The sequence below is a fragment of the Bidens hawaiensis genome, unplaced genomic scaffold, assembly GCF_021521415.1.
Source record: "Bidens hawaiensis isolate Kalapana, Puna unplaced genomic scaffold, B.hawaiensis_p1.1 tig00000055_1, whole genome shotgun sequence".
Classification (NCBI taxonomy): Eukaryota; Viridiplantae; Streptophyta; class Magnoliopsida; order Asterales; family Asteraceae; genus Bidens; species Bidens hawaiensis.
Genome location: NW_027491016.1, coordinates 3,642,270 through 3,714,358, shown reverse-complemented (window position 1 = coordinate 3,714,358; position 72,089 = coordinate 3,642,270). Strand labels below are relative to the sequence as shown.

Genomic DNA, 72,089 nt, shown 5'->3' with positions numbered 1-72,089 from the left:
TACATATTAAAGTTTTAATAAAATAATTTACATATTAAAAATTATTTTAAAGTTTTAAAAAGTATGTTAAGTTATCATAAAACTAATTTACATATATTAAGTTTAAAAATTATGTTAATTTTTACATATTTTAAAATTTAAAAATGTACAAATGTAATTTATATAGTTTAAAGGTTTAAAAATTATGTAAGTTAGATATTTTAAAATAATTTACATATTTTAAAGTTTCAAAAAGTATGATAATTTACATAATAAAAATAATTACATATATTAAGTTTAAAAAATTTTGTTAATTTACATATTGTAAAGTTTGACAAAGTAAAAATGTAATATATTTAAAGCGTTGTTTATTCGGTCGGTAAAACCTAAGCATAGATAAAACCGAGTGTCTATAAAACTCGAGCGCTATTAGTCTAGGGCAATGCAGCTGTAAGTGTAACACCCAATCATTGTCAAGCTGCGAGTCAATGCGAATTCAGTCGGTTACAGTTACGTTCGTTATATAGCGAAACTAAAACAAAAGGGCCGAAAAAACCCAGATTTTAGTAAAACCCGAGTGTTTTAAGTCCGAGTTGTGGTGATAAGTCGACGTAAATAAACGTTTGATTATTAAATTTTAAAATAAGCATTTAATAGTTGAAATCTCTCTTAATAATGAAAATTTTAAGATTTTTTCTTAAATGTTAATATTTAGTAGTATAGTAATAAAAAAAATAAGCCATCAATAAAAAACACAAATTTTCATTATATTAATTTGATGCCCGAGCCAACTTTTTTTTTCTCATTATTTCATCTTTTTAGTTTTTTTTTTTTTTATTTTACACTTAACTATGATTTTTTGAAAGTTGATTGTATCTCCCAACAGTGTTTGTTTATGAATGCATGAGTTGTTTCTTATTTCGAGAGATGAATATGGAGACAAGATCTGATACACACCAAATTCTTGTCAAGATACAAAGATAGAGATGATATATATTGAAAAAGACAATAATACCATTTCTTATATAAATAAAGAACATGGCAGGATGTAGATGTGGATTAATTGTGTCCATTGATTGGGTTTGCAAAGTTTCTTTAACTCGAGTTTTCATTTTATACATAGCATATATATGTGTGAAAAGACATGATTGGAAACCAAGTTATATAAAAAAACTATGCAAACCCAATGTGTGGCCATACTTCATCCACGTTATATACTTTTTTTTGCTAGAAAGTTAGTTATGGTATTTCAACCGAAGCCTTGTCACTCAAAAATCCATCAAGTTTTCATAACTTTTTAAAATTGTCAGAGATCTGGTTGTATAATCTCTTTAAACCGACCCTCTCATACTCTCTCTCTCTCTCTCTCTCTCTCTCACATAAATATAGATCTGTCTTTTATCTAAACACAGAAATCTCATCATCTCTCAATCTCTTTCTTCTTCCTTCCATTAACCACCACCACCACCAACCCATCACAACCACAATCCAACCTCTGGCCACCATCTCCACAAACACCACCATCTCGGCATCCACTCCCCTTCTCAGCATGGTCTTCTTCATCTTGTCAACATCCACCGCCGTTAAATCGAAAGAACAAAGATTTCACATCCGGTCATGGCGGATCTTCAATAACCCTTGTTCACGGTGGCAGTTCTAGGGCTCCACTTCATGGTGGTTCAGATTGTGCTAGGGTTCCATTCATGTTCACGGTGGTTCCGCTTCGTGGAAACCTGTTCTAGGGTTCCGTTCCCAGTGGTTCCGTTCACGTTCACGGTGGTTCCATTCACGGTGGTTCATGGATCTTTAACAACCCTTGGCAGGTGCTATGGTTCCGTTCAGGTTTTGGATTTGGTTGATATGAAATTTCATTTTCTTATATAACGGCCTAATTGAAAGAGCCTGAGTGTGAGATACAAATTGCTCAAAACACATGTGACACTATTAACTTGCAATATTATCATTAATTAATTTAAACATCAAGTACACAAGTTTGGAAATTAATAAATACAAGACAAATAAGAACAATTAAACAACTTGTCCATTTATTGATATAACCTAAGTTCTAGTGTCTTCTCCATGTCTCATCTTCTAATGACGGTACATGTAGCATGTATATAAAATAAAGGTCAACTAAAAAAGTCGTTGGTGAGTTTACACAAGTTTTGATAAATATAATAGCGAGACCATACAATTCCATGAGACATGAGTAAATCATGAAAATAAGGTCATTTCCAGTTAGTAACAACCAACGTACTTGGATAATCGAGCAAATAAGGTCCTTTCTAGTTGATAACAATCAATGTACTCGGAAAATCGCACAAGTAAGGTCCTTTCCAGATGGTAACAACCAACGGACTCAAATCGGGGGTCCATTTTCCACTCATAACAAAATGGTCCTGGGTGCAAAGGGGGGCGTATGATCATGCTTATTGAGGATAGTGCAAGTAAGTTTTGAGCAAGTAATCAAGTAAACATACAAGCCTATGTAACAAATTGTAGTTTTGTAAACGAATTGGTAAACAATTTGTGTTGATAGATATATGCTACCCCCAAAATGTAAAAACATTAAAAATGGGTGTGAGAAACTCACCTCGAAAATGAGGACGATATTTGAATGAGTCGAACAAACAAAGGGTGGATTTTCCTAAACAAGTATATACGTATGCGAGATTTTAACGAGTCTAAATGGAAAGGAACCTACGATAAATTGGGACTTAGGGATTTTTTATTTAAAATGAGATTAACAAAAATGAAATAAAGTTTATGTAAATCATTTAATATTTATTAGTTGAATAATGATTTGTAAATGCATAATTATAACTTATTAATATAAGCTTAAATAACAAGATTAAAAACAATTTTAAATTTCAGTTTTAAGTAACATAATAAATTAGTTTACTAATTATTTAATTTAAAGGTTTTTACATGAATCATTTTAAAGAAATTATACATATTAGTTTATGTTGGACAAAAATAAACAATAATTAATTTACTCAATTAATTATTTATAGATATCAAGTATATTAGTTCTATTATAAGTAATATTTAAATAAAACAATTTTGTATAAATCATCTTATTTGAAGAAAGTTTATAAATTTATGATAATCAACGGATTATAAAATTTAGCTAAATATTAATTCTTGTTCTTGCAAAATAACTAGGTTTGATTCAATATTTAGAAAATCGAATTGTTTATCTATGATCATAGTTATTCTTAAAACCAAAATATAAGATTTTTATTATAAAAGTACCATGATCATAAAGTGTTGGTGCATGATGTCAGTAGTTCAGTGTCGAGTGTCTGTAATCGTGTTAGTTAGATTTGAGTTTTGTATGTAAGCGAAGTTGCTAACAAGTTCGCTTATATGGGCGAACTTGTTAGACAAGCGAAGTTAGGGACAACTTCGCCTGAACATGCCAGGCGAAGTTGTCGTGTCTATATAAGCTATTTGTTTACGGCTTATTCATGATTAAGAGTTTAGTTTATTCGTGTATTCGAGTCAGAGAGTTTTGTATTCAGTGATCATAGTATCACGTGTTTACGGTTGGAATACAACGTGAGTTTGATTAAAAAAAAAAAACGTCACTATCGCTTAGAATTTTGCCTCAGTTTGAAGGACATGTCTTCGGATATGTTTGGTCCTCATTTCTACTTGTAGAATATGAGGATAGCCATTAACCAGATGACTGAAAGTGACCGGGGCGGTTTATGATGTGTTTTTATTCTTTCGCTGAAAATTAATCGATCATACTTAGTTAGAAGGACACATACTAGTATGTGGTCGGTCCAGCTGATCCATTGGATCTTCGGGATAGCCGTTTCCCTGAAGACTTTGATTTGGTCGGGGCGATTGAAGTTAAATTTTTTTTCTTTTCGGGAGATGAAATTATTTTTCAAGTCTACTACTTCGTAAGAAGTTACTTTACTATGATTAACAGAAAATTGATCCAACCTTGGAAAGTGATAGATATACTGATTCTGTGTGCTTAACTAGTGAAGTTATTAGGCTTAAAAGACTTTAGAACAGTCATTGTATGTCATGGTAGCTTTTTATGGTGCGTAAAAGTAGAAGTGATACTAACTAAATCTACTCGATTTTATGTGGAAACTCCTTAAGAGTTGTGCATGTCTTCATACATATCTTTCCGAATGATAGGCTGAAAAGCGATTACCCAGTCATACACGAGCCCGTGAGTGTTCTGATTCCCGTGAAGATAGCGTGTCAAGACGCTGCAGTGATCCAGATTCGGGACTTGTAGTTGTTTTCTACGTGAAGTTGTGTATATACATGTTAAATAAAAAAAAAATCTCTAGAGTTCATAATGTTAATGAACTCTAGACGCAAGAAGGTGAACGGGAAACAGAGTCTAAGATCGAAGAGTAATTACTACTTAATCAGACACTACGGGTGAAGGTCAATTCGGGGTGACTTGGGGAAAGCCAAATACGCCTTGAGAATAGATAGGAGGCATCATAATCTCTGAGTTGTTGCCCACTTAAGTTTTGAGCTTAATTGAACCTAACCCGTATCACAGAAACAATGAAAACCATTTTAAGTAGATTACCTGCTTACAACCTGTTTCTTTATGTCATAATACAGCTGAACACGGATCTGTGTGACAGTCACGTAATTAGTATGATTCCTGTTCGGATCTTTTCTAAAACATGGTAGTCCCTGTCGAGACTGAAATTTGATCCCGTGTACTTTAATTTTTCAAATTTTTGTTACTTTTGCAATTGCTTGATTTTATACCTGGTTACTTGGTCTTGATCGTATCATTTAACGCTTTAAAGGATGTTTTTAAAACTTTATTGAAAATTGTTCAAAGTATAGGGGTTTGTTTTGTAAATACCGGCGAACTTGTTCATAACTTCGCCTGGAATAGGCGAAGTTATCAATAACTTCGCCTGTACTAACTTTGACCCTATATAAAGAAGTTTTTAGGTCAAAAAGTTTCATTATTTCAAAACCAGCGAACTTATCCTCTCCGAGAAATAGGCGAACTTATCGAGCATCTTATCGATCTTATGTGTTTAACTTTCCTTCGATTATAATCAAATTCAAGGTGTGTAGGGTTCGATTATCATACTATCATTGTCTATTGAGGTTAATCATCGGTCGTTTCGACTCGGTTAACGACCTCGATCTTTCGAACCTTAAACACCCGATTTCAAACTTGTTATTACGTGATAGTAAACTACTTGAACGTCTAAAACTTCATAAAATCATGTGTTACGGAGTCCTCGATCTCCAAAATCATCATCTACACGTCGTTCGATTATCCTAACTGTTGCCGATTCGAATTCGGTGAAGTTACAGTTTAGGCGAAGTTATCCGTAACTTCGCCTGAGGTTTAACTTCGCCTGATTGTTAATTTTTGAAATAGTTTATGAGGCGATGTTGTGGTTAGGCGAAGTTATCATTAACTTCGCCTGGACCTTTGTACTTAACAGTTATCAGACGAAGTTCAAGTTGAAGCGAAGTTGTTTCCCAACTTCGCCCCACCTTTAACTTCGCCTGCATAGAATAGATCACAACTTCGCTCATGGTAACAGGCGAACTTGTGATTCGCTTTGACGTTTATCTAACTTAACCTGTTTGTTGCAGATACGGCTGCTGTTGCTGGAGCAGGTGGTGCAGGCGGTGATGACGGAGGTGATAACCAGAGGCAGTTCTTCCTGGGTCACAACATGTACATAACATTAGACCCGGAGGCGAGCGGAGTTGATGATTTCCGCGAAATCATCACTTTTCTTTTACGCTCGCGGATATTCCACGCGATTACAACAACTCTGCCGATATCCTTGCCCAACATTGAGGATTTTTGGCAGACTGTGGAATATGACTGTAGAGTCGAACCCCCGGTGATGCGCGCAACAGTCAACAATCAGATTGTTCAGTTCTCTTCTGAACAAATCCGGGCGGCTTTACTATTTGGGAATGAGACAAGGGATGACCCGACAGAGTTTGTAGCTCCTTTCCGTGATGGAGCGTTTTTGAGAATGGGATACTCTGGTCCCTTGGGGAATACGCAGAGGAGGAAAGGATTTTTACTTGACCAGTGGCGCTTTCTCATGCATGTCATGATTGTATGCATGTCAGGGAGAAAGGCGGGCACTGATGGCATGGGCGCGACCATGCAGTCAGCGATGACTGCTCTGACGTACAACAAGCGATACAGCTTTAGTCAGATGGTCTTTTATGAGATTGATCGTCAAAGAAGAGCGATGGCGCGTGAGCGATTTATCATGTATCCAAGATTTCTTCAAATGATCTTGAATCATGTTGCTCCAACGCTTCCTCAGCGCCGTCCGATCCGATACGTTGAGAGTGTGAATAAACGGATCTTCGCCCAATGTAGATCCTCCAGTGCGAGGAGCAAACCTGAGCTCCGTCCTCGGCATACTCCACTGTTTGGGTACTTGGTCAACCCGGGGTATGTGCCTGCTCGTGGGGACGAGTTTAGAGACCCGGCACCACAACAGGCAGGAGCACCTCAAGCTATACCTGCTGCTCCTGTTGTGTCACCGGAGGAGAACGTGGACCTTGATGCAGAATTTGGTGGTCAAGGCTTCTTTGATATGGATCGGGTGGATCCAGAGGAGAACGTACAGGTCCCGGTTGAACGTGCTTCGGGTGTGAATGTTACTAGGACAGCTGCTACGGTGGCTGGTTCTGATTCTGATGATGAAGTGGCAGAGGCAAGAAGGATTATGGTAACTCGAGAAAGACTACATGGGAAAAGAAAGAGAACAGATGATGACAGCGAGTCAGATTATGAGGAAGAGGTACAACAGTTGATCCGGAGGTCAAGAAGGGAACAGATAGGTGCAGGATCGGGAGCCGGTGAGAGCTCTAGGGTGGTACGTTTCACTCCACCAGCACTATCCGGTATGACAATGGTTCCCTCATCACTACAGGTTACAAGGCCAAGCGCTACGGTTGTTCCCGTGGTGGCTACCTCATCTACATTTGGCCTCCCACCCACTACTTTCCAACTTTCGACTCCTGAGATCGTTTCATTGCCGCCTCCGACTGTTACTCCATCGGAGGTCGTGGCACAATTTATCGAGTCGACTGTTGTGGCCACTGCAGGGTTATCGGTGACGATACCACCTGCGGTTACATCTATTTCTACTTCTGAGGTCCCGGTGACATCGGAAATCCCTCCTCAGTACACTCAAGATATATCACATATGAGGTTCAATTTCGATGCAACCCTATCAGACTCTGAACGAATAGCAGCACTTGAACGGGTCGTGGCAGAGCAGTCAAGGATTAATCTTATCCAGACCCAGGCTATTCAGCGCCTAGTTGCAGAGAATCAGATGCAGTCGTCCCTGCTGGTAGAACATGGAAAAATCATAGATGCTTTCAAGGAGTTCTTGGCATCTCAGGGGGAGACGAGCTGTAAAGGCGATGAGTTGAGGACCAAGAGACGAAATGATAGAGACGATGATCCCAATGCATCGAAAGATGCAGGTGGTGAGTTGCCAAGAACTGATCAAGCTCTTGGGACTTCCACAACTCAGGGGGAGTCGACAACTGCAGCTGGTGGTGATAATGTGGTGGTGGTGGACGTAGAGGAGATGGATGATTGTTTGGTTGGTGATAATGATGTACTACCGAGTGATGTGATAGAGAAGATTGGAGAAGAGATTGTGGTTGATAATGAGATTGAAGAGGGAGAGATAGTAGAAGAGAATGTGGAGCATGAGATACCAGATGTTGAGAAGATAGATATGAGTCAACAGATTGGAAGTGATGAGACTGAATGGGAAGAGCAGCATAGATGGAAGGAAGGCTATGCTCAGTGGTTAGTCAAAACGAAGAAACCAGCGGTTCCTACAATGTTTAAGAAGAGTTACAACATTAAAGGCTATGCTGAAGCGAAGAAAGGAATTATTTGCTGGATATATGATGAGCAGTTGAGGCTCTTCGTGATTAAAAGGTATGACGGTGTTCCGTACTTTAAAAGGATGTTGAGATCGTTGAATACACTGCCAGAATGTGAAGTGAAAGACTTAGCCAGATTGGGATTGATAAACAGAAGTGACGATAATATGGCTAGAGTCATTGGGAAAATTGTGTGGAAAGAGAGTATAAAAGAAAAGAAATTTGAGCTGTTGAAACCACAAAAGGGAAAACTTGTTGAAGACAAGGATAGAGGTTTAAGAGCTGATGGAAAACCTTGGATGATTATGAAGTATAAACCGATCCGGTGTTTGAAAGAAGTACCGATGAAATTAATGCCCAAGGATGTGCTTAAAGACCTGCAGTGGTGGTTTGTAGATTGTGAGACAGCTGAGGCAGTGATGGAAGACGAAGATGAACAAGAGCTGCTTAGAGTGTATGATCCGATGCACTTGGTAAACTTATCGCAAGCTGATTTGCAGGTGTTGAATGATAAGAAGATATTTTATATTCCTGCTTGGAAAGACGAAGCGAGGAAATATCAAAGAGTTGTCTCGGTTTGTGTTCGAGAAGGAGTGCATGCTTGAAGATAGAAGATTGAAGATTACTAGACACGTGTTTGAAGCTAAAGAGATGAAGCTACTGCCAAGGGGGAGTCTGTTGGTGCATGATGTCAGTAGTTCAGTGTCGAGTGTCTGTAATCGTGTTAGTTAGATTTGAGTTTTGTATGTAAGCGAAGTTGCTAACAAGTTCGCTTATATGGGCGAACTTGTTAGACAAGCAAGTTAGGGACAACTTCGCCTGAACATGCCAGGCGAAGTTGTCGTGTCTATATAAGCTATTTGTTTACGGCTTATTCATGATTAAGAGTTTAGTTTATTCGTGTATTCTAGTCAGAGAGTTTTGTATTCAGTGATCATAGTATCACGTGTTTACGGTTGGAATACAACGTGTGTTTGATTATCGTATCTTGTGTCAGCTCGTATTGTTTTCTATACTCGTAACGTCTTACGTAGGGATTCCGCACCTACGTAGAACGCAATATCTCGTGTAGATCCGGCTGGGAACCTACATAAAGAACATGTATCAACATTCACTGATCAAATCAAACAAAAGCTATAAAATGTATGAAATCATAAAACTTACTTGTTAGTGTTTTCAAACTTAAGAAAAGAATGTATTTGAGGCGTGAAAATGATGGAGGTTTATAGAATTTATGAAAATTAATTATATTTAATATAATTAAAAACAAAAATTAAAATGGTTTAAGGGGTTTTCAAAGTGTTTAACTCTTTCAATAAATTTTATTTAGTTAAAACATTTATTGGTTTATTTTTATTAGTTAAAAAACAACATATGACAAGATGGTAATAATAATAATAATAATAATAATAATAATAATAGTTCTAGTGATTTGCATGGGAAAAGTTCATGAATAATTAATCATGATTATTGATGTTTTAAATGTACATGAAGCATTACAAGGATGATGAAAAATAAAATTGTATAAAAATGATTCACGGGTTTGCAAAGGGAACGCACAAATCAACAAATGAAATGATAAATAAAAGACCAATTTCATTAAAGATCAAAACGGGTCAGGTTTTCAGATTTAAAAATTAACGAATGTTACAATTTTGTAAATTATTTTGATTAAGTTTGGTGTTTAAGAGTTTTTTAGTTGCTAAAATACAAGTGGAGAGTTTTTTTGTATGTATATTTATTTTAGTTTGAAAAAATATTTATTGGAGTTTGGTGTTTCATAAAGCTAGCAAATTGTTTGGAGTTTGGTGTTTGATATAATTTTGGGTATTTCATGGTTGGGTAGTTTTGGGTAATTAATTTAATTTGAGTAATCAGTGTAGTTTGTTTAGATGTACTTGGGTAATTTTGTCTAATTTTGCGTTTATCGTGATTTGGTAATTAATGTAATTTGGGTAATATGTGTAATTTGTTTAGATATACAAGGGTAATTTATGTAATTTTGTGTTTCTCGTGGTTGGGTAATTGAGGTAATTTGGGGTAATTTGTGTAGATGTAATTGTAATTTTGTGTATTTAATTTTAGCTTTCTAAAATTTGTTTTTGTTTTGTGTTCGTAGAAGGATTTTTGTGTTTCAAAGATGATGATAATGATGATGATGTGATGATGATGGTGATGATGATGTGAAGAAAAATGTGTATTTATATCTGCTGTAATTTGTTGTGTTTGTATTTCACACATTTACTTGCATTACATAATTACTTGTATTACACTTACATATGTACTCAAGAGTTTACATGTTTTACACGTGTTACATTTACCCGTTGTATATGTCTTAAAGAGTTTACATATTTTACACGTTTTACATTTACCAGTTTTACATGTAATACTTGTATTACACTTACATATGTCTTAAAGAGTTTACATAGTTTACAGTTTTTGCATTTACCGGTTTAGATGTTTTTCGTCTATGTTACATCTTTTACAAGAGTTTATATGTTTTACGTTTTCGTCTGGAGAGATAAACATGTTTCTCAATGTCAATATTCAACTTTTTGGAGAGAGAATGAGTGGGAAATGTGTCCCCCCTACAAAAAAGCAAGAAATGTCCCCCACATAAAAAGAGCAATCAAATAGTCAATTACTAAGAGCATTCTCAATCCGTTCCCCATCTCTATCCCTATAATTACACTAAAAAACACTACATTTTTCTCTCATGCTTAATTAAATAGTATTTTTTATACATTTATCATTACAGTCTTCTCTCTCCTCTACTCACAACCAATCCAACAAATATTAAAAAATAAATAGGGAAAACAATGTTTCCCCAAAAAATCACTACATTTCTCTCTCCACCCTATAATTTACACTCACAACCACTCATCACCCCACCCTATAATTTACAAACTTCCCTCACATATTTATAGAGAATAGGATAAGAATGCTCTAAACTACCTTTATGCATTATTTGTACTTTATGATGTGGGCCTTTTTAGAATATTATATCTCAACCAATCAATGGTTGATATTGGGTTTTCAAAGTTTTCTCATATAAGTAGGTTTTCATTTTAACCCTTCCCTATATATATATGTGTGTGTGTGTGTGTGTGTGTGTGTTTGTGTTTGTGTTAAGTTTTCGGCCCTCGAAAATTATGGGCCTTGGCCGGTTGTCCAACTCGCCCTATGCTTAAAATCACTCATTTTCTTTCTATCCCTACAAACATCCTTACAAGTACTTATACTTCCACCTCGTTACCGTTTTTACACTTATTTTTAATACTCAAATTCTTTTTATAATACATTTATTTTATTTTTTGTTATCAAAATAGAATGCAAAATAAATAACTATAAGTGCATTAAATATATATAATTAAAATAACCAAATATAAATTAAGATAACTAAATAGATATTCAAACATTACAATTATAAAACTCAAAAATTAAACAAACATTAATAAAAGCATTTAACTAGTATAGTCCATTCCAGGCATATATCATCTGTAAGATAGCACCCCTCAAATATTGTGTCCCATTCTCAGTATTATTGGACATTAGTGTTAGACGTAATTTCAGACTGCGAGTCACAAGTCGGTGACCTTGAGAGACTGTAAGGCCCCGTCACCGGTAACCCTACTTTCGTGTTGGATTTACTCATAAACACAGTTCTAAATATCAGAGTTAATTAAAACTTTACGCGGAATATAAAACTTTCATAAAACATTACATATCAATTCATAATCATGTCTTAAAACGTTCCACTTGTCTTTCAAAATCAAAACATAACTTATAAAACATATCAGATCTTCAGATGCCAGGCTTTAGTCTTCTGCCATGTGTCCTCCACTCAAGCCAGCTGTCTCAACCTACTCACCTGCGTGCATACTAAAAGTCAGCTACGCTGAGTGAGTTCTAGTTAATCATACAATACCATACAATACCTTATTACATACATACGTACTTAACCTCATAACTTTCTTTCATACACACATAAGTACTCATACCTTCATTCTTACTTACATACTTTCTTTCTTACTTACATACTTTCTTTACATTCATAATCATACGTTTTAAAGAGCCTTTCGCCCTATAACCTCACAGATATTATAAGGGTCTGGTCCCTAACATCACAGATATTATAAGGGTCTGGTCCCTAACATCACAGATATTGTAAGGGTCTGGTCCCTAACATCACAGATATTATAAGGGTCTGGTCCCTAACATCACAGATATTGTAAGGGTCTGGTCCCTAACATCACAGATATTATAAGGGTCTGGTCCCTAACATCACAGATATTATAAGGGTCTGGTCCCTTGCTTTCGAATATTAGTAGGGTTCAGTTTCCTCTTCGTTACCATACAACCATGCAACCGTCATTTCCTTCTTTTATTAACTTTATTACATTCATACACGTAAACATACATATCATACTTGCCATATTTATAACGTTACAACCTGACAGTACGTGCAATATCCGAAGATCGTTCACGTACCATCAAGCAATCATTCATACATATCATACTTACCATATTTATAACGTTACAACCTGACAGTACGTGCAATATCCGAAGATCGTTCACGTACCATCAAGCAATCATTCATACATATCATACTTACCATATTTATAACGTTACAACCTGACAGTACGTGCAATATCCGAAGATCGTTCACGTACCATCAAGCAATCATTCATACATATCACATATATCACATATGGCATACACTTATCACTTAGGATAAATGTATTAACAACACATCAAGTATGCACACAGCCCCGAAAACATAACAAGGAATGGGGCTAGAAACTCACCTGGATCCTGTTACGTTCGCCGTTGATCGTAATTCCTTTCTTTAACTGGGCTCGGCTAACTGTATAATATTTACACATATCAATTAGCTACTACTACTCGTTTTGTATTTCTATCTATATATGACCCACAACGAACGGGGGTCCGGGGGCAGCGCCCCTGGCAGCGGGGTTCTAGGGGCGGCAGCCCCTAGCGGGGTCCAAGGGGCAGAGCCCCTGGCTGGGGTTAAGCTGCCAGGTCAGCTTGGAAAAATTTTATTTTCGATAACTGCCTTAACACATTTTCCATTAGGTTTTTTTTTAATTTATTTCTAAGCGAACTTCACTTTAGGCGAAGTTAAACCTTAGGCGAACTTGGCTTCAGGCGAAGTTAAACCTTAGGCGAACTTGGCTTTTAGGCGAAGTTAAACCTCAGGCGAACTTGGCTTTTAGGCGAAGTTAAACCTCAGGCGAACTTGGCTTTTAGGCGAAGTTAAACCTCAGGCGAACTTGGCTTTTAGGCGAAGTTAAACCTCAGGCGAACTTGGCTTTTAGGCGAAGTTAAACCTTAGGCGAACTTGGCTTTTAGGCGAAGTTAAACCTCAGGCGAACTTGGCTTTTAGGCGAAGTTAAACCTCAGGCGAACTTGGCTTTTAGGCGAAGTTAAACCTTAGGCGAAGTTACCATTTCAGCGAAGTTGCCATCAGGCGAACTTGGCTTCAGGCGAACTTATCATCAGGCGAACTTGGCTTGCAGGCGAAGTTCATCAGGCGAACTTAGCTTGCAGGCGAAGTTCATCGCTTGAAGGCGAAGTTGCCCAGATGAAGGCGAAGTTGTCGCGCTGCAGATCTGTTTGCCCATAACTCCTTCGTTTCTTAGCCAAATAACTCGATTTTGGTACCCACGGAATCGTATAATCGGCGCCTACAAATCCCAACCATCAAATAGGCCTAAAATCGACGTTTTAGGGGTCCGATTTGGGCAGTTGTGTTTCGGGTCCGATTAACCCGTCAAATCCTAACCATTTTCAGTAATATTAGCTTTGCGGGATTAGTTCTTACCTTTCCAACTCAGATCTACCAGCAAAATCTCGGGTCTCGACTTCGGATCTCGGTCGGTTATGTGTGTGTTTTTGAGTGTGTAAAAGAGAAAGATGGAAATAAAATGATATCTTGGGCTTGGGATGGGTATTTATATCTCTCAAGCCCACGGGCCCAAGGCCCATTCTCATTTAACCCATCTTACGTAATCTAAGCCCATGACCCGTTCCTTACTCGACATTAAATAACTAAAACGTGAAATCACTAAACATAACTTTCTTTTATTTAACATTATAAAAATTTTAGGATGTTACAAGTCTTCCCCCCTTAAAGAGGTTTCGTCCCCGAAACCTAACTATTACATAAACAAACTAGGGTAAAACTTGCGCATCTCATCCTCGACTTCCCAAGTAGCATCTGATCCCTTGCGGTGTTTCCATATCACTTTTACCAAGGGTATAATCTTGTGACGAAGCTGCTTCTCCTTGCGATCAATGATCTTTATCGGTTGCTCGATGTAGTTCAATTGTTCATCAACCTCGATGTCCATTAATGGCACGTGAGACGTGTCATCAGCTAGACACTTCCTCAGATGAGAAACATGGAAGGTTGAATGAATTCCTTCTAACTCATCGGGTAAATCCAGCTTATAAGCTACTTCCCCCACACGATACAAAATTTTAAATGGTCCAATGTACCTCGGACTTAGCTTCCCTCTCTTTCTAAAACGGATAATTCCTTTCCAAGGCGAGACCTTAAGCATCACATAGTCGCCATCGTTAAACTCAATTGGTCGTCGCCGCTTATCCGCATAAGACTTTTGTCTGTCTTGAGCGGCTTTCATTCTTGCTTTGATCTGATCGAACTTTGAAGACGTTTCTTGAACCACTTCTATACTTCCCATTTCCTTCTGACCAATCTCACCCCAACACACCGGGGTTCTACATCGCCTACCGTACAGCATCTCAAACGGTGGCATACCAATACTCGAATGGTAACTGTTGTTATAGGAGAACTCTGCCAGATGCAGATGATCATCCCAACTTCCACCAAAATCTAAAACGCAAGCACGTAGCATATCCTCAAGGGTTTGGATCGTCCTTTCAGACTGTCCATCGGTTTGAGGATGATACGCCGTACTGATGTTCAACCTCGTCCCCATAGCTTCATGAAATTTCTTCCAGAACCTCGAAGTAAACCGTGTATCCCTATCAGACACGATCGATAACGGTACTCCATGCTTGGTTACCACTTCCTTGATGAACAAGCTTGCTAACGTTTCTGACGAGATGGCCTCTCGTATGGGCAGAAAGTGAGCACTCTTGGTCAAACGGTCCACAATCACCCAGATGGTATCATGATGCTTAGCTGTACGAGGTAGCTTAGTTATGAAATCCATGGTGATGTGTTCCCATTTCCACTCAGGTATCTCTAGCGGTTGCATCTTCCCATAAGGCTTTTGGTGCTCGGCCTTGACTTGTAAGCAAGTTAAGCACTTACTAACATAATCCACTACATCATTCTTCATTCCTGGCCACCAGTAATCTCTTTTCAAGTCTTGGTACATCTTTGTAGCTCCAGGATGGATTGAGTACCTTGACTTATGAGCTTCATCTAAGATTCGACTTCTAAGATCACCATGGCGTGGAATCCACATACGGTCAAATCTAGTTTTAACTCCATGAGTGTTTTCCATCAACTCATCTTGCTGGCCATAAATCCTTTCTTTCTTTATTAACCCTTCGTCTACTAACACTTCTGACTGCACTTTGATGATTTCTTCAAAAAGACTTGAGTTCATGATCAACTTATATGACTTCACGGTTACAAGGACTTCCTCATTCTTACGACTTAACGCATCAGCGACCACGTTAACCTTACCGGGGTAATACTTAATCTCACAGTCGTAATCCTTTATCAATTCTAACCATCTTCTCTGTCTCATGTTCAGTTCTTTCTGCTCGAAGAAGTACTTTAAACTCTTATGATCGGTATAGATAGTACACTTAGTGCCGTACAGATAATGCCTCCATATCTTAAGAGCATGCACTACAGCTGCTAACTCCAAATCATGCGTCGGATAAGTACTCTCATGGACCTTCAACTGTCTAGACGCGTAGGCTATCACCTTCCCTCGTTGCATCAACACGCAACCTAACCCTTGATGCGAGGCATCAGCACAAACAACAAAATCCTCATCACCATCGGGTAAAGTAAGGATTGGAGCTTGCGTGAGTCTCTTCTTCAATTCTTCAAAGGCTTCCTCCTGAAACTTTCCCCAATTGAATACTATCGTCTTTCGGGTCATACCGGTCAGCGGTGCGGCTATCTTGGAGAAACCTTCGATGAATCTCCTATAGTAGCCAGCTAACCCTAGGAAGCTTCGTATATCAGTCGGATTCTGCGGAGTCTTCCAATTCGTTATCGCTTCAATCTTAGCTGGGTCCACGGTAATCCCCTCCGGATTAACCACATGACCTAAAAATTGCACTTCTCTTAACCAGAATGCGCACTTCGAAAACTTGGCGTACAACCTTTCTTTCTTCAGAACTTCCAATACCTCTCTCAGATGCTCGGCATGGTCAGACTCACTCTTTGAATAAATCAATATATCATCGATGAAGACGATAACCGACTTATCCAACATCGGTCGACACACCCTATTCATCATGTCCATAAATGCTGCAGGAGCATTTGTTAGACCGAATGACATTACAAGGAACTCGTAGTGTCCATACCGCGTTCGGAACGCTGTTTTAGGGATGTCTACCTCTTTCACCTTCAGCTGATGGTAGCCTGATCTGAGATCTATTCGTGAGAACCAACTCGAACCTTGCAGTTGGTCAAACAGATCGTCAATCCTAGGCAAGGGGTATCTATTCTTTACCGTAAGCTTATTCAACTCACGATAGTCTATGCACATTCTCATACTTCCATCCTTTTTCTTCACAAACAAAACCGGTGCGCCCCACGGAGAAACACTCGGTCTGATAAAACCCTTGTCGAGGAGTTCTTGCAGTTGGGACATTAATTCCTTCATCTCGGACGGTGCTAGACGGTAAGGCGCTTTCGCGACGGGCTGGGCTCCTGGTATTAAATCTATCTGAAATTCTATTTCTCGCTCCGGTGGCAACCCCGGAAGATCCTCAGGGAACACTTCTGGGTAGTCGCGCACAATAGGAACATCTTTCATTTCTTTCGTCTCGGCCGTAGCGTTGACAACATACGCCAGGTAGGCACCGCACCCTCGCCTTAACAAACCCTTGGCTTTTATCATCGAAATGACATTAAGCCCATAACTCTCCTTATCACCATAAACCGTCACCGCACTACCATCCAATGACTTTAACCTTATCATCTTACTTTTACATACTATCTGAGCCTCAAACTCGGACAACCAATCCATACCCAAGACTACATCGAACTCTCCTAAGGCCATAACATACAAAGTAACAGGGAACTCATGTCCCTCTAACACTATCTTACAATTCTTAACCATTTTTGTTATTTTCACCGAAGTGTCACTTGCGGTTTCTACTACAAAAGTTTCAGACACTCGGCAGCCTTTCATTTTAGCTAGTTTACTAAACGTCGTAGCTACAAAACTTCTATTCGCACCAGAATCAAATAATACAGAAGCGGAAACATCGTTCACTAGAAACGTACCTGTGACGACATCCGGAATCTGCCTGGCTTGTTCCTGGGTCAGCATGTAGGCTCTAGTTCTGGGCCTAGCTTGATCGGCATCCTTCTTTCCACTACCTCCAGCTACACCTTCAGTGCACTCCCTTGACATATGGCCTGTCTTGCCACATTTGTAACATGCTGGCTTCGCACTGCACTCATTGGCATAATGCCCTACCTTCCCGCACTTATAACAGGCATTCGACCCCATTCTGCATTCCCCACCTTGAGCCTTTCCACATTTGAGACAAACATTAGAACTTTTACCCCACTTGCACTCACCACCATGCCTCTTCCCGCAGGTCTTACACGATCTCTTCTCCCACACTTTCTGTTTCTTATCCTTGGAGTTCCATAACTGAGTACCGGGTCGTTTAGCAGGAGTGACCCCTTTCTTCTCTTTCTCTTCGTCCCTTTCCACCCTATCATCCGCGGCCACGTCAGCATAGACCATTTCCGCGAGTCCAACAGCCGAATCAAAAGTAGCAGGTTGAATCGCCCTGACTAACATGCGGACCTTTTGTGGCAACCCCCTCACATAACATTTGATTCTCTTGACCTCAGTGTCAACCATGTCAGGCACCAACCTAGATAGTCGGTTGAACTCCGTGGTATACTCACGATGCGTCATCATACCGGCTTTTAAATTCTGGAACTTCATCTCCGTTCTTTCAACCTCGGCATCTGCACAGAACTTCTTCATTACCAACTCTTTCAAATCTTCCCACTTCATCTCTTTGATCTCTTCACGGGTCTTCCTCTGCTCCACACTTTCCCACCAATACATAGCCTCATCTACGAATGACTGAGTAGCATAACCCACAGCTTGGTCGGGACGGCATTCGCTAATGCGGATAACCTTGTCCATAGTGGTTATCCACTGGAGAGTGGCGATTGCGTCTCCTAAACCAGTCAGCTTAGGCGGGTCACAACCTTTGAAGGACTTATAGCTGCACCCACCTTGTCCTCCTCTCCTATCATCGACTTTCACAGACTTATCCCCACTCGAGGCCCCTCTTTCACCTTCCCCATCCTTTCTACCATCACCACCCGCCCCTTCAGCAGTTCGCTCACGGCTTCCAGCAGATCCTTCGGGATTCAGGTTCTTCACAGCAGCAACTACAGCCTGAACGATGGCTGCTTGAACTGCAGGGCTAAGTTGAACTTCCTCGTTGTTGTTCTGGTCTCCTCCAGCTGCGCTTCCTTCATCTTCGGTGTGGGAAGCTTCTTCCACCGAGGGTTGCCGGACAAGACGAGGCCTGCCACGACGCCCAGCGCGACCCCCAGTTTCAACAAATTCTCCAGCTCCAGCCATTAGTATTCTAAAGGGGAAAACACAAACATCGTCACTCAAGGAACCGTTTAGTACAAGGATGGTAAGGCTAACAGGTAATAACAGTGGCCAGTTGTGATTAGCTGATCACGTTACTTTCCGTGTCCTATAGACTTCCTTTTATGAGTCTATTTGTGCTGGTTCTACTTAAGTAGTTAGTCAAATCAACAATCAATTATTCCTATCCCTGTCGTTCACATATCTTTTCTTTCTCATTAACATATATCATTTAATCATACAATTTACCTTTACTGATCTTGCTTGAGCGACACATGGCATTCTTGGACTGGCATCTTCTTTCCTTTCTTACTTAAATCCCATTCTCTGTTCGAGTCTAAGCATGTAGGATGCTTAAATCTCTCGAACTTTGCTCTAATACCAACTTGTAAGGCCCCGTCACCGGTAACCCTACTTTCGTGTTGGATTTACTCATAAACACAGTTCTAAATATCAGAGTTAATTAAAACTTTACGCGGAATATAAAACTTTCATAAAACATTACATATCAATTCATAATCATGTCTTAAAACGTTCCACTTGTCTTTCAAAATCAAAACATAACTTATAAAACATATCAGATCTTCAGATGCCAGGCTTTAGTCTTCTGCCATGTGTCCTCCACTCAAGCCAGCTGTCTCAACCTACTCACCTGCGTGCATACTAAAAGTCAGCTACGCTGAGTGAGTTCTAGTTAATCATACAATACCATACAATACCTTATTACATACATACGTACTTAACCTCATAACTTTCTTTCATACACACATAAGTACTCATACCTTCATTCTTACTTACATACTTTCTTTCTTACTTACATACTTTCTTTACATTCATAATCATACGTTTTAAAGAGCCTTTCGCCCTATAACCTCACAGATATTATAAGGGTCTGGTCCCTAACATCACAGATATTATAAGGGTCTGGTCCCTAACATCACAGATATTGTAAGGGTCTGGTCCCTAACATCACAGATATTATAAGGGTCTGGTCCCTAACATCACAGATATTGTAAGGGTCTGGTCCCTAACATCACAGATATTATAAGGGTCTGGTCCCTAACATCACAGATATTATAAGGGTCTGGTCCCTTGCTTTCGAATATTAGTAGGGTTCAGTTTCCTCTTCGTTACCATACAACCATGCAACCGTCATTTCCTTCTTTTATTAACTTTATTACATTCATACACGTAAACATACATATCATACTTGCCATATTTATAACGTTACAACCTGACAGTACGTGCAATATCCGAAGATCGTTCACGTACCATCAAGCAATCATTCATACATATCATACTTACCATATTTATAACGTTACAACCTGACAGTACGTGCAATATCCGAAGATCGTTCACGTACCATCAAGCAATCATTCATACATATCATACTTACCATATTTATAACGTTACAACCTGACAGTACGTGCAATATCCGAAGATCGTTCACGTACCATCAAGCAATCATTCATACATATCACATATATCACATATGGCATACACTTATCACTTAGGATAAATGTATTAACAACACATCAAGTATGCACACAGCCCCGAAAACATAACAAGGAATGGGGCTAGAAACTCACCTGGATCCTGTTACGTTCGCCGTTGATCGTAATTCCTTTCTTTAACTGGGCTCGGCTAACTGTATAATATTTACACATATCAATTAGCTACTACTACTCGTTTTGTATTTCTATCTATATATGACCCACAACGAACGGGGGTCCGGGGGCAGCGCCCCTGGCAGCGGGGTTCTAGGGGCGGCAGCCCCTAGCGGGGTCCAAGGGGCAGAGCCCCTGGCTGGGGTTAAGCTGCCAGGTCAGCTTGGAAAAATTTTATTTTCGATAACTGCCTTAACACATTTTCCATTAGGTTTTTTTTTAATTTATTTCTAAGCGAACTTCACTTTAGGCGAAGTTAAACCTTAGGCGAACTTGGCTTCAGGCGAAGTTAAACCTTAGGCGAACTTGGCTTTTAGGCGAAGTTAAACCTCAGGCGAACTTGGCTTTTAGGCGAAGTTAAACCTCAGGCGAACTTGGCTTTTAGGCGAAGTTAAACCTCAGGCGAACTTGGCTTTTAGGCGAAGTTAAACCTCAGGCGAACTTGGCTTTTAGGCGAAGTTAAACCTTAGGCGAACTTGGCTTTTAGGCGAAGTTAAACCTCAGGCGAACTTGGCTTTTAGGCGAAGTTAAACCTCAGGCGAACTTGGCTTTTAGGCGAAGTTAAACCTTAGGCGAAGTTACCATTTCAGCGAAGTTGCCATCAGGCGAACTTGGCTTCAGGCGAACTTATCATCAGGCGAACTTGGCTTGCAGGCGAAGTTCATCAGGCGAACTTAGCTTGCAGGCGAAGTTCATCGCTTGAAGGCGAAGTTGCCCAGATGAAGGCGAAGTTGTCGCGCTGCAGATCTGTTTGCCCATAACTCCTTCGTTTCTTAGCCAAATAACTCGATTTTGGTACCCACGGAATCGTATAATCGGCGCCTACAAATCCCAACCATCAAATAGGCCTAAAATCGACGTTTTAGGGGTCCGATTTGGGCAGTTGTGTTTCGGGTCCGATTAACCCGTCAAATCCTAACCATTTTCAGTAATATTAGCTTTGCGGGATTAGTTCTTACCTTTCCAACTCAGATCTACCAGCAAAATCTCGGGTCTCGACTTCGGATCTCGGTCGGTTATGTGTGTGTTTTTGAGTGTGTAAAAGAGAAAGATGGAAATAAAATGATATCTTGGGCTTGGGATGGGTATTTATATCTCTCAAGCCCACGGGCCCAAGGCCCATTCTCATTTAACCCATCTTACGTAATCTAAGCCCATGACCCGTTCCTTACTCGACATTAAATAACTAAAACGTGAAATCACTAAACATAACTTTCTTTTATTTAACATTATAAAAATTTTAGGATGTTACAGAGACCAATAGTACAAATTAGTCGTAGTTGGTTATGTTTCCTAATTACATTATGTTTCCTAACCGTATTGTAATTATAATTGGTAATTTCTTGGCTAGCAAGTTAGGTTAGCTTGTATAAACAAAGTTATGGTTAGACATTATAGCACATATGAGATGAAACCAAATTAGGGTTCATCTAGAGACACACACGAGATGTAACCGAGTTAGGGTTCATCTAGATGCAACTGAGTTAGGGTTCATCAAGAGTCAAACCGAGTTAGGGTTTGGCAGTTGTAATTAGTTTTTTGAGTAATATTTTCTGATTAATATAAACGAGGGTTAGTCATTTACATGGTGTTTAAGTATCGATCCGGGACTTGAATTGGTATCAGAGCCAAGTTCAAGAAATCGATAATGGAGGAGATCGGCAATCAAGAGTTCTTTCCAACGAAAGAGCCGTAGCAGCGTGGGTACTGTTACAACAACGGTGAGTAGGCTGTTCGGAGTGTTGAAAAGAATTATTTAAATCGACCAAAGGCTGTTAAGTTTAGGTTTTGCAGCAGGCTGAGCGTTTGGCGCAAAAGGGTTGAAGTTCTATTTTATTCAAATTGTATAATTTGTTGAAGCGGGGTTTTCTTTTGTTGCAAAATAAAATCAAACGAAAGGTTGGAGTTATTTTTCTTGAGAAATATTATTTGAGTATTACGAGGAATCCCAAAACAAAGAAAGAAGTTCGGATTACTTTTGGTTACAAAGAGTTCAAGGAAAACTAAAAGAAGTCGGTTTGATTTTTTTTTCATCTTAATTTCTTTCAACAATTTGGGTTGACCACAATCGGGATGGACAAGTCAGTTCAATTCAAAGTTTGTTTTTTATACGGGTTAAACAAGTTATGTTTTGGCCAATGTTTTGATTTGAATGATGTGTTCTTGTTTTGATTTGGGAACAAGAGATGATCAAGGAAGATTGATGTTCGCTCGATCAGATGACAATAATCGCAACCAAATGAGTGGATATGCGAGTTTATGCGATCAAGAAAATGGTCGGGGACAGTGTCACAAAGGTAGTCGAATTCGGGAGAGCCGATAAAACACATCTATGGATCAACAGGAGTTCCTGAACGTCAAAGGAGACAAGTTTAAATCAAAGACCACCTATTTCGAGTCAGAAATTAGGGGGAGTGATTGTTGGACATAATTTCAGACTCCAAGTCACAAGTCGGTGACCTTGAGGGACCAATAGTGACAAAGATGTCATAGTTGGTTATGTTTCCTAATTGCATTATGTTTCCTTACTGTATCGTAATTATAATTGGTAATATCATGATTAGCAAGTTAGGTTAGTCTATATAAACAGAGTTATGGTTAGACATTATAGAACATATGAGATGGAACCGAGTTTGGGTTCATCTAGAGACACACACGAGATGTAACCGAGTTAGGGTTCATCAAGAGTCAAACCGAGTTAGGGTTTGAGAGTTGCAATCAGTTTTTTGAGTAATATTTTCTGATTAATATAAACGATGGTTAGTCGTTTACATGGTGTTTGATTATCAATTCGGGGCTTGAATTAGTTGTTGAAATTGCATTTGGGATATATCAATAAATGAACTTGGAGTATTTTCATTATCATCGGACCTTATTTTGTATCAAGATTTAACGTTTGAAAGAAATTAAAATCGTATAGTGTATGAATGAAATTAAACTACAGAGTGTAATATAAAAGTTTTTGAACGGCTAAAAGGTAACTTAGAAAATAAAAAGAGAAAATATATAAGTTCCAATCAGCCGTGAAGTAAATCTATACTCTATATAATTACCTACCAAAAAATATATAAGTTTCATCATCAAACAATAATTTCAAGGGTCATGAGTCTCACCAAACCAGGATAGACCTTAAAGGGGTTATAACATCTCATTTATTTGTGAAACTCTTTCATCATCAAACAATAATTTTCGCGCGTCATGGGTCTCACCAAATCTGGATAGTCCTTAAACTAGTTACATCTCATTTATTTGTGAAACTCTTTCATCATCGAACAATAATTTCCACGGGTTATGGGTTTCACTAAACCCGGATGGCCCTTAAATGAGTTATAACATCTCATTTGTATGTGGAGCCCTTGCATCATCAAACATTAATTTAATTTCTCTCCGCTACATATTCTCTATCGTCAGTGTATCCTCCCCATCACCAGTTAACTTCCGGTTACCACTCACCATCATCAACCTCCCCTCTCATGCATCAACCACCATCGTCACCTACGTTAACCGCCCTCTTCTTTGTTGGACTTCTCCTAAACCGCCGAATGAATGCTGATCAAATGACCAGCGGTTCAGATTTGGCCGCCTCTTACCTCCTCTTTTATTTATGAAACCCTAACCAGGTCAACCCGCTTTCATATTCATCACTCATACTACCACCACGTCAAGCTTGATTCTAGGCCTAGAACGATTGTTACTGGCGGCAGATTACTAACATTATATGTTATCATAAATTTATAAAAGCATGTCTGACTTAGTTATTGATGTTAATGCTCTCTGATACAAACCCGTGTTAAATATCCGTTCGTTTAAAATTTAAATGAACAGTTTATGAACATAATCGAACGTAAACAAACATACATGAACACATATGAACAGAGGTAAACCAACACATAAATATAAACGAATATAAATAAACACACTTAAATGAACATAAACGAACAAGTATAAAACATTAAGTGGATTATTTATTTAATGTTTCATCTAAACATAAACATAAACGACCATAACCAATATAAACTGATCAAAATAGGTGCAATTTATTACAACTTTAATTATAATAAATTAAATTAAAATCTAAAACAATATATTCATAATATTATAAGCGTTAAAAGAAACTGTAATATATAAGCTAAAAGCTAGTAATATATAAGAAGGTATTTTATCCAATTAATGTGAACATAGGAGAACCAAAAGAATTTAATATCTTTTATTAAATGTAAACGACTTTCACTTTTGCATTTGACGCACGTAGCTACGTGTGGCAAGCCCAAATGTATCCACCATCAATGCAGCATACCATATCTACTCTAGTTCTCTACATCGTCATCAACAAAGTCTCAAATACATCCCGGCCCTTAGATTTAGTTTAAGGTTTTAAGCAAATAATAATGTGAGAGAGAAAAAGAGGCTTATGGTGCATTGGATTTGGTTAAGGTTTTAAGAAAATAATAATGTGAGGGAAAAAGAGGCTTATGGTACAGAGAAATGACTAGGCGCATTTATCAAAATACTTTATTAATGAGATGTGGCTAAATCTAATTCACTCATTGAGTTCTCATTTCTCAAAATTGGAGAGGGTGTTTGCGGGTAATAGTGTTCGGGTAATGTGGGTAAAGAGGGAACATCGCCACCGGTCCTACGTGTAAGGTTGTAGAAGTCGTTAGGCGTTTTCAGGGTAGTCGACTAGGGTGTTGCGTGTACTCGGTCTAGACACGACATACTGAGGCAATTTTGGTTAATTATTTTTATGAAGAATTCATATTAAGAGTATCTAATTCTTTATTATTATGATATGCCAATTTTCTTGTGATCATAACCGGGTGTGTGATTAGTAAGCTTTTAGAGTTTAATCATGTTGGACTATCTGAAACACTATTTCTTGTAATTATTTGATTGTCTGCATGAACCTGATGTTTCGTAATGTTATTTAATCATTTGGTTGAAGGTTAATTAACACCTTGACGTTTGTTTAATGCTTGCAATAATACTTGTTCGTGTTAGGGTTTAATATTTTATTCTATGGCACTGTTACATAGAATTTTTAGTTAACTAGTATTTAGACCCGTCGCGTTGTGGCGGGAGAAGTTAAGACATGTAACTTACAACAGCTTTTACATTAGTATATTAATATAAAGCCCGCAAAAAAACATTCGCTTTGAATTGATTCAGAAATATTTCATTGGGATCATGTGTGCATTGCAACCAATATAATCTAGACACAAACAACTAATATTGCCATAGTCCGATTAACTATCTTGACCTAATTAATCACCGCCTCTCGACAACAATTTGAAAAGACTGCGTGGATGCACACGGAAGAGCTCAATTAAGAAGAAACTGATTATGTGAGAAACAATATTTGAAACTCGTTACCCAAGTGACCTATGCAAGAGAGGATGCACCAAGAGAAAGTCACATCTGCCATTCTTGATTTTGACACGCCAAAAGACGATATGGACCTAACTCATCACAGCCTGTCGTTCTTCTAAACGTTCCAGCCACTGCAATCAAATAGCTAACCAAAAGTAAGAGAGTTTATCTATGGAATTTGTAGATAGATAGTAAACATTCTAAGGTCTAATTTGCAGTCGTACCTTAATTAATAAACCTCAATAGCATGCCTTTTGCTAATATTGGTTGACAGTTTGTCATAGACTCATAGTGATCTGATGGTGAGAGTTGGTTTACTTGGGGTGAATAATATTAAAATTTTCAATTTAGGCTTTTTTTGGAGAGGGATGCATCAAAATGGGTTTTGGTATATTTGGGGTCAAAGCATGTTCGTACTAAGTCAGCAAATGTGAAATTGGCTCATTCCCATTTCATTCGACATCCAAAACATAAAATCAAGCCATAGTTGGACTGCATTACCTAAAAGAACGCACATATAATGAGATCGGAAACCACGGTGGTGGGAGACCACGGCGGTAAGGCTAGGGTTGTAGAGAGAAACGGTGAGAGAGCAATTCAGCGTAAATCCCATGAAGACCACGTGTACCTGTTGAGACACCCAAAACCCAAACATCTATTTACAATTGCTGAAGCACGATGTACTACTATTGAAAGCCAATTTTCAAAGAAACAGTAACAATGAGTGTGAAGAGAAAGTTGAAATTTAATATATATAATAATATGTGAAGAAATTTCTATGCTTGTTGCGATTAACATACGGTCATATAAAACTTAATATATCAAACTTTATAGGAATTCAAATGTTATATGTGATTACATCTAATTGGTTGATAATTTTCATGCGCAATGGATACAATCAATGCTACCAAGCATTTTAGGAAATCCATGTTTCATTTCATGGAATTTTATATATTTTTTTAATAACAATCCAAGAATATGCTACGTGTCGTATCTTTTATTATATAGCTTAGTAATATTTTTATAGAATTTATACACACTTTCGTGCACTATATTTCTAACATTTGAAGATACACATATAAAGAATTATATGTCGTGTCAGATGCCATATGTCGAATCGTTGCAGTGCAATTTTGTGTGTGTGTGTGGGGGGGGAGGGTTGTAGGGTCGACTATTCTCATAAATAGTCGTTTACTCATTTGGAATCATCGTCTAAATTCTTCATCCGTGGAAGTCAGGATTTTCGCAAAGTCGTCGGGCTTTTCTAGTTCATCGACTAGATGTATGCTCATTGTCGAATAATACATCGACCATACACTTGATTGCCTCAATAAAGAAAATCGGTATCATCAAATCAAGATGATCGATTCATGATTAAACCTTTTGTGAAGGCTGATATTTTTTGGAGATGGTTTAATTAAAATGTACTAAATGAATTTGTATATTGTAAATAGTTTAATTGTTATTGTTTTTTTTTTACATTTAATGTACTTGGTTTAAATGAATTTGTATATTGTAAATAGTTTAATTTAATTGTTATTGTTTTTTTTTTAAATTTGATGTGGCGTTTGAGGCCCAAAGGTTAGAAGAGAGAGAGAGAGAGAGAGAGAGAGAGAGAGAGAGAGAGAGAGAGAGAGGGAGGGAGAGGGTGTGTGGGCTAGACCCGGCTAGCCCTTAAAAAAGAGAAAGGGTAAGTGTGGGCTAGACCCGGTTGGCCCTTCACATGTGACAAGGGTGTGCGTTGCATAAAATAGGCACCACATCTGTCCCCCCGCACCACCCTTTGCATCCACCACTAGGCATAACACCCAGCCTTATCACCTACTTAGTTATAGCCTTGTTATCACATACTCGGTTAAAGATGTAGAACTGATCGCCATTACGCAACAAGTTTCTACAGTTGACCCACTTACCACGATCAGAACCTAACACTCCAGAAAATCTTGTTTTCTTTTATCCTTTTACTTTAAAGCAAAAAATATAAAGCGTGTTATTTTTTTTCAAAATCAAGATATCAATATGGATTGTTAAGAATAAGGCACAGTTAGCAAAGGCTTCAGGAATATCTCTCATCAAATTCCATCCCCCACTTGATGCATTACATACGTTTAGCCGGTCTTGCGGGTGTCTCCGAGTCGTAAATCACCAGCTTGTTTAGCCAGTCTTGCGGGTGTCTTCGACTCGTAAATCACCAGCTTGACCCGTCTATCAAAATGAAATGTCTTGCAAACAGGTTTGTTTGTTGACTTGCTCTACAAGTTAGACCTATTTAATTAAACAGGTTAAACAGGTCAGCCCGAACAACCCGTTTAATTGAACACCGCACCACTTTTGACAGATACAAGCTCAATCACTTTGCCTGATAAATTACATACTGTAAGTTATTTGCTCCAAAATCAGAGACTGCATCAATACTCAGTCCCAGAATTTGTTCTTCTCAGCTTTATTATCTCCAACCCATTCACAATTCAAATTTTAATTTTTATATTCACGATAACTTGCTTTTTAGAATTAAGAAAAAAAAAATGAAATAGTCCTTCTGAACCCAATTACCCACCCACAAAATCAATAAGGCTGGTCAATGGCTGAACAACACCGAAGTTTTGGCTTATGTGACAGCCCCTTAACACCGGCTACATCGCGCCACTGCGTTAAGGGGCGGCGCTATGGAGGAGACAGCAATCCATTAACGAGCACAATAATTGGGTCCAATCAAGTGTTTCGGTATATCTTCACCATCATAACCAACTAGTTAACCACAACGCATAGCTTAACAATAAAACAGATAACGGAAACAGCATAAGTCTAACAGAGATCACATTCAACACACTTCAGGTTCCCCGACACAAACCATAACAAATCCCACATTATACACTACCACCACTACTTTTATCATAACATAACATAATAAGTTTACCATTTCACCATCTTTTATTCACTCAAAGGCCCAGGCATTCTCGCGGCGCACCTCCTCTTCCTCCTCGGGCGTAAAATCATTCTTAATGTTAAACGTCTTCCGTATCTCCTCCGGCGTCTTCCCCTTTATCATATCCGCCACCGTCTGACACGTCAGATCCAGCAAACTCTTAATATTCAAATAATTCGCTGCCTAAAAGCCACAAATCAAACCACAAAATTAGCAAATTCATGAAATCAAAACCTAGATCTATAAATAATTGGCATAATCGAACCAGAATTAGGTCAAACAAGGTGCTCTGATCGACTTTGACGAAGTCAGAGTCGAACGCTTTGAGATCTTCTTCACCGGTTTTATCGTCGGAGAGCGGTGAGTCGACGTGTTTCTTGCAGTACTCGATGACTTTGGAGAGGATCTTGCTGGAGACGTTAGGGAGTGGGATAACGGTGTCGGCGCAGTCGTCTTCGATCATGTGTTTGATGGTTTGTGACTCCAACGCCACGGCTTCTTCCACCTCGAAGGTTTCGCCGTCGGAGCTTCTGAGGACGATGAGCTTTGATGATGACGACATGGTGAAGATTGATTGGGGGTGGAATTTGAAACCCTAAGACGGATGGGATGGAATGGGATTTGTGGGGAGAGAGACGGCGGATAATTAAATGTGATTGTTACCTTCTTTAATTTAAAGAAGCTACAACCGTCTATCCCCATCCACATTTATTTTGGTTTTCACTTTTTTTTTTTTTTTTTAATCCGACCGTTCTCATGTTTTTAATGTTAAGATAGTGGTAAACATGCTTCTTATGTAATTATTTTAAAAAAAAAAGAGTAAATGTCAACTCGTCCATAAGGTTTGATAATTATTAACCTACACCATGGGGCTAACCGAACATCATATCTTCCTCACTCAAACACCACCACCACTAACGACTTACCGAGCCCTTTTATGGCGAAGGAAGAACGAGCAAAGGGTTGGAGACAAAAGAGACATCGAAAGGAGCAGAGTGGCGTCAACAGCAGGAGTACTTTGAGGATTCTTTATCCTTTGGATCTTCATAATTCAATTTCACGACAATTTCATCCTTAAATTAAGGACTCTCAATTGGGTAAAAGTGGTAGCCCTGGTATTTACTGGTTCGTGTGGATGATCTTATATATATTATGGGTGATCTGGATCACACTATTTTGGCTTTGATGACTTGTTTATGTAAGGAGTTTGCTGTTAAAGATCTTGGTTTTCTAATTATTTCCTTGGCCTTGAAGTGGCTTACATCGAGAATGACTTATTTCTCAGTCAATCCAAGCATGCTCATAATATTCTTAATCTTGCTAGTCTTCTTTATACTAACCGGTTCCTACTTCGCTTGTTGCAACTTGACTTTTATTTATACTGGCATTGCCTTCTTGGATCCTACTAGGCACCATTTATTAGTGGGCGCACTTCAGTGTTTAACCAACATTAGACCTAATCTTGCATGTGCAGTTAATCTTTCAAGTTTGTTTCTTCACATGCCAACTGATAATCATTTTCAACATGCGAAACATATTTTGAGACATGCTAAGGGAATTATGACATACGCACTCACCTTTCAGCGCCTCGCAATATGGCCATCTTGGGTAACTCTGATGCAGATTGGGCCCGTTTTTTTAGATTAGACAGTCCACGTATGGCTATTTCATTTCGTTAGGTGGTGACCTTGTCTGAGTACCAAGTGATCGATGTCGAAAGCTCAAACCAAAACATTTATAAAATTACCTTTACTAGTAAGGGCAAGTAAGGTGCTGAACCCACAGGAAATCTATGGAAAATGCAAGTCAAATTCATCATTCACTAATTAATTGCTTATACCAAGACGGACAGATGATGTCAAGCAGTTTAATTTGTTTGATGAAAACACGATTACTTTTAGTTGTACAATAATATAAGAAAGAGTGACTACACTTCAGGTTCGGGTTATGCAGCAAATTAAACAACTATGAATCCTATCAATTAGATAATCACTAATCACATAGACATGATTTGTCAATTAAGATTGATAAATGATTACCAAACAAAACAGTTTGGTCGTGTTGATTCAGATAACCTAATCCGATAAATTGACACAACTGAACTTAGTCTACTTAATTACCAATTTGTTAATATAAAGCTCAACATCAAGCAATGACTAATGGCAAAGGTTCAATAACTATAAAAACTTGTTGATGAACACAATCAAATAGTTGATGATTAACGTGAATCCCATAATAACAACTGTTTAAGCAATCAAAACAAACATAAAGTTAGATTTAAGCAAATAACCAATCAAACTCCAATCCAATTCTAGACAAGAAACGTGGATACACTCAGTTTAAGCACAAACCAAACACCTAAAATGGTCACGGGTGCTTTTAGCCTTGCCTCTACGTGATGAACAACTCAATTGTATGTTGAACGGATGAGTATTTTCACTCTATGCTTGGTCTTGGTCCACCACTATTTCCCACAGAGGGGCTTGGAGATAACACATGATCATTGTATATCTTGTTTCTATTATTTTCCTTGTATTAGTATAAATATATTTTTTCTTTGCCATAATCGAATAGAGAGAATTTCCTTTATCACAAACTGACGTGTCAATTTGCTAGGCTTAAATGCTTAATCTCTACCATTCTTATATAGAAGTCACAAAACCACAACTTTTAATTTCGAAATCGTAATAAAAAGACTCTTCAAACTCCTTAGAACACAACACCTCATTATTGGGTGCAAGAGTTTTCAATCGTATGCATTCTCAACTATACATAACTATTTACATTTTCTAGGAGAACCCAAGACTTTAACCACATTATGAAAACAACGCTATTCTAAACTTGAAGATCAACTCTACCTCCCCTCAAGTATTCTCGTAATGTGCAATGGCCATGTTGGTTTACACTCACAGTACTAAATGAAGTCGACTTGTCTTCAACATCAAGAATTGCAAGACTCATGTGAGATTCTGCATTTGACTTTGGATAAACCTCATCATCGTCATCATCCTCGTTATTGCATGACACTTTCGTATCATCTTGATTCTCCCGCTCATCCAAAGCGCGCTCCCCTTTTAGTATTCTTATAACCTAAACAGACAATGTGAAAAAATAAAAATAAATACGAGTCGACTAATCTCCTAAAACAAAAGGTTTAAATGTTAGGGGTGGTTTAATCTATTTTGAGGGGTAAATAGAAATTATGGGATGTTTGGGATTGCTTTTAGAAAATTATTTGAAAAAAGCTAATAAGTCAATAAGATGTTTGGGTTTGACAAAAGTTTTTTTCGTTTTAGACTTTTGGTATGGGTTAAAAAATTGTTTTTGAGAAGCCAAAATCCTGACGTTTTCTCCTGCTTTTGGCTTTGAAGATACCAAATTACAAATCTATTCACCCTTCCCTTTGCATTCATTACTCACCAACCTGCTTTTTATAATTTTCTTTGTCATTTTACCTTAATAAAGCTAAGCAAACAAATTTAAAAAACAACTTATTGACTTATTGTTATTTTTCACTACAAAAGCTAATTTAAACACTTTTTAAAAAGTCTTAAGTCAATAAACACTTTTGAAAGAAAAAAAAACACTTTTGTAGTTAAATAAGTAATTCCAAACACGCTCGCAATATTAGTTTATTTTAATAAAAAGAATTTAACCAACAACTCTCCTACTTTGTCCCAACTGAAAGTAAAAAATTTGTAATTTGCATTGGTTAAAATGTAATATATATAATTAAAAAAATAATTAAAACAATGTTTACAACATAAATTAAATAACAAAAGGTTAACAAAATATGTGGTTGACCTACTAGAGAGAGTTGAGATTTAGGGAAAAACTAAAAGTAACATGAGGAGGAGTTGTAAAATTTTGAGCTTAAAGTCATAGTTTTACTCATGCAGACCACAAGGGGCCAAAGGTAACAAAATGGACCGGTAAGATTGGGTCGGGCGTATTTGGATGACCGGCTATAGATTGGTTAGAATTTTACAGTTGAAGAGGTATGTACCCGCCTCAACACCGAGCAAGGCGGGTCAACCCACAAGATAAAGACATTATGAAGGCACAAAGCCAAAACCTATGCGCATGGCGCATACAAAACATGCTCAGGCATCATATGCCCAGGCACACATATGCTCGCGCATCACATCAGCGCGCGGCGCATATCACATGCTCGTGCATATCACATCTGCCTAGGCACACATATGCTCGCGCATCACATATGCGCGCAGCGCATCAGCGCGCGGCGCATATCACATGCTCGTGCATATCACATCTGCGCATGAAATATCTGCGCGTGAGAATAAAGAGAAGACCTCGCGCATCCTCAGGGTGGGCGCATATCATACGTGCACATAATCAACCTCGTCCTTATCCAAATCAGGATTATGGCAACCTTGATTGTGCACATCAGACAACCTTCCAGAAGGCATCTTTTTAAGAAGAAAGAATATGCTGATGTTGACAGCTGCCAAATGAAAGGTCGACAACTCAGCATGACACATGTGTTACCACATGATTACAACCAACGAGAAAGCGCCAGGTGTCCCAGAGGACACGTGGCGCAGTGCGATTGGAGGAGGCCAACGAGGTTGAGCCCAATCAGTGGAAATCCTAGCATTATAAATACAGCATCAACTCCACTTTGATGACACATTGATACTCAATCATTGACAGTTACAGGCAGTGATATTCATATTCAATCATATTGAATTACATGGACTCACAGTCAGTTACATACAAACACAGTCTCATAATCAGAGGGTATTCAGCTATTCAGCAATACCCTTGAGATTCCCTTACACACATTATCATCTTCTCCACAATATACTGATTCTCACGCCGGAGGGTTACCCCAAAGAGGACCCCTCTGTCCCTTTCTGAGGGGTAAGTAACGGCGCTGTTCATTTTGTAGGTGGAAGAACACAGATCCAGAAGAACCATCGGTGAAATAGTATAATCACACCCGAGGAAAGTAGATCTGCTACCAGCGAGTAGATCCACGTTTCTTCATTGGCGCCATCCACTGTTACAAACGGCAATCAGATCTCATCAGATCTATAAAAAAAAAAAAATCAATCACCATGGTTTCTGGAGTTCGTAACGTTGATCAAGCTCTGGAGGATATTGAACGTGAGGGTGTTAACGACGGACAGCAGGTTCTGAGGGTTCCGCGTGATTCTACGCGTACCACCAGCAACCGTCCCTTCGTCACAACCCCTCACGGCCAGACTGAAACTCCTCCAGACGATCTCACGTTACAAAATATGGCCGGCGCGAAACTGAAAGGACCAATGGGTCCAGAAGAAGAAACAAATGATCCAAATGAATGGCTCATAAACGAGCAGCGGCGTCTGATGGAAAAGTACAATGAAATGGTCAAGCAGAAGAAGCTAGCCGACCAAACACAAAGGCAAGCTTTTGATAAGCAGACTACAAAAAGGCCGCGCGCGCCGGAAGAAGGACATTCTGTTCACACTGCACACACTGAGTTCAGTGATGAAGAAGTGCATAGCATGAGGAAGACACGGGATACTCATGCAGGAGGCTCACAGCTCCGCGCGCCTGTGAACATGGCGCCTGGAGCCAGAGCAGATCTGGATCTGCACATGCCGTACAGCCCACCGGTCAGAGGGCAAGTGGACGTAACCACGCCCTACAGACCAGCCATCCTGGTAAAACACTCAAAGTTTACTGCGCGCATCGCGCAGGCTCCCATCCAGCACAAGACCAAGATGCCAAGTGGTCTGGGCAAATATGATGGCACAACAGATCCAGATGACTTTTTGCAAGGTTTCTATAACACGGGAAACCTAGAGAGCTGACGATGCCAACATGGTGTCATATGTTTGCTCGCTGCCTCACGGGCGCAGCGCGGGTATGGTTCGAGAGCTTGCCGACAGGGCAAATTGATGGGTTCGAGGAACTATTAGAAAAGTTCCAAGCCCACTTCGTACAGCAGCGCAGGCACACGCGCGATCCTGATGACATCATGCACTGCATACGCAGGAATGATGAAACGATTGAAGATTACATCACTCGTTTCAATCAGGAATCCCTGGCAATCGGGGGTATAACTGAGCAGCTCCTGCGCGTCGCCTTTATACAAGGCGCGCGCAGTGATCAACTCCGCCGGGCTCTCGTAAGCAAAGATGGTATGCCCACCACGTGGGCCAAGTTAATGGAGGCATCGCGAGTTTTCGCGAGAAATGAGAAACAGATTGCCCAAGATAGGGCAAGAGAAAGAGCGCATCAGGCTGAATCACCGCGCAGCAAAGAGAAGAGGGCCAAACAGAACTCTGTATGGTCCAGGTTGCAGCCAACAAGTTTTTCTTCCGCGGAAAAACAAGCGCTACCAAGCTCACCCCAGCCCCAAAAAGAAGTTCGTAATCGCGGGGAGGGTGACAAGAGGGAGGGCGGCAGAGATCCTAGCAGACCTCTGCCAAGAATATGGACACCCCTCACTAAAACACCTTCACAGGTGTTAAGTACTGAGAATGTCCAATTCAAGCCCCCCAAGCAGCTACACTACAAGGGACCGCAAAACAGTGGCAAATATTGTGAATTTCACAGGTCCCCGGGCCACAACACCGACGCATGCCATCATTTAAAGGATGCGATCGAGAAGGATGTAAAATCAGGCAGGCTGGCTCACTTGGTGAAAAACCAAAGAATAGAAGACGAGCAACCGGAAGGAGCCTCTGCCAGTAAGAAATACAAAAGAATCTGTGTGGCTGAGGGGGGACGACAAGGGCAGACGTCAAAAAAGAGAAGCGCGCAAATCCACGGGGATTGGCGCGAGCAGCAAGTCATCTTCCCAAGAATCAGGGGAGGCCCTTCGATAAGCAGTCCTCTCGTCATTACCACACACATTGCTCATTACGAAGTGTCAAAAGTCCTGGTGGACACTGGAAGCGAATCTGACATTATGTATGAGCAATGTTTCAGAAAGTTAGACCCGGCAGACCAAGCGCGGCTCGAAATTGTGAACGCACCAATCTGTGGTGTTTCAAATGAAATCATCCATCCCCTAGGCCAGATTCAGTTTGAACTAACTATGGGGGATGATGAGCTCAAGCGAGCAGAAGTTGTCAACTTCTTGGTCTTGCCCACCACGTCATGCCACAATATGATCCTGGGTAGGGGAACGATTGCCCAATTTAATGCTGTACCGTCGCCAGCGCACGGCGCATTGGGGTTCCCTACACCAACAGGCGTAACATTTGTTTACCGCGATCATTTGTGCGCAGTGACAAGTACGCCGCGGGAAGGGAGAATGAAACTTCCAATGGCGGACAATGCGCCAGAGAAGTGGATTTTAAACCCAAAATTCCCCGAGCAAACGGTCACAATTGGCGCTACCATTTCAGACGAAACGAGATTGAGAATGAAAAGGTTGCTCACAAAATACACGTCGGTTTTCGCGTGGCAACACTCCGATAAGACGGGGGTCCCGCGAGACTTGGCGCAACATTCTCTTAACACGTTCAAGTCGGTAGAGCCAATTGCTCAGAAAAAGAGAATCATGGGGGATGAAAAGGCGAAGGCCATGAATGAGCAAGTGGAGGACCTGTTGCGCGCAAACATCATCCGCCCGATCCGATACCAGACGTGGGTAGCCAATCCTGTGATGGTAAAGAAAAGCAACGGGTCATGGAGGATGTGCATTGACTTCAAGGACCTCAACAAAGCATGTCCGAAAGACTGTTACCCCCTCCCAAACATCGACGCAAAGGTGGACTCCGTGGCGCCATTCAAGCTCAAATGTTTCCTGGATGCCTACAAAGGCTATCACCAGATTCAAATGGCACCACAGGACGAAGACAAGACTGCCTTCAGAACCGACAAGGGTGTTTTTTGTTACACAAAAATGCCCTTTGGTTTAAAGAATGCAGGCGCAACCTATCAGAGACTTATGGATTCGGTTTTCAGTGAACAAATCGGAAGAAATCTAGAAGTCTACGTTGATGATTTGGTGATCAAGAGCAGGGAGGAGAGACAAATGCTCAAAGACATCGAGGAAACTCTTCAGCGCCTAACGGAAGTTAACATGAAGCTCAACCCGAGCAAATGTACTTTTGGCGCGGAAGAGGGGAAATTTCTTGGTGTAATGGTCACTAAGGATGGTTTCAAGGTGAACCCTGAAAAGGTGGAAGCCATCCTTGACATGCCTTCACCATCCACCATGAAAGAGGTTCAGAAGCTGAATGGTAGACTGGTGTCAATCAACAGGTTCCTAGCGAACCACGCCAGCAAATCTACTCCATTCGTTAACACTTTGAGGAACTGCTTGAAGAAGAGCCAATTCAAGTGGACGCCTGAGGCTGAGCAAGCTTTCACTGAGATAAAAGAATGTCTCATAAAGCTGCCCGCGCTCACAGCTCCACTTCCTGGCGAAACCCTTACATTGTACTTGTCAGCTGGAGATCGCGCCATCGGCGCGGTATTATTGGTGGATCGCAAGGGGATCCAAACGCCAATATACTATGTGAGTCAGGTGCTCACAGACCCTGAGACGTGCTATTCCATCATGGAAAAGTTAGTTTTGTCATTAACATACGCGTCGCGCAAGCTCCATAGATACTTCAATGGTCATCCTATTGAAGTTCTGACTGGTTACAACATCCAGCAAGTCTTGCGACGTCCTGCGCTATCCGGAAGGCTAACAAAGTGGGCGCTGGAATTAGGTGAACACACGATCACCTATAAGCCCCGTCCAGCAATAAAGGGTCAAGTTTTAGCGGATTTCATCACGGAAATCCCAGAGGGAAAGATTGAAGAAGCTCAGCGCGAGGTAGACCCTCCGCGAGCAAATGATGAAGAAGATGTTTGGAGGCTATTCACTGATGGAGCCTCCAACAGCGAAGGGTCCGGCGCAGGCCTCAAACTGGTGGACCCTGATAATCATGAATATACTTATGCTATTAGGTTGGACTTCAAGAGTACCAACAATGAGGCTGAGTATGAAGCCCTGCTGGCTGGACTGCGCATTGCGCGCAAGTTTGGAGTTAAAAGGCTAGAGGCACATGTTGATTCTTACTTGGTAGCTGCTCAGGTCAACGGCCTATATGACGCCAAGGAGAACACAATGCCTCTATATCTAGAGCAGGCAAAAAAGCTTGTTGAGCAGTTTGACTTCTTCAGAATCATACACATCTCGCGCAGCGAAAACAAGTCCGCTGACGCGTTGAGTAAAATGGCGTCAACTAATTTTGATCACTTTGGCAAAGATGTCAGGGTGGAAGTAATGAGCAGCCCGTCAGTGCAAACGCAATCGGTCCTTGTAATTCATACAACCCCTTCATCCTGGATAACTCCAATAATGGAATTCCTGAAGGAGGGGAAGTTACCGGACGATCGCGCGAATGCGAGGAGGATAAGACACAAGGCGCAGAACTATGAACTACTTGAGGGTACATTATATCGACGCTCTTATCTTGGACCGCTCATGAAATGCCTGGATGCTGAAGACGCAAGCTATGTGATTAGGGAGATTCACGAAGGAATCTGCGGAATACACGCTGGCCCGCGCATGGTGGTTACCAAGGCAATGAGCGCAGGCTACTATTGGCCAGGCATGTACTTGGATGCGCTAAAAGAAATCCAAAAATGCAAGGCATGTCAGAGCCACGCGCCAAACACCATGCGGCCAAAGAACAACTTGGTTCCAGTGACCTCCGCATGGCCTTTCCATAAATGGGCCATTGATATTGTGGGGCCCCTGCCGCAAGCGCAAGGGCGAGTGAAATTTTTGGTAGTGGCAGTAGACTATTTCACAAAATGGGTTGAAGCCAAGCCACTAGCAAAAATCACAGCTGAGGCGATGAAGCAATTTATCTGGAGCCACATCATTTGCCGTTTTGGCCTTCCTATGGAAATTGTGAGCGACAATGGCAAACAATTCACTGACAGGAAGATATCCAGCTGGCTCAAAGAATTGCACATCAACCAAATCTTCACTTCGGTCTACCACCCTCAGGGGAATGGCCAAGTGAAGCGCGCGAATCAAAGTTTGTTAAATGGGCTGAAGAAAAGGTTGGAGGGAGAATCCCATTCTTGGGTCGAAGAGTTACCTAATGTCCTGTGGGCGCACAGGACATTAAGCAAAACTAGCAATGGCGAATCCCCGTTCAGCCTAACCTATGGGACAGAGGGTATGATCCCAGCAGAAATTGGATGCCCATCCCATAGGGTACTCATGATGAGCAAGACTGATAACGAGCGCGAAAGAAGATTGGACCTCAACTTGCTTGAAGGGCGCAGAGAAGCGGCTATCATCAATGAAGCCAAATACAAAAAAAAGCTGGAAAAATATTATAATCAGCGCGTTAAAGAATGCCACTTCAAGAAAAATGATTTTGTCCTTCGAAACAATGAAGCTAGCCGCGCGATACCCCCAGGAAAAATGTCTCCCAATTGGGAGGGACCTTATCAAATTTCAGAAGATTTGGGGAAAGGCGCGTACACTTTAAAAGATTTGAATGGAAAAAAGATACCGCGCGCGTGGAATGCGGCACAGCTTAGAAAATGCTTCATGTAAAAATTCAAATATGTAATCAAGGCTTTTAAGCCATCATGAATGATGATTCGCACAATCTTTCAATATTTGTTCTATTACCAAAGCATACATGTTTCACACTTCCTTTATTAATTTGGAGCAATATGACAACACTATATTGACTTCAAAACAAAATAAAACGAAGTAAAACATACATGCGCGAGCCTTAGCTCAAACGCGTTAACGAGTCTTAACTCTAAAACGTCAGGGCCTTAGCCCAAACCTACGAGCCTTAGCTCAAACACGTTAATGAGTCTTAACTCTAAAACGTCAGGGCCTTAGCCCAAAACAAAGAGCCTTAGCTCAAAACACTCACAAACATCCATCTTACATCCCGCGCAGCCTGATCATAAAAATCCTTAAACACAACTAAGGCAAAGTACATGCCATATCATAGTTGTTAAGGTCTCAGGTCGAGGTCGCGCTCGGAATCATAGTGGGTATTTGAGTAACACATGCTGACATGTAATGGCTAAAACTCATACTTCCATATAAAAACCGCGCGACAACGACGCGCGAAAAAGGAATTGTGAAAAGTTATCGCGCATGTCAGCATAAACAAGATACTGCGAAACCACTTACAAAATAGGACTATGGTTAAGTGAATAATTTCCTTACAACCTTGTTCTTATTTTAACGTGCAAGCATATCTTATATCTATACAAGCAAACATGAAGAGATGATTGGAAATGCGCAAGATGTAAAAAAGAGAAAACAAGTTTCATTCCATAGCATTGAAATTTACAAGTATGATGAGTTACAAATTACAAGTATAAAAAAAAAATTTATGAAATTTCATGAAGGGCTTCTCAAGTCTCCACGTCGACGTCAGCCACTTCATCACCCTCATCATCTCCCGCAGCATCTGGCGCGGCCTGCTCCTCATCTCCGAACTGACCATAGTCAAGTTCTTCCTCCTCATTGGAGTCTTCTATCACGACGGTGTCAGGAGCAGGTTCTTTCGCAGCGCCAGAGCCGCTGGCAGGGGCAACATCCCCCGCGCCACCATCATCGCTACCAGCCCTCTCGCATTCATCGAGCAACTTCTTTAGCGCGCCGAGGTCGGGCTGGTCAGCAAGCGCAGCTATCTGCAAATCATTAGAAAAGTATTTAGTACAAAACACTTGGAAAAATTAGTCAACTAAACCCCATTAAGGTCAAGGTACCTGCATAAGGATGGGGATGGGAGTATTCATATACTTTTCCCCCACCGCGGCCATGTCCGCGCAGGCCGCGTCGCTCTTGTAAGGGTACTCGGATGGGTTCTTCTTCAGCATGCCATATTCATACCCATCCGTAAACCCTTCAGCTCGGCCCACCAAGCGCGCGGCGGCATTGCAGTCCATCACAAGGGCCTGAAACTCGGCGGAATATTTCATCGCCAAAGCGCAGCGAGTCATGCCCTGTGACACCAGCCATTGGCGATCCTGCGCGAGGCCAGCAACAAACGTCTCGAGGACAGGAACCTGGGAGTTTAATAACTCAACAGTTTCTTTAGTCTTTTTTAGCTCCTCCTTATCAGACGCTGCTGCCGCCAAAATTTTTTCTTTCTCCGCCTGCGCAGCACCAAGTGCTTCCTGGCTGGACGCCGCCGTCGCCAAGGCCTCATCTCTATCGGCCTGCGCGGCCGCCAACTCCCTCTTCAGGCGCGCAACCTCGCTCTCCAGTGATGATTTCTCAGTGATACTCTGGACGATAGCTTGGTCACGCGCCTCAGCCTGCTGTTCCAAGACACGCACTCTACGCGCGTACTTGGCAACTTCGGCCTCCGCCACCTGCTGCTTCTCCCGCGCAGCTTGGAGCTCATGCCCGCGCTTAATATAGGCGGTGTTGGCACTTGCTCGGTTTTCGCTGAGCTCCGCCTGGAGTTTCTCAGCTCGTGCGCGAGCATCAGAAAGGTTCTAGGCAGCCACATTAGCCTCTTGCTGGGCTGCCACAAGAGCATCGCGTACTTTAATATAATCGCGATGAAGCTCTTGGGAGGCAGCAAAGAAAGCTGACCCAGCGAAAATGTGATCGTTGAGCAAGTCAGCGCGGGTGCGCTCCTCCTGATACCTCCTTTCAGTAGGAGGCACGGCATGAGCCCAGAAGTCCTCGCATACGCCCATGGATTGGAAGGAACTGTCTTCATTAATATTCCATCTCGGGCGATAAACGTGGTCACCTTCCTACAAAACACAAGAAATGTTCTAAGTCATAAACATACTTATATGGAGGTACGCGCAGCGGAGCAACGAATTAAAACATACCTGCGGGGATGAAGCAGAAAAGTCAGCGCCAGCCCCACCAGAAGTATGCGCTGCGAAGACTTGTGGCATCGCAGGGCTGGCGCGGTCTCCCAAGGAGTCCTCAGCTTGAGCCCCCTCATCCTCCTCTTCTTCTTGAATAGGCCTCTTCTCCTGCGACCTGGGGGGCTCCAAACCAGCCTCGCGGAGAGGGCTGCGCGTAGGAGGAGGCGAGGGAGGTCTCGACGCCGCCGGTTCGGCGCGCAATACGGCTTCCTGCTCTTTTGTAACCCCAATAAGGGGAGAATCAGCACTAGCAGGAGCAGGACCAGAACCAGCGGCGCCGCCAACGGCGCCAGGAGTGTCACCGGCAACTTGTACGCCAGCTACAACTCCTATGAACAAATCAACAAGGAAAAATGGTTTATGACTGAATCCAAAAGAAAAAAATCAGAAGACAAATGTGCAAAACATACCTTGGCGCAATTCTGTTCGCGCGGCGAACATCGCCATAAAGTTCATTCTACCCTTTTCAGAGGGTAGAACAGGGGACTCCGAAGCAGCCCCCGGCGCAGCCTCAGCACCTTGTGGCGCCTGCGGCTGATCTGCTACAGTCGCCGGTTCTGCAAACAGTCAAAGGAGCAAAGGTTTAATAACAATTCAACCAGATGAAGACAAGCAAAATATACCTGTTGCAGGCGCGGCACTGCTTCTCTCTTCAGCCGCGCGAACGGAGGAGGTGACGCCACCATACCTCAAGTGGACAGGAGGTCTGCCCACTCTCACAGGCAGGGAAGCTAAAGAAACCTTGGTGGTAAACACCTGGGTTTCCTTAGGTCCCTTCGTTTGAGCATGGGGATGAGCGACAGGGGTGTCATCTTTCTTCTGTTTCTTACTGGCCCCTGCGCCAGATTTCCCCTTAGCTTTGCGCTTTAATAGGGGCGCCTCCTCTTCCTCCTCCTCCTCTTCCGCGAGCTCCAGCTCCTAGTTTTCAAGCGCATCTGCAAAAACAACCAACAGAACAAAAAATAAACTTGGGTATTCTAAAGGAATGAGCATAAGTGCGAAGGCTTACCAGGCGCGTCACTGTCAAAGTCAAATTCCAGATCCACTGGGATGAACATGTCATCGAAGCGATCTGGGAAACCAACCTCCCCAGCGCCAAGCGCGACGGAGCCACCCTCCACTTGATCATCATAAGCGGCAAGGACATAATCCTTGGTGACTGCGCAAAAACAAGTCAAGTGATATCAGCAAAAGAATTATGTTCACACAGAAAAAATAAATAAAGCAATGAAATAAACTTACACAACCCGTCGACTTGGATAACGGGCTCAAGCGCGCTGTCGGCTCATAGCTTACTCATGCCGACCCCCACCAGCGCCTCCTCGCAAATTTTCTTCGCGGGGGATGGTTCGGCGGTCAGTTTCTTAACCCAGGCGCCAGTTGGGTTCTTGAGGACACCCTCATCCGCAGGCGCAGAAGAGATAGAGCGCATGGTCATATGGATGGGGATCACACCAGCCCTTATGTAAAAGAACCTCTCAGACCAGTCATGAAGGCTCTTGAATGAAACAGTGGAGCACTTCACCTTCTGACTGCGAGGAATAAAAGAGATCCAATTGTCTTGGATCTTGGGCTTGTAAAAATACTGAAAGCGCCGAGGAGTGGGTTCCTCGCGCTGGGATTTGCACATGAACTCAAAGTGAGTCACGCGCACCAGTCCAAACGGATGGACTTGGGATATATGAATCCCATAGAACTTCAGCAGTGCACCCACAAACCTTGTTATCGGGAGACGAAGGTTGCAGTGGGTGAAAAAGTGGCTATATAGGGATATATAGCCGGCAGGCGGGTCCGCCGCCGTTTGCCCGGACCTAGGCAACATGCAGCCAAACAGGGTGGGAAAGCCCTGAGAGGCGATGAGGTTGTCGAGATCGGCCTACTTCAATTTGCAGAGGATTTCATTCCACCTTTTGGTGGCCTTGGTCCTCCCTACTTCCTCCGATGTGGTCTCAACAACCCTCTTCCCCTTCCCCTTTTGCTTCAATGTCGACATCACCACAGACTTCACACGGCGTCTTCGAGAGGCAACAGAGGTGATTGAGGGGCTAGACGAGTCTGAACTATCAGACATACAACTGCAGCAGCAGATAATCGAAAAATCGAAAAGATGAATACACTCAAATCAGAATGTGAAAGGCAGAAAATCGAAAATTTGAAACAATGAAGATGAAGATAAAAATTTCCTAAGGGGCTGCTTTTATAGGCCCAGAAGAGAGAAAAGTGGTAACTGATGGGATTTCACGCGCCCCCACTCGCAGGTGTAAGCCAACGAGGGCGCGGCACGTGTCCCTAACACTGTTGAGGGGACATAAAAATGTAACCGACCTGCCACGGAACAGAGACGCGCCCCCACTGTCAGGTGCTAACCAATGCGAGCGCGACACGTGTTCAAGACAGCTGTGTGAGGGGACATGAAAGGCAACTGTAGCACCTCGAGCACACGAAACGTCTGACACGTTTACGGCGCACGTCACCACCAACCAACCACGTGCTTGGACCCTTCGTTTCAACCAAATGGATAGAACTTCTCGCAATCATGGAAAAAAACCAGGAAAACGACAAAACCCCATTAAAAGACAAAAATCAGTAAGTCTAATATCCATCTTACCGCGCTCGCGCGAGATAAGACACACATTAGACTGGGGGGGCTTGAAGAGGTATGTACCCGCCTCAACACCGGGCAAGGCGGGTCAACCCACAAGATAAAGACATTATGAAGGCACAAAGCCAAAACCTATGCGCATGGCGCATACAAAACATGCTCAGGCATCATATGCCCAGGCACACATATGCTCGCGCATCACATCAGCGCGCGGCGCATATCACATGCTCGTGCATATCACATCTGCCTAGGCACACATATGCTCGCGCATCACATATGCGCGCAGCGCATCAGCGCGCGGCGCATATCACATGCTCGTGCATATCACATCTGCGCATGAAATATCTGCGCGTGAGAATAAAGAGAAGACCTCGCGCATCCTCAGGGTGGGCGCATATCATACGTGCACATAATCAACCTCGTCCTTATCCAAATCAGGATTAGGGCAACCTTGATTGTGCACATCAGACAACCTTCCAGAAGGCATCTTTTTAAGAAGAAAGAATATGCTGATGTTGACAGCTGCCAAATGAAAGGTCGACAACTCAGCATGACACATGTGTTACCACGTGATTACAACCAACGAGAAAGCGCCAGGTGTCCCAGAGGACACGTGGCGTAGTGCGATTGGAGGAGGCCAACGAGGTTGAGCCCAATCAGTGGAAATCCTAGCATTATAAATACAGCATCAACTCCACTTTGATGACACATTGATACTCAATCATTGACAGTTACAGGCAGTGATATTCATATTCAATCATATTGAATTACATGGACTCACAGTCAGTTACATACAAACACAGTCTCATAATCAGAGGGTATTCAGCTATTTAGCAATACCCTTGAGATTCCCTTACACACATTATCATCTTCTCCACAATATACTGATTCTCACGCCGGAGGGTTACCCCAAAGAGGACCCCTCTGTCCCTTTCTGAGGGGTAAGTAACGGCGCTGTTCATTTTGTAGGTGGAAGAACACAGATCCAGAAGAACCATCGGTAAAATAGTATAATCACACCCGAGGAAAGTAGATCTGCTACCAGCGAGTAGATCCACGTTTCTTCAACAGTTAATATAGTACATAATTTTTTTGAATTATATAAGTTTGAAAACACTTATATACCATATTTGACCTCTTTTATCTTTAACTAACTTTATAAGTTTGACCAATTCTACGTGTTCTAGACAAATTATTCCAAATCTGACTCCAAATTATCAAATCTACATGAAACATTAGTGGAATTTAAAGGCACGGAAAGAATTTCTTGAACCTGGCTCATGGTAGGGCGTCTTCTAGCCGAACGTGTGAGACAAAGCGTTGCTGCCCGAGCCATTCGAACCATTTGATCTTTGTGAACTTCTTTGTCCAAATCAACATCCAAAATACTTGCTAGATTACCCTTTTCTAGCTTTGGTTTTGCCTAGTACAAACATAACACGATCATAACCGAAAAGACAATTCTAAAACACGCTTTCACTGATTTACAAAATTTCAAGAACACTTTTAAGATACTTACCCACATAACCAAGCTATCTTCGCCTTTAACCGGATCGAACTGATTGGTAGTTTTCTTGTTAGTAGTTCTAGGAGAACGACCCCGAAAGAATAAACATCAATCTTTTCACTAACTTTCCCATACATAAAATACTCGGGGGCAAGGTACCCGAAAGTTCCAACTACGTCACTGTGACTCATGAATGGCGAAGTTGTGGGTCCCCATATCGCAAGCCCAAAATCTGATAGCTGCAAACATGGTTTAAGAAATGAAATCATTGGTTAGGCGGGTTAAGTAACAGATTAAAAATGGTTCGTGCTAACATGTAACTTTGGTTGGGTTAACCCATGACACTCTTTGCCAAAAACTCATTTGTTAATTGAAATAGTTACAATGTCAATATTGTTAAGAAATTTAGACCATTTCAATTAATAAACTAACGTTTAAATACAATGACACAAAATAGTAAATGACCAATATGCCCCTGATACTAACCAAATTAACACTGTTACCAGGGACCAAATTCGTGAAATTTTAAGTTTAAGGACATGATTTGTAATTTGTCCCAAATTACAGTGACCATCCATGCAATTTTACTAAAAACATATTTGACGATCTCTACCGGTTCAACCACGTCCCACATGACACGTTAACTATACATAAAGTTACTCATTTGACCTATTTGAGATAAAAACATAACCCGAACCTGTGGCTCAAAATCGTTTGAGAGAAGAATATTTGAAGACTTGATGTCGCGATGAATAACCGGCCTCGAGCATTCTTTATGCAAATAGTTCAACGCTTCAGCAACTCCAACGGCTATATTCATTCGTGTTTCCCATGACAAAACAGATTTATCCTTCGTTACACCTAACCACCAAAATGAACCAACAACATAATCAAACAGTTTTAGACAAAGCCTACTAAAAGCGCGATCATTTGGTGAATTTACACAAGATTTACCGTGTAAATTGTCTTCTAAGTTTCCTCTAGGCACGAGATCATATACCGAGATCAAGTTATCGTCCTCCACGCATACCCCTAAAAGCGGTGTGATGTTTTTGTGATCTAGCGACGTCATAATGTCTATTTCAAGGATATAATCTTTCCATGCTTGTCTTGATGACTTCCTTGTCTTGACAGCAGCTGATCTTCCATCTGGAAGTATAGCTTTATATACATGATGATAACCGCCTTTCCCAATCAAATTCTCTGCCAAGAACACAAGTTTTTGAGAATATTGAATCAAGAAACTCATCAAGTAAGAAAAAGAAATGCTAACTTTGGAACATATAAGCCACATTCAAACCGTTTCGTAAATTTTCCTGACATATGCACTAAAAATCAAGAAACAAAGTAAGATAAAAAGGGCAAACTTTAGGAAATACATGTGAATTGGATTTTAATTAGGGGTGGCAAATGTGACCCATGAGTTGAATGAGTTGTAATAATTTGTATATAATTGGTCAGAATGGGTCAAACTGAAAAAAGAAAAAAACTAACATTTTTTTTATGGAACGAGAAAAACGGGGGAAACTTTTTAGTTTTTTTTACTATTTCAGTTTTTGATTTATATTTCGAGTTATGATTTTTTAATTATTATTTTTGAATATTTTAGTGAGGGGTTTCTGAAATCTCAACCTATTTTGACGCATTTCAAAAACCCCTCATTAAAAAATTCAAAAAAAAAATAATTAAAAAATCATAACTCAAAATATAAATCAAAAACTAAAAAAGTAAAAAAACTAGAAAGTTTCCTCCCTTTTTCTCGTTCCATAAAAAAAATACTCAAGAAATGTCAACCCGTTTTGACCTATTTCAATCATTTTCTTTTTTTTAGTTTGACCCATTATATACATTTTATTATAACACATAGTTCACATTTGTCACCCCTAATTTTAATACTCCAAATTATGACCTATCGGTTGATATTAATCTGTACCAGCATTTTGAGTAATGACAGTCGTAATTTTGACCTTTTATTGTCGACACAATTCCACTCTAATAAGAAGTAACTTCGTTTGACCCTAATAAACAATTGAATGATTTTATCCCAATCAGAATGTTACGATTTGTTTTGTGTTGACGTGACATAAATGAAAGCGAGTGCGAGTTTCTTGAAAAATGCATTAAAAATCAAGAAACTCAGTAAGATGAAAAGGGCAAAATGTAAAACATATATAATCATTCCAACACAGATTTTTTGGGTTTCTTGAAACATGCACAAAAAATTAAGAAAACTTTAAGCAAGAAAACATGCTGATATTTCAAAAAGACACAAAATTATTCCCTTATCATTTTGTACGGTTTCTCGCTTCTTGAAAAATGCACTAAAAATCAAGAACACAACACACAACCGAAAAAACGAATATGGAACCCGTAATTACCTGATGCAAAGCCAGAAGTTGAGGCTTTGAGTGCATCATACCCAATCCATTCGCAACGAGACGAGTTAGCTTTAACCAAAAGGTTCAAGATTTCATGCAACTCATGCTTCTTAGGCGTGTTACTCTCATTACTTGTGTCTGTAAACATGCTGCATTCAGATCTTGAACTCTTTGGGCTAATATCACTGCTAGACGATGAATGGGTCCTAGCCGGTGGTGTTCCAGGCGCTGCAGCCCGGTTTGGCAGGTTCATGACCCACTTGACCACAGTCATTTTTCTGGCTTCCAATGCTGGTGGAGTCAACACGGTATTGGCTCGAAGTAGAGGCCAACCGGGTCGTTGATGCGCAAAGTCTTCTAGTGCAACTGAAACCGAGCTCAAAGCTTTTTTCCTCGAGTCAAACGGGCCTTGATCTTCGTCTTTCGAGTTTCGGGCCCATTCAGAACTGTCTCTGCCCATTTCAGATGCCTCTGATTCACAAAACTCTGACTGAGTGTCTTTCAATTGTGAGCTTTTGATAATGTAGAAACTTGGCCTTGGATCTCTCATTGACCCTTGAAAAGAAATTAATATCTAGATATTGAGATCTGCATTGAATGCCACATAAATAATCTGGGACATCATTAAATGAGATCCAATGGGTTATTTAATAAAACCCACAGATATTGAGATCTGGTATATAATTCCACTTTTATATCTTTGTTAATTTTTTCTATAAAATGGGTTATTTTTTGTGGAACTTTTCAGGGTTAGTCACTATCTAAAATATGGACTTCTGTGTCTAAACGGGCTTTTTGTATTGTGTACTTCAAGACACAGAAGTCAGTATCTTAAATAGCGACTAATCCAGAATAAATAAAAAAAAAAAGAATTTGAGCTCTTTGAGCAAAGTTGTTATCAACCATTTCGATAATAACCTACTTTTGCAATACATTTTGTGATTATTCGTGTTTCTTTATTATTAGCCCTACATAACATACGAGTAGAATGCACGAGATCGTAACGTGGACCAAACCATGCCTAACATGATCACAGTGGACCATACAAAATACCTGAAAGTAGGCCATTTGAAAACCTCTTGAAAACAACTTTCCCATCATGAATAGCCATTACTTCAGTTGCTAAAGGTAGTTTCTTGGCACAAAATTTGGCATTTGAAAGCCAACACCTGCAAAGCAAATAAAAAAATGTTATGAAAAGATAAATATAAAAGCTTGCATCTTGCCTTTGAACTGACACTATCTCCAAACTATTACCATGTGAAATAAAATGAGACTTTTATTTGAATTTTAAATGATGAATAAATACATTTTTTTTTAATACATATCCACATACCCAAAAGCCTTGATCTTGCTGACCCCAACAACAACAACAGCTGCAGAATTAAACTTTGCTTCTCTGACCAAAACTTTTCTAACTGAATTGCCTCTTACTATCTGCCTAGTTAGATCCACCTGAAATAACCATGTTCAAATATTAAATTTTTGTTCAAGTTTTAGTCTGCCATAACTTTTGGCGCGTATGAAAGTACGCGTCTATTGATGGATCCAGAAATTACGTTAAAAACTGAACAGATCAACACGATTAATATATTTAGCTTCAAGTTACTAACAACTGAATTTCTATAACTAATTAATGTTCATATATATTGACATATTGTATTTATTGAAATTCTACTATACACTATGTATGTTTATTAATTATATTATAAATTAATGTCAGTAATACCAATGGGTGGTGATCCATTAGCAAAGGCAAAACATTTAAACACAGATAACAAGGATTAAAAGAAATTTACGCTTAAAGAAAAACGTTAGTAATATAAATTTTGAAGTAAGATTAAAGTGAGATTTCTATTAATAAGTGTTTGAAATAAAGATAGAAATATTTATAAAAAAAATCCATTTAACCAACATAGAATTTCTGGCAAATTCCATAAACTTTTCACTTTTTATTTAGCTTGTTTTGGTGAAATTTTCATTTTTCTAAGGTAAAGAAATACCTGTTTGTGCTCACAAAGGCCTTCATAATCAACCAAATAATCATCCAACAAGCTCTCATACTTGGGTACCAAATCTGCAAAACATTTAAAAAAACAATTTAAACACGTAAAATTTAAAACAGTGTCACCAAATTCAACAACACAATACCTGAATCTCGACACACATTAATCGCAATCACACGATCACCTTCATCGGCAACTTTCACCATAGCCCAATCAAGAAGCTCCCTCCCACATTCATCAAATTGAATTCCCACCAAAACAACTTTTGTATCACCACCTTTATGACCATCATCATGATTATTAATATTAATGTTATTATCAACAGCCTCCAATGTCATTTGTATAACCTTTGAAAAAATAAAAACTTTTGTCTACAAATTCGAATTATAAAGAATTCAAAGTCCGTGAGTGTTATGCTAAATTTCAAAAGACGTTGTACTATCAAAGAAACCCCACTGCAAAAAGATAACAATTATTAAAAATATACAACCCACAAATGAAGAATTTTCAAATAAATAATTGTGGGAAAAATAATAAAAATGATTGAGAAGAAACTCAATCTTTATTCGAAATCTGCTGAAGTTGCCAATAGAAGCCACCTGCTCCAACTATCAAATATTTTATTTAAAAAATCTGAATTAGGTATATATTTTTAAATAATTTAATAAAAAAGTTGGTCAAATCAAAATAGGTTTTCTTGATTAAAATAATAAAATGCAAATTAGAAAGGTGCATGGAGGGGGGTGTGGGACACAATTGAAGTAAGCGTCGGCGGACGTCAAATATTTCCCGCGAAATATGTTAGCAATAAGTTTTTTCACTACTTTCATGACAACATTAAATTTGACAAAAAAAAAATATTTTTTATTTTATAGAGTAAAGTTTTATAGGGCCAAGGAATAAAGGAAACCAGTATTTCCGTCAACATTTAACTACCATTATTGACCACGACCGACAAACACGAAGACTCAATAGTACGTCAATACTTTTGATTATTTTTATTTTTATATATTATCGGATTTTGGGTTGTTTTTGTGTATGGGTTAACTTGTTTAACTCATTTAGTTAAATTGGTCTACCTGCTAAAGTACTAACCTATTTTAAGACGTGTTTAACTTGCTTTTTGCAACCCATGCATTAATCGGCTAACCCGATTAATGTATTTGATTATAATTTCACCTATTTGATACATTTAAATAAATGAATTAAAGGTCTTGTATTCGGTTAGATGTTCTTTTAAGTGTAAATTATGATTATCGTTTATATTTTCTACCCACATAAAAATAATATAATTAAAAAACATAAAGGGAAAAATGAAAAACAGAAGCCACTATTCCACTACAAATTAAACTATACCATTATTTACCAGGAAGAGCCTTTTGAAACTATAAATTTGGTTTTTCCCAAGTTAAAAAAATTTGAAAATGGTCGTGCGAGCTATCCCTAATCAATAAGGGAGAGCCTATACTTTTCTTATGATCCTATCTCAACTTTACCTCACCCTCTTCCATCTTCCCCTCTCGCTTTGTATACTCCATTTCTTTTTAGTTAAGTAAAAAACGCTACCGTCCTTGTCGTCTTGCTTTACAGACCGGCTTATATAAAATTCATGGATAAAGATTTTGGGTTTAGCACATCAACCAATTTAAAAACTCAATACACATTTAACCCATTTTCCCTAAACTAAAATCTAAATTAGAGGGCGCACTGCAAAGAATGAAAAAACGATCGGTGATTCACTCGGTTAGTAATCTGCTATAAGAAAAAGCACATCTTAATAATCAATGAGAATCTCTAATAATCCAATTAAACTGAAAATTAATATAGTTCAAAAATCTAAATGTATTAGACACCTACAATGCATTTCTCTTCTTCGGTTGAAGAAGTTCATGATCATCCAGGTAAGAACATAAAGAATATAGATTTGTGTTGTGCGGTTCAAGCAATCTCGGCGGTTACGTGTTGGACGATTTGGTTAACAAGGAATAATATTATCTTTACTAATATTGTCCCTTTCGTGATATCCAAAATGGCGAATGACATAAAATCGGCATCGTTCTTATGGGATAAGCAAAGAAGCAAAAGATCAAGCCTAGAATGGGAGAAATAATGCAGGTTCAACTTCGTAATTTTCCTCTGTGAATAGTTCTATGTTAGAGTTCGTTTGAATTTATTGTTTTCCTTTTATGTTTTGTCTGCCTGCCTATTGTAAGTGGTCTTTTGTTTGGTTTTAATAAAATTAGCATTTAAAAAAATAGATACCTATATTTATACCTCATGAAATGGCCACATTAATATAACATTTATGTGTTGTGTTTATGACCTTTGGATATTTATGAGACTTTGTCTCTATCACTAGGATACATAAATGATGTCATTCTCCTTCTTCCTAAGGAACGACAATGCATCCTAACCACGCATGGTGTAACAAGTCGACTCAGGACATATTCAAACCCATAAATCCCAAGGATTATGTGTTTTAATGACTCAAAATACGAGCCTTATAGTCAAGTTTGAGTGCAAGATTCATAAAAAGAAGTCAAGGCAAAGTTATAAGATTCCGAAAAATAAAACCAGATGAAGCCATAAAATCGATGGTTATTGGGATCATGATTCTTGATCCTCGTAAGTCAGTTATATGTGGTAGCTGTTTCTAGGACTGAGGATCCTTAGTGTTTCAAGGATCCTTAACAGTCAACTTCAGTTATATTCTAATCTATTTTTGCAGGTAAAACACGTGCTTACTGAAATTCCTATTTTTACGGATGGGATATTTTACCAGGTCTTGCCTTCTCGTCCACGCTCCTAAATGGTCAAGATGAAAGAGTAAACGAACGTGGCCGGATTTATAGGAGTTAGTTAGTAGACGTTATCTTCCTTTGTATTTATATATTAAAAAAAGGCTGATCATAACTGTTGGGACCGAGATCTTTAATCCTGAAAGATCAATTATCCTCAGCGCTCGTAAATGTCTGCTGCCAGGACCAAGGATCCAGTATGGTTCAAGGATCCTTAACAGCTATCTCCGAAAATATTTCTATCTTATGTGTAGGTGATTGATTTTGTCAATTACGTGTCCTACATTCGTGGAAGCCACATTTACCGAGTATTTACACACGTCTTCTCCATTTTGCAACGGCCAATAGAAGACATGGAAGATTACAACCGGATTTTTAGCATAATTAGTTACTAGTCATTTGTATTTCCTTCTATAAATACTGAACAAAGCTAGAAAACACACACAACACATAACATACAAGAATAACTTACTTAGAACTTTCTACACATCATTGTATTCATTTCTAGCTGAAGTTCATCACTTGTAATCGTGATTTTCATTGATAATATAGTTGGTAGTGATAGTTTTCACTATCCGAGGTTTTTATGCCGGCAGGATACTAATTACCAAGGGCTTTTCCTCGTATAAATCTCGTTGTCCAACCTTTACAATTACTACTTTGATTATTTTGTTCATACAAGCACCAATCCTCACATACGAATTTGGTTACGTGATCCTTAGACTGATTTTTGACCAAAACAATGGTCATGCGAAATTAGATTGAGAAACGATGTTCAATAGCAAATGACATACGAACAAACCCTTATGCCCTTGCTTACAAACATCATCTACCTTCTCCAAGTCTTCCCTAGCTTTCAAACATTACGCGAATATGATTTAGCATCGTAAATTCAAAGTATAACATGTCTCCCCAAACCAGTTAGAGTCAACATTCAACACACACGACAGGGGAAGGAGTTGATTTAATTTTTCGTTTTTTTTATTAATTTACATAAACGATACCTCTACTTATATATAGTTAGTTATATAAATGGTTTATGTGGTTATCAAAGGGCAAAACTATCATTTTACTAGCAAAAGTTAGTCTTAAAACCCAGCCAATGTAGTTACAAAATTAAAACCAAGAAACTCAAACTTATAACTTTTATAACTTAATACCCAAAGGTGTGACTAGATGAAAAAGAAACCGTATGTAACTTACATAAAAAATATTTGGTCAATAAAATCGCGCCCTTGTTTAAGTATGTGTAAATTTTGTTTATGGTATCTTATCTTATCTTACTATACTAATAAAAGAAAATGTTGAAGTTTATGTGTCAAAGGAAAAGTTAAAATACAAAGGAAGACAAAAATGAGAAGTGTGAGAAAGATTTGTGGCCACACAAAAAACCCCTTAAAAAATTCTAAAAGGTTAATAAAAAACACTCATAACTCAAAATATAAGTAAAAAACGAAAAAGTTTAAAAACCAAAAATGTTTCCCTCGTCATTCTCGTTCCAAAAAAAATGTCGAAAAGACACAATGCAGAAACAAAAGACACAATGACGAAAATGAACAAAATACACAATTATAACTAAAAAAAGACACAATAAATCGCAAAATATAACACAATGCCGAACAAAATATGACACAATGTTGAGTAATATAACAAAATATCAAGAAAAAAAACACAATTGTTGGGACCAGGATTCTTGATCCTTGAGGATAAGCTATTTTTGGCAACTGTTTCCGGGACTAAGAATTCTCTGTGGATCAAGGATCCTCAACAGTCGACTTCAGTTAGATTCTAATCTATTTTTGCAGGTAAAACACGTGCTTACTAGAATTCCTATTTTTACAGATGGGATATTTTACCAGGTCTTGCCTTCTCGTCCACGCTCCTAACCGATCAAGATGAAAGAGTAAACAAACGTGTCCGGATTTATAGGAATTAGTTAGTAGACATTATAACTTTTGCATATATATACATTGAACCATGGCTGATCACACACAACATACAGCACACTTAGAACTTTTAGCAAAAACACTCTGTAATCACGATCAGCCTTGATTCCATCTCTTGTAATTCTTTTTAACTTAATATAATTGGTAGTGATAGTTTTCACTACCCGAGGTTTTTATGCCGGCAGGATACTAGTTACCAAGGGCTTTTCCTCGTATAAATCTTGCTGTTCAACCTTTACGTTTATTACTTTGATCATTTTATTCATACAAGCACCAATCCTCACATTCGAATTTGGTTACTTGATCCTTAGACCGATTTTTGACCAAAACAATTTGGCGCCCACCGTGGGGCATTTGGTGCTTTAATCAAAGAAAATCCTTACCTTTATTCAATCCCTACTATCACTCACTCAATGGCCTCTCAAGAAAAAGCTGTTCCCATAACCGCTGCTTCAAGTGTCTCGGCTCAAATGGCTTTATCACCACTACCTAGTTCTACGAAGCCACAAAAGCCCACAACTGTTGCTCAGAAGAAGGAGACTGTTGTTTTCTCCGGACCAAACTTCACTACTGTCTCCCAAACGGTAACTGCTAACAATGATGTTTCTGTTTTTTGTTCGCAGATGAAGAGCTATATGGAGCAGTAGAACAAGACCAACCAGAGGATCCTCCATCAGATTGAGGAAATCAAGAGAACTAAGAAGACTTTTGAAGACGCAAGCCCCATCATACTGAAAATGCTTGACTTTGGCACTCCGGATTTCCCAGGTCAGAGGTGCCCAACATCTTCTTACCCCCAGCAGGGATCCTCGGACCTCTTCCAGAAGAGATACTCTGACCAGCGCACGCAAAGATCATCTATCCTTCAACAAGGATCATCAGGTCAACACTTGAGATCCTCCAACTACCATTCACAAGGATCCTTGGCCTTCCAATATGGACCCTCATATTTCCGTCAAGGATCCTTCACCCATCAATTTCAAGGATCCTCCATCTTTCAACCAGTATCCTTGGGTTTCCAAATAGAATCCATCATCCATCAACGCCCAGAATCCTACCCTACTTATGGGAAGGAACCTTTGAAGGAACCACAATCCAGGCCACTGGAGGTCCATGAATCTATGGAGCAAGATCTTTTGATCACGCAAGAGGTTCGCTCCACCAATTTGTGATGCTGAGATACCAAAGCGCTTCACTGCCTCTAGTATGAAGTTATATAATGGATCCACGGATCCTGAGGAACATGTGGCCTTATACCGAGAGAGAATGGAAGTTAACCCAATCCCAAATAGATTGAAAGAACCTTGCTTATGCAAAGGCTTCGGCTCAACACTCACTGGATCTGCCCTCAAATGGCTGCTAAGTCTTCCTCCTTATTCAATTACTTCTTTTTCTTATTTAATCAATCTGTTTAATAGTCAATTTTCATGTAGTAGATCCTTTGAAAAATTTACTAGTGATTTATATAGAGTTGTCCAACCTCGTGGGGAACCTCTTAAACAGTTCCTTACTATGTTTGGAAAAGAGGCCTTGGAAATTCCAAATCTGGACGTCCCAACAGCTGTTGACGCATTCAAAATGGGATTACAAAAGGACTCTCCATTTTACCAAGATCTTGTTATGACCCCTTGCAGGAACTTAAATGAAGTCCAAAACAGAGCTTTAAGATTCATCAGGTTGGAGGAGGACCAAAGAATACAAGATCAATTTAATACCCCCGGCAAAGAGTGAAACTCAAGACAAGAAACAAGGATCCTACTTCAGGAATAATAACTCCAGACCATACTTCAAACCAAATGGCCAAAAGATCAACGCTGTGGAGGAAGAAGAGGATGATGAAGATTACCCAAGGATATCCGATTACTGCTTCTCCGTAGATATGGGAGGATTAATGCTTGCTCTTAGGAACTTGGGTGATAAAGAGAGATGGCCGAGGAAGAATGAGAATGCGCCTCCTCCCAAAGACAAATCAAAATGGTGCGCTTTCCACGAAGACGTCGGCCACATGACAGAAGACTATATCGCCTTGAGAAGGAAGATCAGCTACCTCCTCATCAAAGGCTACCTCAAGGAGCTGTTCATAAGAAAGAAGTCAAGGACCCAGGATCCTGAGCCAGTCCCAGAAAAGGCTGCTCCACCTCCCCCGAATGCTCAAGTTATCAATGTAATCTTTGGAGGTTCTGACATATGCGGGACTTCGTATTCTGCTGCGAAAAAGCATGCCAAAGAAAGCCAATTGGAGAATAGTGAAAGGCCGATCAGGACTTCTACAACGGTCGAGCAAAATGTCATCTCTTTTGATGAGGATGATCAAGTCAACGTCCAGGATCCTCATCATGACGGTTTGGTCATTACTCTGTTTATTTCTAACAAGTATGTTTGCAGGATCCTAATTGATGGTGGAAGTTCAGTCAACATTATCCAGTTAGAAGTGCTCAGAAAAATGAATATTCCAGACTTAGAAATCGTCCAAAGATTCTCAGTCTTTGTAGGATTCAGCGGAGAAACGAATAACACACTTGGGAACATCAAACTTCCCATATTATAGAGGGAGTAAATTCTATTCAAAAATTTTGTGTTATCGATTCCTTGTCTTGTTGCAATGTTATTCTTGGCAGGCCTTGGGTACACGAAATGAAAGCAGTTCCCTCTACTTACCACCAGTGTGTAAAGCTACCTACCCCATGGAGAATAGCGAAGATTGAGAGCGACGAACAACACGCTAAGGATTGCTACACTTCTTCAATGAAGCCCACAAAAAAGCTGAGGGAAGCATAGCAATTACAGAAAGCAAGGAGAAACATGAGGCTGCCCTCACCGCTCTGAAGGAGTACTTGTCCTCGGCCCCACTTTGATGAAACCTGTAGATGGAGAACCATTGATCATTTATCTAGCCGTTTCCATCACTGCCTTAAGTGCAGTCTTGGAAAAGGATCACGAAGGTAACCAACATCCTATTTACTATGTAAGTAAAAGTCTCCTCGATGCCAAGTCCTGTAGTGATATAGAAGAACAAGCCAATCTTGAAGTTCAACAACTTGAAGAGACCAAGGATCCTTGGACACTCTTCACTGATGGAGCCTCAAATGTCAAAGGAACAGGATTGGGAGCACTACTAAAATCGCCACAGGGGGACATACTACCCCATTCGATAGCTTGTGAAATCCAGGCCACAAACAATGAAGCAGAATACGAGGCACTCATCGCATTTTTGTAGATTCATTATTAATTTCTAATCACTTTAATGGCTCATATGCAGTCAAAGGTGAGAAATTAATTAAATATTTAGATATAGTAAAGGATCTTGCAGGATCCTTCGATTATTTTAACATTCGCAGGTACCAAGAGAAGAAAATGCTAGGGACGATGCCTTAGCAAACCTAGCTTCAGCTTTGAAGCTCCTAGAGAACATAAAAATCCTATCATCCACATTCTATCCCCTACAATTGAGAAATGCCAAGCAATGGAAGTAGATGAGAATCTACGCCCGGATCCTAAGGATCATTCTCTTGATCATTCATCCTGAATCCTTCCGATAATGAAGTATATTCAAGATGGAGAAATCCCAAAAGAAGAGAACCCCAAAGCTTTTAAAGCCAAGGTCCATATTTAAGGTGCATTGAAGGATCCGAGATCCAAGATGTGCTGAAGGATTTCCATGAAGGAGATTGTGGCAACTATACAAGGGCAGAGCATTATTCTCCAGGATTCTAAGAATCGGATACTTCTGGCTCACTATGAAAAAGGATGCTATGGAATACTCCAGGAAGTGTGATGCTTGTCAGAGGCACGACAACATTCTGCATTAACCGGCAGAACCCTTATATCCTATCGTCTCTTCGTGGCCATTCATGGAATGGGGAATGGATATAGTGGGTAAGCTCCCTACAGCTCCAGGGGGAAGAGTCTTCATGTTAGCAATGACAGACTACTTCTCTAAATGGATCGAAGCTGAGGCTTTCCCTCAAGTTAGGGAAAAGAAAGTCATATCCTTTATTAAGCGTAACATTATTACTAGATTTGGAATTCCCTTTGAAATTATTTATGATAATGGTTCCTAATTTATAGGGAAAAGAACTACTAACTTTTGTGACAGTTGGGGAATCAAGATGATCACTTCGACACCAGTCCATCCACAAGCAAATGGCCAAGCAGAATCAAGTAACAAAATCATCATCAACAATCTGAAGAAAAAGCTTGGAGCGAAGAAAGGCAAATGGGCTGAAGAACTACCTTATGTGCTTTGGGCAGATAGGACAACTCCAAAGAATGCCACAGGACAGACGTCGTTCTCATTAGTCTTTGGAGCTGAGGCGGTGATCCCCACTGAAATGGTGTATCCAACAGCCAGAACAAGCATCTGTGATCCTCAGACAAACAACGAGAATCTTATTCAAGATCTAGATACTGTGGAAGAGCTTAGAGATCAAGCGAGATTCAGGATGGAAGCCTACCAACAAAAGATGGCTGGTGCGTACAACAAAAATATAAGAATCAGAAGATTTCAAGTCGGGGATTTAGTTCTTCGAAAGGCGTTCCAAAATACAACTAATCCTGCTGACAGGAAGTTAGCACCCAAATGGGAAGGTCCTTATTTAATTGAAGCTTAAGCAGGAAAGGGGGCATATCGTTTGATGAATATGGAAGGTGACATGCTTCCGCGGGCTTGGAATGCGATTCATCTAAAAAAGTATTTTTGTTGATAAGGATCCTAGATCTTAATCGATTGCTTCAACCCTTTACTTGGTAAAATTTTACTTTATGTTTATATATATTATGTTAGATTCTTGTTTTGTCAAATATGTCAAGCTGCAGAAATGCCAAGCAATAGGGCCCTCAAGTGGAAAAAACGGGTTAGCCAACTCTCTCCTAAGTTTAATCGGCCTTGTCTCCAGGTTTATAAGGTTTTCACCTTATCTCCCGAATTAGGGTTTCCACACCCTCGCCTGGAGCGCACGATTGTCCGGGTATGATTGGAGGCTATGGGACCAGTGCACTATACGTGGCTAACAATTTCATGGCTAAAAATCATATCTTGGATCCTACGAATTAAATGGTAGACGTACCATATACACAAGTTAAGGTCAACGCCTGGTTAGACTCGTCACCGCGTACAATTGTGCCAACGCCAAGGATCGGGCTGGTCCCCAAGATAGTTGGATTTGAATCCAACTTTCCTAACTATTACGTTTCCTTTTAATTATTTGCTCTAACAGGTAAATAATACAAAAAAAATTTTCAAGAATAAAGGATCCTATATCCTAATGACACATCAAAACATGGACCATCCACCCAGATCAAGCCACATTAGAGTTATCACATGTTCATGCAAAAATTTAAAAGACAAAGGCGGTTTCATCCCCAAAAAGCTAAGGATCCCTCCACCCTAACTACCTTTGATAATTGTCTTAAGGATCATCGATCCTGAGGATTACAATTACTATTGTCCACATAAAACCACCAACAAAAAACCATTAAAACTTCATAAAATATGGGCTCCGGCCTTGTCTTCATATCCATCATCGCCCATTGTCGTCACCTACTCCTTCACCTCACCCCGTCACCATCACCAACATCCTTGACCTCCAGAACATCCTCTTTCGCCCCGCTCGTCCCAGCATCCTCATTTCCATTATCGCCTCCAGCATCCTCGCTCTCTTCACCAAAGCTAGCCAGTTCCTTCTCTGTATTGGTCATGTTTTCATCGTACAAGGCTTTGAAGTTGGCTACAGCCTACAAAAAGGCAATAAATTAATGAAGTGGCCAAACCTCTATACCTCAGAAAGCTGGTCAAACACATGCTGGGTACTATGGATTTCTACATCAGGATCCCTCTTTCTCTTCACATTGGCTTTGGAGTGCGTCATCATGGTCTTCGCTGGTGCAAGGCTAGAGCTCTTCATGGGCTTCTTCTCAGAGGAGTGAGAAGAAATAAGGCTGTCCACATCCTCTAACTGGAATTGGCCTAGCAGATTCTTGGAAGGCTTAGTCGCTGATTTCTAGGCACCTATGCAAATAAATAAGAAAAAGATAAGTTTTTCATGCCATGTTATATATCTACTTGTACAATATTTATGATTAAATACAGAATTCTAACTTACTTGACATGGTTTATGAGGAGCTTGCAGTTTGGCTCGACGACTCTTCACCAACGATATTGAAGGTCCGATCAAAAAGATCCATAGACATGAACACTTTCGCCCTCTTAACACCGTCCGAATCAACGGCAAGATTTGCGAAGTTGGATACTCCACAAAGAGCAACAAGATTATAATTAGTCAGTCATTAATATGAGGATCACATATCATTTGGATCCACTATCCTACCCTTGAGGATCAAGCGGGTTGGCAACAAATTCCCATTTGGGATTGAGTCTCTTAGGACAAAGAAGAACTGATTCTTCCAACTCTGGTCGTTGTTTGTGGTTTTGCTGATTGGAAGGGGCTGGAAAGGCAATGGTCACATCTTATTCTAATCGACGGTTGCGATGCAAATTTCTTGGGATAAAACATAACAGCTGTTATCCATTTACACCCATCATGTTTGGGGGCAATTGTTGGAACCAGAATTCTTGATCCTTGAGGATAAGCTATTTCTGGCAACTGTTTCCGGGACTAAGAATTCTCTATGGATCAAGGATCCTCAACAGTCGACTTCAGTTATATTCTAATTTATTTTTGCAGGTAAAACACGTGCTTACTGGAATTCCTATTTTTACGGATGGGATATTTTACCAGGTCTTGCCTTCTCATCCACGCTCCTAATCGGTCAAGATGAAAGAGCAAACAAACGTGTCCGGATTTATAGGAATTAGTTAGTAGACGTTATAATTTTTGCATATATATACATTGAACCATGGCTGATCACACACAACATACAGCACACTTAGAACTTTTAGCAAAAACACTCTGTAATCACAATCAGCCTTGATTCCATCTCTTGTAATTCTTTTTAGCTTAATATAATTGGTAGTAATAGTTTTCACAAACCCAGGTTTTTATGCCGGCGGGATACTAGTTACCAAGGGCTTTTCCTCGTATAAATCTTGCTATTCAACCTTTACATTTATTACTTTGATCATTTTATTCATACAAGCACCAATCCTCACATACAAATTTAGTTACTTAATCATTAGACCAATTTTTGACCAAAACAACAATGTCAAGAAAAAAAGACACAATAAGTGACGAAAATAAACACAGAACACAATGATAAACAAAAAGACACAATTGTCTTTTTCACTCAACATTTGTCTTTTTCGAGTTTTTTTTTTTTTAAGAACGAGGAAGACGGTGGAAATATTTTTGTTTTTTTATTAATTTTTGAGGTATGATTATTTATTTATTTTTAATTTTTTTGAAGGTTTTTTTTGTGTGACTATAAATCCTTCTCATCCTTCTTATTTTTGTCTCCCTTTGTAGAATAACTTGACCCTATGTGTCAAACCTACATTACTCCTAATTTCTAATATCTCATCTCATTCATTCTAACTATCTATGGGTCATGAATCAAAACCATTTTGTCAATTGAGTTATAACATAGTATGGATTTTATTCATTATTGGGTTAAGTACCATTTTCATACATGAGATTTGAATAACTATGCAATTTTAGTATCTTTTAAATTTTTTTGCAAATCAACACCCGGCATTTCTAAAAACATGCTGTTTTAGTAGTTTTTGTTAACCACGTTTGTTTTTTTCATTAAGTCAAGGATAAAATAGTAATTTTTATATTTCTCATTTACTTAACCCTGTGGTAAAAAATAAATTAGCCAAACTACTTTTTTAACAAAACTAAACAAACCGAGCTACTTTTTTTAACAAAAATAAACGAACCGAGCTACTTTTTAAATAAAAGTAAATGATCTGAGCCGGTTTTTTTAACAAAAAGAAATTAACTAAACTATTTTTCTAACAAAAATAAACGAACCGAAACACATTTTTAACAAAAATAAATGAACCGGACAACTTTAAAAAAAAACAAACCGAATCACTTTTTTTTAACAAAATAAAATGAACCGAGCCACTTTCTTTTAGCATAAATAAAAAAAAAACAAACCACTTATAGTTAAAAAAGATGGAAAAAAGCAGGATTTTGGAAACGTTAGGTGTTGATTAGCAAGAAATTTAAAAAAAATGTACTAAAGTTGCGTAGTTGGTCAAACCTCATGTATGAAAATAACACTTAACTCTTCGTTATTTAAGAAGTGTAAATGTCACATTTATAATCACATTTTAAAAAGAGTTGATGCTAAATATAATCAAATACTGGGTTAGTGGTTGTTTTTCAGCATTGTAGAAAATATATATTTAGATCTACATTTATATTATTTAATGACATTATGCTCTAAATTATTGTTTATATACACATTAATTATCATCTTTTGAATATGTTACACGAGAAATTACAATTAAGTTAATATTTTCCATCATCTGCAGTAACGAGATGAAATATGGAAAAGATACATTTCATAAGTCGTGAACTGAAAAATAATATAATTCATTAGTTTTACTTTGTACATTAAATTAATTCATATGTATTTTGAAAATCACAATTGAAATAATGGACCTTATTTATTTTTATCATTTGACAAATTTCGTGTAATACACGAGTTCAAAAGCTAGCGTTTAGATATATGTAAATTTTGCATTTGTGTCATGTTCAATTTACCAACCCATTAAATCTCATTAGCCTCTCTTTCATAAAGCAAGTTGTTACTAATACACGTTTTATGCTTTAGTTTAATGTAAAACACGTGTTGATATCCTTTAGGGCATATTACGGCTTTATTTTTCGGGTTTTATCTTTTAGTTACTATACCGAGTGCTAGTAGTGTATCAATATCTTAATGAACCGAACTTGTATCGACCGAATTCCTGCCACAACACGCGAAAGAACCTCACTAGTTAAATGTATTTTGAATGTAACCAATGACGCACCTCGTGTGTGTGTGTAGAAATAGCTTTTTACTAAAGAGATTACAAGGTAGGGTCAAGTTATTCTATAAAGGGTGACAAAAATGAGAAAGATTTATAGCCACATAAAAGAACCCCTCAAAAAAATTAATAAAAAAAGCCATAACTCAAAAAAAGCGAAAAATGTAAAAACATAAAAATGTTTCCACCGTCTTTCTCGTTCTAAAAAAACTGTTGAGTGAAAAGCATCATTGTGTCTTTTTATTTATCATTGTGTTTTGTGTTTATTTTCGTCATTGATTGTATCTTTTTTTCTTGGCATAGTGTCTTTTTTCCTTGATATTGTGTTATATTACTCAACATTGTATTATATTTTGTTCGGCATTGTGTTATATTTTGTGATCTATTGTGTCTTTTTTAGTTATAATTGTGTCTTTTGTTTACTTTCGTCATTGTGTCTTTGATCTCGGCAGTATATCTTTTCGTCAGTTTTTTTAAAGGGAATGATGGGGGAAACATTTTAGTTTTTTAAATTTTTTTGTATTTTATTTATATTTTGAGTTATGATTTTTTTTATTAGATTTTTTGAATTTATTTTTAATGGTTTTTTTAATTGGTCACAAATCCTTCTCACACTTCTTATTATTAGATTTTTTTGAATTTATTTTTAATGGTAAGCATTTCTAAATATAAGAGGTATATATTATGATTAACTAAACTAATATAATAGCACAAATGATAAAAATGAGTTTACGTACGGTTTGATTTAATAACGTAATTATAAGATTATGGCTCATGTTTATTTTTGAAAAATAAAATATCATTCTGATTTTTCTACCTCTCTAGCCCTAGCATGGATGATTAATCAAACTATACCTTCATGGACCAGCGACAACCTGGAAAGAGATTCCATGAGTACATAAATTATATGGTTTAATTCTACCCCTCAACCCCACCCGACCCGACCCGACCCGACCATCCCCACCCTATAGTATTCAAACTAGTGATACATCCATACCATATATGTCTAATATGTAAGGCCCTGGGCCCGGGTATCCTACGTTGGCGTTGGATTTATACATAAATAAAGTTCTAAATGTCAGAGTTAATTAAAATTTTCGCGGACTAATTAAAACATCAACTATTCGTTACATATTCTCAATTTAAACAAACATTAAAGCATGTCTTTTAAGTTCAAACATCACCAAGCATCACGACTTCCTCTTTTTTATGTCAGCATCCTTATTCTTCTTTCATGTGTGCTCCTCAAGTTAGGTGTTTCAACCTATTTGCATGCATGCATACTAAAAGTCAGCTACGCTGAGTGAGTTCTATGTTAACAAGCAACATGTTATACATTCACATTCTTTCACATACGTATCCGAAGATACCCATTACATACTGAACGTGTCAGTCTTTCATACATACATACATACATACATACTTCCTTTATCTTTACTTACCGCACTTAATATAAATTCATTCACAATTATTTTAAGGCTCTGCCACCCTATAACCTTCACATATATTATAAGGGTCTGTCATCCTGTAACCTTTACAGATATTAGAAGGGTCTGCTACCCTAATAACATTCACAAACATTAGCAGGGTCTATCACCCGGATAACCTTCACATATATTAGTAGGTCTGCCACCCTGATAACCTTCACATATATTAGCAGGGTCTGTCACCTTGATAACTTTAACAGATATTATAAGGGTCTGTCACTCTGTAACCTTCATAAATATTATAAGGATTTGCCCTGAAGCCTTCACAGATATTATAAGAGTCTGTCATCCTATCGTAACCGTACATGCATTTAATGTATATAAACAAATACATACAACATTCACATACATACACTTTACTAATTAAAGCAAGTGTATTAACTTATCACTTACGAGTATGCACACAGCCCCAAAACATTAAAAGGAAAAGAGGCTAAAAACTCACTTGGATCATGTTATGTTCAGAGCTAATGGCAACTCCCTTATTCAACTAGGCACGACTAACTGTTGACAAGTATAAGTGTTGGTTAATTACTCATCTAACCAAATCATACTACCTATGCTAGTAAGCTCAATCAGTTTAAATATTGGATTTAACTAGGCTTAATCGCATATTCACTCGAATCGCAATCACGCACCCCGCGATAATCGCATACCCCGCCAAATCGCAATCGCAATCAAACCTAAATCGCAATCGCATCCTAGGCCGAACCGCAATCGCATTTAAGCCAGAATCCCAATCGCATGCAAGCTGAATCGCAATCGCATTCAAGCCATTGTGATTTGAACTGGGCTCATTTCTCCGTTCCCGTCGTTTCCTTCAACCAATTTCATTATTTTTCAATTCCTTATAACCCGATTCACTTTCGCAACGAGTTTCACGACATACCGACTCTATCTACCCATTTTCTCGTGGTCCGAACATTACCCGTTTAACCCGATTTTTACCCATTAACTCGTTATAGCAAAGTTTGTATTTTTCCTACTTGCTACAGCCCGATTTACCATCCTACCAAATCTTGTGGCAAACTAGCATCAAATACCTAACCTTTTAATTAAAACATACCTACTTCGGGCTCAGTTCGAGTTCGGTTCGTAGGTTGATCCGAAAATCTTGATCAGTTTTGTTAGTTTGCTATTAAAGAGCTCAAATCTCCTCCTTAAGCTTTAGATCTAAGGATTTTAGATGAAGGTCGAGTGTGTGTAGGCAAAAAGGATGCAAATGAGATTTATGGTTTATATAGTCCAACCCATGGACTTAAGGCTCATAACTATAACAAACCATAATATATGCAAAAGTAAAAATGGAGAAAATAAAAGAAGTGAGTTTCATTACACATTGGTGGAGGAAGGAAAATTGAATGAATCCATCTTGACATAAATAATAAAGTGAGTTATTGTCCCACATCGTTATATTACAAAACTTGTACTCTTTATAAGAAAGAGAACTCGTGTGATAATATTCTTGTATGACAAGACACACTTTGTGGTCTTACCAGAGGGTGCGAAGCACCCGAAGCGCACGGGCTCGGGCGAAGTTCGATGGTTGCAATATGGCGCTTTGATGGCGCATTTTGCACTTTGCCCGTTTGAGAGCCGCCCTAGTATTTTTTGTGGAAAATAATTTTTTTTAAATATCTTCCCATTGCGCTACACGACGGATTGATCTAAGCCTCGTCGCGATACGCAATGACATGTAATTATCTAGAAACTTTTGCGGTTGTCGCGCTACGCGACGGACCCTTAAATAACCCATTCCGATACGCGACATGGAGGTTACGCTGACATGACACGTTGCCTGCCACGTGGCCTAGCTAGGGCTGACTCGGAAACCCTATAGGTCTCGTCGAGCTACACGATGGCCTTATTATAGGTCCATCGCAATAAGCTACCGACCTTGAAATCAACTATAAAATGGAAGGAAATCAGCCTTCATTTTCTCGTCCAAAATCTTTCCTCTAAGTTTATACTAATTTAGAGATACAATATTGTGTTTAACCTAGGTACTTAATACCATGAAGCTCTTTATTTGTAAACTTTCAATGTGAGATATTCGAGTTTTTGTACAACTAACATATACGTGAGACAACTAGTTTTCCAATGCTATCATGATAATTTTTAAACTTATAAAACTCATGACAGATAGTCCAAATGTTTTTAAAAGATTTTAATTACATTACAGTGATTAAGTCTCTGTAGACTTTCAGAATGGTTACTACTGGTATTGTGGGGTTTTGATACAAGGGGCTATTATACGTTACTTATTGGATAAGTGTTAGCCAAAAAGTAATATGACCACAGTCATAGATACGGTCGAGTAACAAGTACCTTTCAGTAATTTGTAAGCAGACAAATGTAAAGACATTTTAATGTTATAACTGTAAAATGTGTCATTTATAAATGAATGTACTCACCAGTATTTCTTGTTGATCAAATATTTTTAAACATGTTTCAGGTGACTTGTTAGAGACACATGAATGATGCATGCGGACATCCAGCTTAAATAAGTAGCTTGTCACTAGAATAAAGAAATGTTTTTTTTGTAAATTAGGGTTTAAAACTTATGTTTGTATAAATATAGGTTTAACCCCTAGTTTATGAAATAAGAATCATGGTACTTTTACACTCTGATAATTTTTCCTAACTACGGTCCTGATAAATTTTCTGTTGCTAAATATTTTAATAATAAATACCGATACCACCACTCGATATTCACGGCTTCCTCCCGGGGATAGGGTGTGGGATTGTGACAATAACCATACGCTAGTCCATGTTTTATCTATGGGCCCTAAACCCAACTTATGTGTTATTTATTTTCTAAAATAATTGAATTATATCACACACTTGTAATAAATTCCTTTATTTCTTATTTAATAAAAAATTGCATGTTACATGATCTCTGTTCCCAAGTTTAAGCCATTCAATTCCTTTATTTCTTATTTAATAAAAAATTGCATGTTACATGATCTCTGTTCCCAAGTTTAAGCCATTCAATAAAGAAAATGATTTCAATATGATTATGGATTTTGATTATACTTGTGTTTTGATTTGTCTTCGTGATATGATTCCAGGCTTCGACTTCAGCTGTGATCGGCACGGTGGTCCTATCGAGTTAAGGAACAAAAATTGTTTTATAAATTGTGAGATTCAAACCGGCCCCTTTTCTATATTTAGAAAAGTTAGGATGTACTAACTCTTCTAAGAAGATATTGGTTCATTATATATCTCATGATATTTGACTTGCTAGCTAGAGTAACTATTATGCTAGAGTTTTAAAACAAAGTGATAATAATTATTTCAGTTCTTCTAACAGTTGTCACGTTAAAAGTTGGTTTGTATGATCCGTATATGTATATTACTCAAAACCGCTCCTACTCAAAATCGCTCCTACGTACCACTAAACTAGCTCACAACCGTCATAGCATCACTCATTAAAAACCGACCGGTACAACCGGTAGTGACTACATGGGTGGCTCGTGGGGCAGCGAAAACAAGTTAGGGCATTAGGCCCAAAATTAATTAAGGCCCCCAAGTCTAAAAAACATTATATATAGATATATTATAATGGGTAAAGTAAACTCAAAGTAATGTATTGATGTTGTGGTAATTTTGGTTGTTACTAAAATATAGGTTATGAGTTCAAAACTTTTAATGAACAAATTTTTTTTTTTTAACAATTGTCTTAAAAAACCCCAAAATCTTGTTTTGATTTAGGCCTCAACATTCCTAAGTGACTACTATTTGACTCTAACTGAATAGTAATGTGACATAAGCTATGGAAGAAAGATAAAACGACATTCAAAAGATTGTTTGACCCTTATAATTCATCAAAATGTTACTTGTCCAAGTGTTCTAAATTGACTTGAAGTTTCATCTCATTCATTTTAATATACAATTATGGTATACCACTATGGGGTTTACCATGCAATACTGTGGGTATTTTTTTGTACGCTTATACTTGTAAGCTAACGTATGAAATTTAACTTGTTATTAAGAAGATGCAGCTATTTACTTTTTACTTATATTTTTAAGATTTTAAAATGAAAGTGTTGATAAAAATACATATATTTATTTAGTTTGATATATTTATTAACTATAAATATATAAATATCATATATATTTGAATGTCATTAAAACTTTATAAATATTTATATAAATGAAACTTCAAAAGGTTGAATATATAATTTATTTTATATTATTAATGCTTGAACAAATTAGTCTTTAGTATTTTAAGTTTAATATAAATGTATTAAAAGGTAAAATAGTTTATTAACTATACTTAGCACCATGGTTTTAAAAATTAGAAATAATAGTTTTAATTTAGCAACTTGGTATTAAAAAATAAAAAAGCATAAGGTTACTGATATGAAAATGAAAGTATATGATTCTGAAGCATGGTAGATTGCTTAAGTGCATAGTTTAAAGTATAAACAACGGGTGCATTGCTCAAATGCACACGTTTGCGGATTTTTATGGATGGATTGCTCAAGTCATGTTACTTGATGATTAAAGAAATCAGATTTTAAGCCTAAATTTTGATCATAATATTAGTTTTTATTATTAATGCAGATGTCTAGTTGATACATTTTGTTTAAGGTGCGTAACTAAATAAATTACCCAATGCATATTATTTATAACCCGGTAACAAATTATCTCACCAAACGTAGTAGCCCTCCATGATGTTTTTTTGCTTCCTCAAGCCTTGATATTGTGTGGTTATGAATAATAAGAAAACATTCATATTTTGAAAAGATTATATAAAATAAACAATAAAATCTCGATTGTGACAATGCATATAAAAACAATCGATTATTTGAAAAACAAATTACTAATGAACCGGTTTAATATGATATACTTTTTTTTTGTATTTAAATTCAATGGGAGATCACATATCACAAATCCGGCTCACATCATTTTCGGTTCCAGAAAACTACACTCGATTAAAACAAGCAGCCCGCATTACATATACTTGGATATGGATTTTACAATTTGCATAGCTCATTAAAATTTTTAACCGATTACAAACGAAGGAAACCAAACCAAGGAACACAATACATGAACTTTTTAACACTCAGCTATAAAGTTTGGGTTTATATATTTATCATTACAACTTTTACGTATAACATAATATATAGTTAGGGTTAGGTTCAAATAAGAAGTTTGATTTTTCTAAGAAGGCTAGGAAGGAGGGTATTTTAGTCTTAACACTTTACTATCAAAACCCAGTTATTTTAAATCTCAAAACTCACTTAAATTAATTTTCAAAAACCCACTTACATAAAACTCACTTACATCTTCACTCATCTCCTACAACCACCACCACTCCACTGCCAACCGCCACCACAACCGTCACCCACCGCCGCCACCTTGCCGAAAAAGTCTATAACAATTTCGCCGGAAAATTTCACCGGAAAAGTCATCGGAAAGTCACCAGAAAACAATCCTCGAGAAATTTCGCCGGAAAAATCGCTGAAAAATTCACCGGAAAGTCGCCGAAAAAAAGTCATCGGAAAACGGCCGCGAAAAAAACACTATGAAAAAACACAATTTAAAAAACACAATGGAAAAAAACACTATGAAAAAAAAACACAATGATAAAAACACAATCATATGGCACAATGTAAAAAACACAATGGAAAAAAACACAATGATAAATATAATTGCATTACACAATTTTGTAAAACACAATTTTGTAAAACACAATTTTAGTAAAACACAATACGTAAAAAACCCACTAATTTTTTTTTATTTTTATATAATAATATGGTACTCATATAAAAGATAAAAAGACACTCGTTATTATGGTGAATTTGTTTTTCAATAAAAACGTCGTAAAAAAAAGTCACGAACGTTTTAAAATGATGGGGGAATTTTGCATGTGTCTTGCATGTAAAGAGAGAAAGTCAACAAATGTGTTATTCCTTTTATACCCTTCCCCTTATTTTCACACATGATTTCCACATAAACTAATCTCAACCCTCCATGTTCAAAAGCAATGGACAAGATTACTTCCTATCTTTTCTACAAAATCTATACTTCTTATTATAAGCTAACTCTATATAATTATATTTATTGCAGTTAATAGTTATCAGCAATATTGGAGTTAATAGTTATCAATAATTCAATATTTTTAAATAATAATATAACATGATATTATTTTTGATGTAATAAATGACTCCATAAAAAACATAGCATGTAATTAATACTAAAAATTACTTATTAAAGGAGTACAGTAAACCTTTTTTTTTTTAACGACAAACAAAAATATATCATTATCCACATAAAAAACATAAACTAGTAAGACGTTAGATACGCAAAGTCCAATAATACATTAAGACAGTATGATCACAACACCTAATACATTTACCCACCAGTTACACCCTTCCATTTTATACAAAATTAAACGTACTCCATCTTTCCCACGTCAAATCAGGCCACTTGGGCCTATTCTTCACCCACAAAAGACTTAACGCTTTTATCTCACCAATCATGCAACCAAGAGTTGTCGTTTTCCTTACGAACACCGTGAGATTTCTCACTTTCCAAATACACCAAATCACCGTCAAGAACACCGCATGAAACGCTTTCGCCCTTTTTTCGGTAGTAAAGAGTATTTATACAATTCCAATAAGTGAAAAATGCATAGATAGATGGAACCTTAAGCAAAAAAGCTCCAAATCGGTTGCGCAAGCTGGCAAGACGCAAGCAAGTGCTCTGCCGACTCAGCATCCTCTTCACAAATCGGACATACCATCGACCCAACCAACACACCACGTCTAGTAAAGGATAATAACACCGGTATACTTTCCATTTCTGCTCTCCATGCTACGATCCCCACATTTTTTGGTACAAAATTGTTCCATTCAACAACATAGTTTTCCCCTACATCCATGTTCATT

General features: G+C 38.8%; 1 protein-coding gene and 1 pseudogene across 2 annotated transcripts; both read right to left on the bottom strand.

Moving 5' to 3' along the window:
• Window positions 1-28,691: 28,691 nt before the first annotated feature.
• LOC143529712 (SKP1-like protein 1A) lies at window positions 28,692-29,246 on the bottom strand. Its single transcript, XM_077025470.1, has 2 exons — window positions 28,948-29,246; window positions 28,692-28,865 (listed from the first exon to the last, which is right to left on the bottom strand). Exons 1-2 carry the CDS (start codon window positions 29,242-29,244, stop codon window positions 28,692-28,694), a joined length of 471 nt encoding a protein of 156 aa, XP_076881585.1. The 5' UTR covers window positions 29,245-29,246.
• Window positions 29,247-31,517: 2,271 nt separating this feature from the next.
• On the bottom strand, window positions 31,518-50,411 carry LOC143627373 (protein kinase STUNTED-like; annotated as a pseudogene). Its single transcript, XR_013152590.1, has 10 exons — window positions 50,167-50,411; window positions 50,019-50,092; window positions 49,352-49,470; window positions 49,069-49,184; window positions 48,016-48,570; window positions 46,592-46,840; window positions 46,335-46,498; window positions 45,650-45,876; window positions 45,404-45,553; window positions 31,518-31,772 (listed from the first exon to the last, which is right to left on the bottom strand). The product of XR_013152590.1 is annotated as a protein kinase STUNTED-like (transcript).
• Window positions 50,412-72,089: the final 21,678 nt, after the last annotated feature.

Coding starts and splice junctions, on each gene's coding strand:
- LOC143529712 (XM_077025470.1), bottom strand. CDS start 29,244: ATGTCGTCATCATCAAAGCTCATCGTCCTCAGAAGCTCCGACGGCGAA. Junction 28,866..28,947: donor CCTTGTTTGACCTAATTCTG/GTTCGATTATGC, acceptor TGTGGCTTTTAG/GCAGCGAATTATTTGAATAT.